This window comes from Aquarana catesbeiana, linkage group LG06, assembly GCF_042186555.1.
Source record: "Aquarana catesbeiana isolate 2022-GZ linkage group LG06, ASM4218655v1, whole genome shotgun sequence".
Taxonomy (NCBI): Eukaryota; Metazoa; Chordata; class Amphibia; order Anura; family Ranidae; genus Aquarana; species Aquarana catesbeiana.
This window is the reverse complement of record NC_133329.1, coordinates 77,654,128-77,726,216: the sequence shown is the minus strand read 5'-3', so window position 1 is coordinate 77,726,216 and position 72,089 is coordinate 77,654,128. Positions and strand designations below refer to the sequence as shown.

At 41.8% G+C, this 72,089-nt stretch overlaps 2 protein-coding genes and 1 pseudogene across 2 annotated transcripts; all 3 read right to left on the bottom strand.

Moving 5' to 3' along the window:
* Window positions 1–439: 439 nt before the first annotated feature.
* Window positions 440–1,378, bottom strand: LOC141148011 (olfactory receptor 1M1-like). The gene has a single exon (XM_073635168.1). It carries the CDS (start codon window positions 1,376–1,378, stop codon window positions 440–442), a length of 939 nt encoding a protein of 312 aa, XP_073491269.1.
* A 40,317-nt stretch (window positions 1,379–41,695) lies between these two features.
* LOC141147639 (olfactory receptor 2L3-like) lies at window positions 41,696–42,615 on the bottom strand (annotated as a pseudogene).
* Window positions 42,616–54,797: 12,182 nt separating this feature from the next.
* LOC141147638 (olfactory receptor 2L2-like) lies at window positions 54,798–55,706 on the bottom strand. Its single transcript, XM_073634867.1, has one exon. It carries the CDS (start codon window positions 55,665–55,667, stop codon window positions 54,798–54,800), a length of 870 nt encoding a protein of 289 aa, XP_073490968.1. The 5' UTR covers window positions 55,668–55,706.
* Between the last annotated feature and the right edge of the window lie 16,383 nt (window positions 55,707–72,089).

Genomic DNA, 72,089 nt, shown 5'->3' with positions numbered 1-72,089 from the left:
CAAAGCCGCCCCCTTGAAAGGCACCTTGCCCCAATGTTAAGGGACAAGGGCCTCTAACTAACATCCAGGGTAACTTATAGAAATCTGGTAGTGCAATTTATAATATAGGGAGCCCCAGATACCCTTCCTTTGCCACAACAATGAATACAGGGGTGCATTTATATCCCTTATTTTTACCAAAAGTGCAATGTTTATAAACTTACAGACACCTTAATAAACTTAATAAAACCATAATTTAGGGAGGTGCATGCGCGAAGCCTTGTATTAAATCAGAAAATATAAAGCTGCCTCTGAATGGCTGTGCAGTGCTCAGCCAGACTCAATTTTGTTCTGAGAATAAGACCGGAAGTCACCGTCCCACTGCCAGAACACATTGCTGTATACTTTGTGTAGCAGATGCTACATACAGTTTATACAGCACTCCCACCAATCACACCCATTAGTGAAGAAAATAATTTAATTGGACCAATTTTCTGAAAGACTGCTTCACATCTTTGTTTCTTAGACTGTAGATTAAAGGGTTTACCACAGGAACTACAGTGGTGTAGAACACTGTTAAATTCTGTTCCAGTACACTGTAGCTTTCTGATGTTGGTATCATATACACAGAAATAGCAGATCCATAATAGATGGCCATGACAGTGAGGTGGGAAGAACAGGTGGAGAAAGCTTTATTTCTACCCTCATTAGATTTAATAGAAAGTATGACCTTGATAATCCTTATGTATGACATCATGTTGCACAAGGCTGGACAGAATCCTAATAGCAAACAGTTTGCATACACAAGAATGTAAAATGTATCCGTTCCACCACAGGAAATGTTTATGAGAGCTTTGGCATCACAAAAGAACTGGTGAACAGTAACAGATGTGCAGAACGTCATCTTTAGGACAGAATTTGTAAGTAAAGATGAATTTACACATGAACAAATCCAAATGATCATCACAAATAATACACAAGTATTTTTACTAAGGATGCAATGATAGTTCAAAGGGTGACAAATTGCAACATATCGGTCATATGCCATTGCAAATATAACCATGATCTCAGCACTGGCTGCTATAAAGAAAAAGTAAATCTGGATAAGACATTGAGTAAAGGGGACTTTGTTATCATCAGAAAGTAAGATATAGAGGAGTTTTGGAACAGTAATAGTTGTATAACAGATATCAACAACAGACAAGTTACAGAGAAAGAGATACATTGGAGTATGCAAATTGATATCCAAATATACTACTGTAGTGATAATGATGTTCATTATGATTCCACTGAAATATATTGCGAAAAAGAAGACAATGCTGAATATAAATAATGTATTGTTAGTCTTCATGAAATATGGCAAAATAGCAAACTCTAAAACTGATGTTGTGTTTTCCATAGGATATTGCCTCAAGTCTTAAATAAAGGTTATTTTCAAAGTTGAACTCTGGGCATATATAAAAGACACAAATAAATACAGTTCTGTTATCATTAATGCATTAATAAATCTATTTTTATAGTGCAAGCAGTGTAAGTACTTGAATGCGACCTGGTATAGGCTAAAAGCAAAATGTGCAGACTGGATGCTGGTTTCTAAGCAGACCCTGACAATTTTAAGTTTTTCTTTAAGTGGTTGACCCTTACGTGCTGTGAATGTATATGATGACAACCTGCTGCAAATCTTCTGTGTTTTGGTTGATGAGAGGAAGTTAGAGAAAGCGTACCTCCCTGGGGGAGATATATTATTCTCATGCGCATGTGACCACTCTTATATGGAGGGCCGCACTATCCGGTAAGGCTTGCATGCGAATGTTGACACCTGGGAGATTTTGGAAGTGGATCATCAATGGCTGTTCGAAGAGTCTATCCTTTCCCCTTCATGGCTTGTGGAACTTTCATTTTCTCAGTGGACTTTTGTTTTTATTAATGTATACCTCTATAAGTGTCCTCCTTCTTTTATTCTATTTTTTGTTTTTAGTCAGATGATTCATGTATTTGGTGCTTTGCTGAGCTACTAAGATTCACAGTTTGTTCAGGTTTACACAAGCACTATACTGTTCAGTCTGTATATTGTTATATACTTCACATATTTGTCCAGGGGTGCATGTTTATAAGGAATATTGTGATTAACCACTCCAGCCCTGGAAGATTTGGCTGCTGAATGACCAGAGCATTTTTTGTGATTCGGTACTGTGTCGCTTTAACTGACAATTGCGACTCTGTACCCAAACAAAATTGATGTTCTTTTTTCCCCACAAGTAGAGCTTTCTTTTGGTGGTATTTGATCGCCTCTGCAGTTTTTATTTTTTGCGCTATAAACAAAAAAAGAGCGTCAATTTTGAAAAAAACACAATATTTTGTACTTTTTGCTATAATAAATACCCCCTTTTTTTTTAAAAAAAAGCTAATTTTTTTCTCAGTTTAGGCCGATGTGTATTCTTCTACATATTTTTGGTAATAAAAATCACATTAAGCGTATATTGATTCATTTGCGCAAAAGTTATAGCATCTACAAAATAGGGGATAGATTATAGCATTTTTATTATTATTTTTTTTTTACTAGTAATGGCGGTGATCTGTGATTTTTATAGTGACCGGACAATTTTGACACATTTTTGGGACCATTGGCATTTATACAGTGATCAGGGCTATAAAAATGCATTGCTTACTGTAAAAATGTCACTGGCAGTGAAGGGGTTAACACTAGGGGGCGATCAAGGGGTTAGCTGTGTTCCCTAGTGTGTGTTCTAACTGAAGGGGGGATGGGACTAGAAAGGGGAAGAGATAGATCTGTGTTCATACTTTGTATGAACAAACGATCAGTCTCTTCTCCCCTCAGAGAACTGGAACTCTGTGTTTACACACAGAGATCCCAGTTCTCGCTGTGTCACGAGCGATCGCAGGAGTGGCACTCGCATCGGCTCCGGGGGCAAGCAGCGGGCGTGCGTGCCTCTAGTGGCCACAAATTGAAGCGTCGTAACATGACGGTGATTCACACAGCCAAGCCATGTTACTGCAGTACAACTGCGGCGGCTGGTCGGCAAGCAGTTAACACCTGGTAATTTTTCACAAGGTTATACATTTTTAAGTATTTTCACTATTTTTTTTATTATAATCTATTTACTTTCCTTTATATCTCTAAGATGCACTGATTGCGTAGCTATACTCCTTTGTGCCATGTATCAAGGCTTAGTAACATGTGTAGTAGTTTGGGAACAGTGACTGTTGTAAAACAAATATCTACAATAGATAAGTTACAGAGAAACAGATACATGGGGGTGTATAAATGGTCATCAATATATATCACTGTGATGATAATTATATTTATTACCAGGGATGTGAAATATATTATAAGTAAAATGCCAAAAATGTATAGTTTATCTTCTGCTTTAAAGAAAAATGTCATAATCTGAAACACTTTAGATGCTGTATAGTTCTCTATCAAAACTGTTTTGCCTTTGTAAAGACTGCAGGTTCAGATGAATAAAATCTCTTTTCATGCTGACATGTTGTGGACACTTTTACCTGTGTGTACAATTAAATTCATACTTTTTTTAGCACTGTAAATAAACACTGTATTGGTAATAAGTAGTTGAAGAATTGTTATGGCACAATCTGAAACACCCTATATGTTGTAGAGTTCTCAATCAGGATTGCTCTTCCTTTTCCAAGAAGCAATACAATATGATTATGATCAATGATTCCGCCATTCCATCACCAAAAAAACCCCACAAATTCCACAGAAAAAATGTTCAGTTTCATGCTGACATGTCGTGGAACATTTTATGAATTTGTGTAAATAAAATCACTATGACAAAGTTTGCTTTTTTGGCACTGTAAATAAACACCTTATTGGTAAAAATTTGTTGTAGAATTATTATTTTTTAAAGTACCAGATTAATTAATTTTCTTAGCTTTATTAATAGAAAAAATACTATTTTGAAATTACTGTTAATGTATACAGTATCTCACAAAAGTGAGTAGGCCCCTCACATTTTTGTAAATATTTTATTATATCTTTTCATGTGACAACACTGAAGAAATGACACTTTGCTACAATGTAAAGTAGTGAGTGTACAGCTTGTATAACAGTGTAAATTTTCTGTCCCCTCAAAATAACTCAACACAGCCATTAATGTCTAAACTGCTGGCAACAAAAGTGAGTACACCCCTAAGTGAAAATTTCCAAATTGGGTCCAAATATTTGTGTGGCCACCATTATTTTCCAGCACTGCCTTAAGCCTCTTGGGCATTGAGTTTACAGGTTGCCACTGTAGTCCTCTTTCACTCCTCCATGACGACATCACGAAGCTGGTGGATGTTAGAGACCTTGCGCTCCTTCACCTTCCATTTGAGGATGCCCCACAGATGCTCAATAAGGTTTTGGTCTGGAGACATGCTTGGCCAGTTCATCACCTTTACTCTCAGCTTCTATAGCAAGGCAGTGGTCGTATTGGTGGTATTTGAGGTCGTTATCATGTTGGAATACTGTCCTGCGGCCCAGTTCCTAAAGGAAGGGGATAATGCTCTGCTTCAGTATGTCACAGTACATGTTGGCATTCAAACTGTATGCTCTCCAGTGCTGGCAGCACTCATGCAGCCCCAGACCATGACACTTACACCACCATGCTTGACTGTAGGCAAGACACATTTGTCTTTGTACTTATCACCTGTTTGCCGCCACACACGCTTTACACCATCTGAACCAAATAAGTTTATCTTGGTCTCATCAGACCACAGGACATGGTTCCAGTAATCCATGTCCTTAGTCTTCTTGTCTTCAGCAAACTCTTTGGGGCTTTCTTGTGCATCATCTTTATATGAGGCTTACTTCTGTGACGACAGCCATGCAGACCAATTTGATGCAGTGTGCGTTATATGGTCTGAGCACTGACAGGCTGACCCCCCCCTTCATCCTCTGCAGCAATGCTGGCAGAATTCATACGTCTATTTCCCAAAGACAACCTCTGGATATGACACTGAGCACGTGCACTCAACTTCTTTGGTCGACTATGTCGAGGCCCGTTCTGAGCGGAACCTGACCTGTTAAACCACTGTATGGTCTTAGCCACCATGCTGCAGCTCAGTTTCAGGGTCTTGCAATCTTCTTATAGCCTAGGCCATCTTTATGTAGAGCAACAATTATTTTTCTCAGATCCTCAGAGAATTCTTTGCCATGAGGTGCCATGTTGAACTTCCAGTGAGACCAGTATGAGAGAGTGAGAGCGATAACACCAAATTTAACACACCTGCTCCCCATTCACACCTGAGACCTTGTAACACTAACTAGCCACATGACACAGTGGAGGGAAAATGGCTAATAGGGCCCAATTTGGACATTTTTCACTTAGGGGTGTACTCACTTTTGTTGCCAGCGGTTTAGACATTAATGGCTGTGTGTTGAGTTATTTTGAGGGGACGGCAAATTTACACTGTTATACAAGCTGTACACTCACTACTTTACATTGTAGCAAAGTGTCCTTTCTTCAGTGTTGTCACATGAAAAGATATAATAAAATATTTACAAAAATGTGAGGGGTGTACTCACTTTTGTGAGATACTGTATCCTCACTTCCTATGGATGTACCTCTACATATTTCCTACTTTGTCAAGATGGACCTTTTTTCCCCATGCTTGGGTTTGGGTACTAGCTTGATCTACTGTGTGTAGAGGGTGCAGCAATGATTTTATTATGATTCTGTCTTTTAGAATTTTGAAATAAAATGTTGTTATATTTTATTTGTCTCCTCATCTTGTGCCTACAATGTCTGCTGTGTGTTTGAGAAAGCAGGTTCTGGTCTCTCTTTCTTCGTTGCACATTTATGGTAATTTACAATAATTTATAGCAGTATGTTATACTAATATATAGTAATTTATACATTTATAGTAATTTATAGTAATACTGTATATAGTAGTAAAGTAATCATTTACATACATTCATAGGCTTTGCCATGACTGTCCCTCTTTAGGCTAGATTCCCACCTCTGCGAGCCATTTTTCCGCAGGCATGGCAGCCTATTCTTTTGCACATAAATAATAAGTGCTGCGCTTGTCCAGTAACGTGTATCTGTGTGAAAGTGTATATTTTCATTTATTGGACGAGCGCAGCACTTATTATTTATGTGTATAACTCTTTTTTGGGCTTGGTCTGATCCCATCCAGTGTTTGCAGCTGTCCATATGCACCAGTTTTCCAAGGTAGCGCAGGAATAACTTATACAAATACTTTAGCCTATTCTTTTGAATAAGCTGCTGTGCCTGCATTTCATGCAGAAAAAAGGTCCCTGCACCTTTTTAAAAGTGTAACTGTAGTGAAATCAAAAGCACCATGCGATTTCTCACAATTGAAAATGCACTTAGATGCTTCGGAGGGGGGCAGATTTCTAAATGAATGGTAGCCTGGCGTGTCTACAAAAGAGCAGTGCAGTTTGGCTGCGGGTGCTTGCAGGTGCAATTTACACACTGTCCCGCACCCGCAGTCGCCCGCACAAGTCGAAACCTAGCCTAAAATTTGTAGCAGAACAAAGAAGGCTTTGTTAGGGGTTATGAGATGTTAGAAAAAAACATGAAGGCATTTTACTTGAAGGAAAAAACTTAAGAACAGAGGTATGCGGGAGGTTTCACAAAAACCTGCAGTATGCTTATGTATTGCTTTATAGGTATAAATCCAGGCCATTTAAAGAGCATTAGTACTTAAAATGTTCTGTGCCTATGTTACTTTTATTTCATAAGAGGGTAGTTTAAAAAAAAAGTTTGTAGTAATTAATAGTCACTTTGATACTATTACTATACTATACTATTTATTAACTACTATTACTTACTATAAATACCGTACTTTTTAATAACTAAAACTGTGACAACATTTGAACTACTGGTTATTTTCAGATCTGCTTTTTAAATGAAGACAATTGGCTGGACAGTGACTGAGACCTTCTATTTTATATTAAGTTAGGTGTATGTACAGTATGTATGTATGCGCATCCTAAACTCATTCATGACTATGTGAACATTCCTGTGGTTGCAGATTACCCTGGCTGCACAACTGATGTGAATTAATACATTTATCCTGTGCAGAATAATTATCCTATTCAATAATGTATAAATTGTATCATATAAAGTCTTTTGTGGTTGCTTTAATCCAAAATATTTAGTATGTCCAGTCAATTGTGCCATAAAGCCTCTTCGTGAAGATGAAATTTTAAATACAACTATTTCAGAATTTATTTACACATCTACCACCAGTTAGTATACTGCAACAGAAAATGCATTTACCTAGATTTTCTATCCACAGTTACTATTTTTTATTGGAATGCTTTAGGTGTGTATATGTATATCAATGCTGTCCCAAAGACTGACCACATCATAGATGCACCCAAAAAATGAAACAACTTTTAGCTCATGTGATATTCAAGACAATACAATTCTAGAATGATCCATCATCATAAAAATCATCAAAATGATCAGATGCAGATCAGGATGGATGCAGACATGGTCCCTCCTGCATGGGATGTTGTTTGAATTCTTGTCCAGTATTTTGCATAACAATGACACTTAAAATAGGTAGAACATGCAATATGGCACCCTGAAAGATTTGTTAAGTGTTAGATTTCTTTGTAATATTTATAATGTATTTATAATGTGCTGATGATGCTTATAAAATTATTACACTAAAAAAACTACACCTTTAGGGACAGTCTTACAGTTAAAACCACATGACTAATTCATTGTGTCCTATGGGTCTGATTACATCATTAAATGTTTGCAATATTGAATGTATATTTTTTAACCTTCACATGTTCTCCATCACTGAGTGCCACCATAAGATCCTGATTAAAAAGGAAAAGAAAGTATCAGGCCATGTCTGCCTTTACATTTACTGACTGTATTGATAGAGTGCATAATTTTCTAATTCTATTGCCTTAGAATATTGACTTACAATTGGTTTAATTTAGTTTTTGACACTGATCCACTAAAATCCATAGCAGAGTAAACAGAGATGAAAAATGATTTACATAAATATGGTGAAAATGTAATTAATTGCACGAGTACCGGTATTTACCTCTTTAGTATTTTTTTTTTTTTTTTGATTTTCAAAAGAATTTTATTGAAAAGCAGTACAATACAATATAATGCCACCAACTCAACCTGGGGCAGAGCATGTAACATTCTTACAAAATAATTGAGAAAATAATTATTATTAGTCATTATCAAGACTCCATCAACAATCTTGCCTTTAATATATTCGTCAGTCCAGACACTCCTTTTGGGCACAAACTGTGTCAGGGACTGACTGGCTCCACAGGTATGAGTAATGTACATTGGCCGCTCCGACTTGTCATGCATCTCCGAAATAACAGCAGTTTTTAGAGCTGAATGCAAGTCTCCATGTGGATAACAAGGACATGTCCTCTGAAGGAACATCTACCCCTTGAGTTTTCTCAAGGGGTAATCCCACTAGCTTTTGAGCGCCTGTTAAAGTGGAATTGATGGGGTTGAGATATGTATTTTGATATTGAGAGAAAATAATTCCTTATTATGTATAACTTTCATCATGAAACCAGGAAAAAGAAGAAGAAGAAATAAAAGATCAGAAAGAGAAGAGAAGTTGGGAAAGGGGTGCCAGTTTTTGGGGCCTAAAAGATCATTTATGACGTCTTGACTCCATGTATAAGCGAAATTCCTACATGTTTAGCCCAGGGTTCCCAAGTTGCTTCAAAAGGTTTGTGGGTGTTCATTATGGAGCTGACCATTTTCTCTTGGGACATGATCCATGAGATCTTTCTCTTAGCAGCCGTTAGAGATACCTTGGTTTGCTTCCAGGCTTTAGCTATCGTGATTTTTGCTCCCAGGAGCATGAACGATATCAGTTTTTGGGTGTATTTTGGAGTTTTAGGTGCATGGACATTCAGCAGAGCTATCTGGGGAGATTTTGTTACCGGGATGCCTGTTACCCTCCGAATGAGATAAAAGATCTTATTCCAGAAACCCCGAATTTTTGAATAATCCCACCATATATGCAACATGGAACCCTGGGCTTGACATCCTCTTAAACATAACGGGGAGGAAGTGGGGAACATCACAGCTAGTCTAGTGGGTACCAGGTACCATTAATAAGTACTTTCACGTTTGCTTCAATCAAGGATAGGTTCACAATACCTTTATGTGCTCTCATTCCCGCTTTATGCCATTCCTCCAGGTCCCAGGTATCCTGCAAGTCTCTTTCCCAGGCCTCCATGTAAGGTAATTTGGACACAGGATCTACTAATGAATTGTAAATTATGGATATTCCCCCCTTCTGATCCATTGTTTGGCCACACCACTGCTCATATGGTGTGAACTCTGGGGGATTGGGTTTGTTTTTCCATAAAGATGTTAAGAAGTGGGAGATTTGGAGGTGTCTGAATTTCTCAGAGTCTGGGAGTTCTAGTTTTCTTTATCATACATCACGGGACACAGAGCACCATAATAATGACTATTTGGGTTATACGCTACCTTTAGGTGATTGGACACTGGCAACCAATAGTAAGACAGTTCCGCCCATATAACCCCTCCTATACCGGAAGTACCTCAGTTTTTTCGCCAGTGTCTTGAAGGTGATGGTCATGGCTGTTGAAGCTCTTCAAAATTCTTCAATGATGTCCCAGTGAGGACATTATAATCGGATCCATTCAGATGGCATAACAAAAGCTAAAGTGGATGGTACCCGAGCCTCGGTTCAAGAGCGAGGTTTTGCTTGTAACCTGTCCTATATAGACGCTGGACCCTTGTTAAGTTGGTATTCCTGGTCAAACTTGCCCAAGGTAAACCAGAAAGGGTGCTTTACAGGTCCAGGGGTGTGGACCCCAAGAAATGGGGGACCCAGTCCTTGAAGGTCCTCAGAGGCACTACCCGCCATGATGGGGGAAGATTGTGCCTGGTAAAACAGGCCCTGCTGCTTGGGACGGTGAGTACTCCCTTTGTGAATTTTTTTATATATATTTCCCTCTGAAAAAAAGTGCTGGTAATCCTTAAATTGTGTCTGGGATTACAGATGGCCGGTATGGCGCGCATTTGAGCGGGCGTGCACCAGTGTGCACATGCGCCGTGTGTGTGCGCCCCTGGTGTGCGCACCATCGGTGTGCGCGTGCGCCGCTGCTGTGCACGTCAGTTGCGCCACGTGCTTCAGGATGGCACATGCGGCGAGCAGCGGGCATACCGCTGATCACGTGGGTGCGGGCGCTCATTCTCAGGCTAAGGCTTTATAAGGATGGAGCTCCTGCAGTGCGCGTGGACAGCACAGAGCGATATTTGGACACGTGAATCTGGAGGTTTTGGACACAGTTGTGACAGGTTGAAGGCTGGTTATAGTTTGTGGGGAGTACTCTTTTTTTCCTCGTATGTAAGCAATGTCTTCCAGAAAACGAGGTATAGGGAACAAGGCAAGCACAGGGGTAAGAGTACCTTCTTTAAAAACAGGAGATCAACCCCATGCTGATGCAGCCTCAGTTTCTCCCGAAAGACCTGTGGCATCTGGCTTGGCTGAGCCATTACATTTGTCAGGCATAGTGGCCACTACCAATATACCTGCCTCGGCTTATGTTACAAAGGATGATTTGGCATCTGCCTTAGCTGGCCTTGAAGGCAAAATAGCTGGCATGATTGCCTCTGTAACACAGGGGGGAGGAAGCATAATAGATCTCCCACCCCTGAGCCTGGGCCAAGTGGGGAGTTACTAGAGCACCAGGACTCTTATAGCCAGATGGGTCCAGGTGATCTGGAACCAGAGTGGGCGGAGGATTTGGAAGAGGTGGTCATAAAAGGCCGGGAGGAAGGAGAGGCTGAAGAATCCTTGGCTGAGGACTCTGGCTCTGAAGAGCCAATTTCAGCCTCCCATTCCCAAAAATTGTTTATCCAGTCTCTGACGGAGATGGTACGAATTGGGTTTAAGTTACCCCCAGTTCAGGAGTCTGGACTCTCCTGTTCTACTTTGGGATCTTTGCGACCTCAGCAAATTTCCCAAGCGTTCCCTTTGCATCCATTACTGGAGCAGGTGGTTTACGTGGACTGGGATCACCCTGACTGGATATACTTACCGCCAAAAAGGTTTTCTGTCTTAAATCCTATGGAGGAGAAGTTCAGGAAAAAATGGGGGACACCTTTGGTGGACGCTGCCATTTCTTCAGTAAATAAGAGTTTAACCTGCCCAGTGGATAATGCCCAGGTATTTAAGGATCCGGCTGAGTCCTTATTAAAAGCCTCCTTTTCGGTGGCTGGTGCAGCAGTTCAGTCAGCAGTTGCAGCTATTGGGATTTGCCAATCCCTAAAGGATTGCTTTAAAAGGTTGGTAAAGAACCTACCTTGCTAGGAGGAATCTGCCGAGGAATTGTCGGAGATTCCTCATGCTTTATGTTTTGCAGTGGACGCATTGAAGGACTCAATCCAGCAGATGTCTCGTTTTGCGTTACTGTCAATCCATATGCGCAGAGTCTTATGGCTAAAAAACTGGTCTGCTGAGACGCCATGCAAAAGGCTACTCGCAGCTTTTCCATTCCATGGAGAACGCTTGTTTGGCGAGGATCTGGATAAATATATCCAAAAGATCTCTGGAGGAAAGAGTGCCCTACTCCCTATTAAAAAGAAAGGGAAGCAACCCTCTTATAAAATTCCCAATGCTCCAGGACCTAGTGCTTCTTCCCCTAAGCGGTATCGACGGCCTCAGCCGTCTGGGTTTAAAAGACCCCAGGGTCAGAAGAAGCCCTGGACCCAAAAGCCACCCAAGCCCAACTCCAAGTCTACCTTGTGAAGGGGCGCCCCCCGCTCTCACGGGTGGGGGGCAGGCTTCGGCTGTTTGTAGATGCCTGGGAAGAACTGGTCCAAGACAGATGGGTCATTTCCACTGTAAAATACGGTTACAGAATACAGTTCCGGGAAATCCCCCCAAATCAGTTTCTGTACTCAAGGGTTCCATCGGATCCAGAGAAAAGAAGATGCCTATTCCTAGCTTTACAGCATCTGCTGAAGCAGGGGGTAATTGTAAAGGTTCCGCATGAGGAAAGATTCAAGGGGTTTTACTCAAACCTTTTCACCGTGCCAAAACCAAATGGGGAAGTAAGGCCCATTTTGGACCTCAAGGCTCTCAACCTCTTTGTAGACATCCGGTCCTTCCGTATGGAGTCGGTTCGTTCAATAATAAAATCTCTGAGAAAAGGGGATTATTTAGTGCCCATAGATCAAGGACGCGTACCTTCATGTGCCGATCTTCGGTCCACATCAAAGGTTCCTACAATTCGCAGTAGAGGGCAGTCATTTCCAATTCGTGGCACTACCATTCGGTCTGGCCACGGCCCCGAGGGTTTTCACAAAGATTCTGGCCCCAGTGTTGGCTTCCCTAAGGTCTCAGAAGGACTCCGTAGTAGGATATCTGGACGATCTTCTCCTAAGGGATTGCTCTTGCCCCATTCTGGTTCAAAACGTGTCAAGAACAGTACAAGTTTTACAACGCCTAGGTTGGATTCTAAATGTGGACAAATCAGCCCTTTGTCCGACCCAAGCCTTGGTGTATCTGGGTCTGGTCTTGGACACCGCCCAAGAAAAGGTGTTTCTGCCCCTATTAGGCATATTCCTTTTGTCCTATTGACCAGAAAATAGTTTTTTTTGGTGGCTATAACATTGGCTAGAAGGGTGTCAGAAGTGGCTGCCCTTTCTTGCAAGGAACCTTTTTTGACTCTTCATCAATACAGAGTGGTCATGCGTCCTCGTTCGGACTTTTTACCGAAGGTGGTTTCCAAATTTCATTTGAATCAGGATATCATTTTACCTTTCCTTTTTTCCAAACCCTAAGACTAGGGAGGAAAGGTCACTTCACTCACTGGATGTGGTGAGGGCGATCAAAGTTTACTTGAAAATGTCAGCTCCCTTTCGGAAGACTGACTGTTTTTTTGTCCTGCCAGAGGGTCCTAAGAAAAGACAGCTGGCAACAAGTTCAACTATATCTAGGTGGATTCGCCAGACTATTATCCAGGCATATGGATTAAAGCGCAAGGTTCCACCTTGGGATTTAAAAGCACACTCCACTAGAGGGGTTAGTGCATCATGGGCAGTACGCCAACAGGTGTCTATGGCTCAGGTTTGTAAAGTTCATATGTTCACCAGGTTTTACCAGGTGGATGTTAGATCTCAAAAGGAGATTGTTTTTGGCCACAGCGTGTTGCAGGCAGCTTTATAGTCTCAGGCCCGTTGGGGCTTAGGGATATTGTGTCCCCCCCCTCAGGTGCATTGCTTTAGGACATCCCAAATAGTCATTATTATGGTGCTCTGTGTCCCGTGATGTACGATAAAGAAAATTGGATTTTTAAAACAGCTTACCTGTAAAATCGAATGATGGGAGGTGTTTCACCTTATCCCATAGTTTAATGGAGTGGGATAGTGTTGGGATAAGACTGAGGGTCTGGATTTTCAGGGACACCAGAGTAGGTAGTCTAGGGTGTTTGAGGGAACCGCCTGCCTTTCTATATCTATCCAATCCGGTTTCTCATATTTCGAGTATATTAGTGAGAGTTGGGCCAGCCTAGCAGCTTAGTAATATCTAAACAGATGGGGTAGACCTAAACCCCCTCTTTTTTTGGGACTATATAGAATGTGTTGGGACAGCCTGTGACCTTTCTTCCCCAGATAAATTTAATTATTTTCCCCTGGAGGGATTTGAGGTGATCCCTTCTTATCGCTATTGGGATAGACCTGAATATGTAGAGAAGTCTGGGGAGTAGAGTCATCCTAATAGAGTTAATTTTACCTAAGAAGGATATATTGTGATGGGTCCATGTCTGAAGGTCAGTCTCAAGTTTGCGATATATGGGGGGGAATTTGCCTGATATAGAAGTTCAATCTTGGGGGTTAGGTTTATCCCCAAATAACGAAGTGAGTTGTTGCTCCATTTGAATTGAAAAGAGGGTTTCAGTTGTTCTACTACTGTACTGTGTAATGAAATGTTCAGTGCTTGGGATTTGGTCATATTAACCTTTAGCCCTGAAATATTCCCGAAAGATTCAAAGAGTTTGCTTCGGTTGGGTAGAGATGTTATTGGTGAGGTAAAGAAAAGGAGGATGTCATCCGCAAACAAAGCACATTTGTGGATCGATTGTCCGCAACGCACCCCTCTGATATTTTGATCCGCTCTAATTGAAATGGCCAATGTTTCTATTGCTAGTGCAAAGATCAAGGGGGATAAGGGACAGCCTTGCCTCGTCCCCCTAGCAATTTCAATGGGTTCGGAATAATAACCCTGCAGTTTGACTCTCGCTTCTGGCGTTGAATAAAGGGATTTCAATAGGCCCAGAAAGTTTTCATCAAACCCCCATCTTTTAAGTATTGCAAAAAGGTAAGGCCAAGAGAGAGAATCAAATGCCTTATGCAGGTCTAAAGAAAGGAGAATTGGTATAATATCAACCGCTCGTCTAACTTGGTCTGGGCCTTGTCTCCCGGGAATGAATCCTACTTGGTCTTTATGTATATAGCGCCCAATAATGGAGCTTACTCTATTTGCCATAATTTTGGTAAGTATCATCAGATCATTGTTAATCAATGAAATGGGTCTGTCATTTTCTACTCTCCCTGGGTCTCTATCAGGTTTGGGAATCACCGAAATGAAAGCTGAATGAAGAATTTTGTAAGATAAGGGGCTAAAGTATTTGTAAATGTCTTGTAGTATAGAGCTGAGAAACCATCCGGTCCAGGGGCTGAACCCCCTTTAAGATTTTTAATCACCTCTATGGTTTCTTCTGTTGTGACTGGGGCTTCCATGATATCTATATGATCTTTGTGAAGGGCAGGGATAGGCAGTCCATCCAGAAAGGAATTTATGATGGACTCCTCTGCTGAATTGTCTTTCTGATATAATGTGGTGTAGAACTATTGAAAGGATTTTAGGATACGTTGGGGATTAAGGGTTGTGGTGCCATCTTTTAGTCGTATTTTTGGGAGTGCAAAGGAACGAAATTTAAGGGAGTTTAGTGGCTAACATTGCGCTCATTTTGTCTTTCTGTAGATAGAATCTCGCTCCTGTCCAGCGTATGGAATTCTCAGCTTTGACGGTGAGCGCCAGGTTTAGTGCCAATAGGGATGTGTCTAATTGTGCAATTTGGACCGTGGACGGATCCTTTTTGTGTTGTTTGCGTAAAGCTGCAAAGTCCCTTTCTAATTTCTCTACATCTGAGGCTCTTGCTTTCTTAAGTTTGGTTGCTATTTGAATGAGCTTTCCCCGGATCGTAGCTTTGTGAGCAGCCCATAGGGTCTCAGCTGAGATTCCATCTGTATCATTAAGGTGGAAGTATTCCTTTATTGCCTTCTTGCCTTCTTGACCGTGGTGGGGTCATTGAGTAAAGTTTCCTTTAGCCTCCACTGTGATGCGGGGGGGTTTGGTGAAGTGGCCCTGTAAAATTAGGGTCACCATAGAGTGGTCTGAAAGTGCCGTGTCTTTTATGTATGCTTTGTTTACTAAGGGTATGTGTGTTGTTTTGATAAAAATGTGGTAAATTCTGGAATAAGATTGATGGGGGTTCGAGTAGTGTGTGAAGTCCCTTTTTGTAGGGTTGCATTCTCGCCAGATGTCAGCTAGACCTTGTTGGTGAATCGATTTCGCTATCTTGGAACTAATTTTGGAGGGGCGGGTAAGCTGTGATGAATGTGGTTTTGATTTATCAAGACTCTGGTCAAATGCGATATTTGAATCACCGCCAAATATCACTGTCCCTTCCAATAGTGGTCCTAGGGTCTGAAACATTGATTGGAAAATTTTGCTTGACCCTTGTTGGGGGTGTAGTAAGAAATAAATGAGAACAGATGGTCATCTAAAATTCCCTTAACTAGGGTAAACCTCCCCTCTGGGTCTCTGTGTACCTGCGTTGTTTTAATTTTACATGTTTTTCTGAATAGTATCGCTACACTCCTTGAGTATTTAATGCCAAAGGAGCACCTGCTTATTTCGAGTCTATGTAGACAGGTCTCCATAAGCTTTGAACATCTGGACACTACAATATGTTACCCATTCCTCTTCTCAGGCTCTGTCAGGTGTTATGGGGGTTGTAAGTTAGATAATTTTTGTCTGGACTTGAAAAAGGTTGTTATTTACTTCAGATCTGGCCTCAAACTTGGTCATTCCAGGACATTGCTAATGTTGTTTTTAACATGTTTTTGTGAAGTTTTGCTTGGGTTCATTGTCTTACTAGAAAAATGATCTTCTTCAAAGACTTAGGTTTCTTGCAGACTGCATCAGGTTTCCAGTGAGATTTCTCAATACAGAAGCCTTCTGGGTCCTCCTGCAGAAAAGCATCCCCACATCATGATGCTGCCACCCACCAATATGCTTTACATTGGGATAGTGTGTACCTGATAATGTGCAGTACTAGACATGCAGTTTGGGGGTCAATGCCTTGCTGAAACACATATCTTCCGCCAATGCTCATATTTCTTGCAGACTGCATGAGGTTTTCCTCCAACGCTTCCCCTTGTTTCTACATTAATTCTACCCTGTACTCTTAAAAGCCTTTGAGGGTCTGAAGCAAAGAAACATTCCCAAAAACATAATACTACCACCACCATGCTTCACAGTGTGGGGGGTGTTGTTTATGATGATCCAGAATCTCCTTGCAGCTGACTTCAGAGTCCCTACTTACCCTTTAACTAACTGTAGGTGAGATGTCATTTAATGTAGTCAGCAGTAGCTACTGTTGGTTTTACCACTCTCCCATACATCTGCACTTGGTGAAGCACCCAGGCAACAGTTGCTGTTAGCATAGTTTCTCTATTCTCAGCCACTGATGCTTGTTACTCCTTCACAGTTGCTGGTGCTTTTTCTCACCAATCTTCTTGTATGGTCCTACCAAACATAGTGGACAACCTAGTTATTGGTGTAGCTACTATAAATTTCCGTGGATATTCAGTGCCTTTGGGATGCCCTTGTATGCATCTCTTGACTGGTGCTTTTTCATTGACTTTTCACAGAGTTTGGAGTATTTTTTTGTCCTCATGGTGTAGTTTATGCCAAAATACTACATGACATCAGAATGTATAGCCAGCAACTAGACATGTGCACTGCCGAAAAATTTGTTCGTTTAATTCGTTTTTTGTTTTTTTTCGGAATTTTGAAAATTCGGAAATTCGGAAATTTGAAAATTTTGAAAATCCAGAAATTCAAAATTTCTAAATTTGGAAACTCGAAATTTTGGTAATTCGAAATTTCGGAAATTTTGAAATTTCGGAATTCAATAATTTGTCAAAATTTATTAAAAACGAATTCAGAACTAAACAAATTGCACATATCTAGCGGCAACACCTCATTCAAAGTAAATGTATTAATTGATGCAGGTGGAGTACAGATATACAGCGGCTGTATATCTGTATTCCACCTACATCAATAAATACATTTGCCTTGGATGACGTATTGCCGGCTATACATTCTAATTTCATGCTGTATTTGGGTGTTAGGAAGATACCATTAGCCAGAGCACCATTCACCTTTTTCAGGAAATTCAGATGGGCGTGGTTTCTTTCTTCTAAATACCAAATTACTGACCAGAATTTGGATCATTATGATGCTCTGACCTTGAGAAAGCTTTTTTAGCTTGAAATGTTGTGGGCTGATGGCTTTCGAATTGTTTTTAAATAAAGAGCTGAATTCACATTTGAAGTGGTTTTAAAGGCTCAAGGTTTTTTACCGTCATGCATTCTATGCATGAAGGTAAAAAACCTTGTCTGTGCAGCAACCCCCCAGCCCCCCCCCAATACTTATTTGAGCCTAATCTTTCTCCAGCACTGTGCATGGGAGCCTTGGCTCTACCGGGTCTCTTACTCCTCATTGGCTGAGACAGCAAGGGGAGCTGTCAATTAGAGCCAGTAAGCCAATGAGGACAGAGAGAGGGGGTGGGCCTGAGCCACAGCTCTATGTGCTAGTGGACACGCAGAGCAGCAGTTTGTGACTGTGCCTGCTCAGGTGCCCCCATTGCAATCTGCTTACTCTGGGGACAGGAGAGGGGGATGAGGTCCTACTGCCTAGGAACAACAATCAGTCTCCTCCCCCAGGCAGTCCCATCCCACAGTTACAATCACTCTCTAGGACACACTTAACACCTTGACCTTGACCTAGTGTTAACCCCTTCTCTGCCAATGACATTTATACAGTAATCAATGGCTATTTATAGCACTGATCGCTGTATAAATCAGATCGCCATTACTAGTAAAAAAAAAATTATAATAATAATGCTATAAATCTATCCCCTTTTTTGTAGACGCTATAACTTTTGTGCAGACCAATCAATATACGCTTACTGCTATTTTTTTTACCAAAAATATTTAGAAAAATACATATCTGCCTGAACTGAGGAAGAATGTCTTATATATATATATATATATATATATATATATATATATATATATATATATATATATATATATATATTTTTTTTTTTTTTTTGGGGGGGGGATATTTATTATAGCAAAAAGTTAAAAAAAATTGTTTTTCTTTCAAAATTGTCAGTCTTTTTTTGTTTATAGCGCAAAAAAATAAAAACCGCAGAGGTGATCAAATACCACCAAAAGAAAGCTCTATTTGTGGGGAAAAAATAGGACATCAATTTTGTTTGGGTACAACGTTGCACGACCGCGCAATTGTCAGTTAAAGCGATGCAGTGCCGTATCGCAAAAAAGGGCCTGGTCAGGAAGGGGGTAAATTCTTTTGGGGTTGAAGTGGTTAATTTCTACATATGGTTTCTTCTCAGGCTTTACAATACATTTTGGATAAGTCGGTTCTTTTACCGATAGAACCTTTGGTGGATGACATGCCATGTTCTGTATCCCAAATAGCTGTAGTCTCTACATTCAAATATCTAGGTGTTTAGGTTACAGCACAAATGACAGAGTATGTGGAGAGAAATCTAGATCCATTGCTTAAGCGCTGTAAAAACAGACAAGAAAAATATGGAGCAAGCTGCCTTTAATGGTAGTTGGTAGAGCCAACCTGTTAAAGATGGTTTGGATGCCACAATTGTTGTATCTTTTACATAACTGTCCTGTATAGTTGCTCCAGAAATGTTTTCGCCAGGTGGACACCCTCTTTAGAGATTTTATCTGGAGATATAAACATCTCCGAATTAAACTAGGAATTTTGCAGCTTCCCAAGGATGGAGGTGATCTAGCTGTCCCTAATGCCAGATTGTACTACTTCGCATCACAACTTCAACATTTACAGTTGCAATAAAAAGTATGTGAACCCTTTTGGAATGATATGGATTTCTGCACAAATTGGCCATAAAATGTGATCTGATCTTAATCTAAGTCACAACAATAGACAATCACAGTCTGCTTAAACTAATAACACACAAATAATTAAATGTTACCATGTTTTTATTGAACACACCATATAAACTTTCACAGTGCAGGTGGAAAAAGTATGTGAACCCCTAGACTAATGAGATCTCCAAGAGCTAATTGGAGTGAGGTGTCAGCCAACTGGAGTCCAATCAATGGGATGAGATTGGAGGTGTTGGTTACAGCTGCCCTGCCCTATAAAAAACACAAGAAGCATTGCCTGATGTGAATGATGCCTCCCACAAAAGAGCTCTCAAAAGACCTACGATTAAGAATTGTTGACTTGCATGAAGCTGGAAAGGGTTATAAAAGTATCTCCAAAAGCCTTGCTGTTAATCAGTCCATGGTAAAACAAATTGCCTATAAATGGAGAAAGTTCAGCACTGCTGCTACTCTCCCTAGGAGTGGGCGTCCTGTAAAGATGACTGCAAGAGCACAGCGCAGACTGCTCAATGAGGTGAAGAAGAATCCTAGAGTGTCAGCTAAAGACTTACAAAAGTCTCTGGCATATGCTAACATCCCTGTTAGCGAATCTACGATACGTAAAACACTGAACAAGAATGGATTTCATGGGAAGATACCACAGAGGAAGCCACTGCTGTCCAAAAAAACATTGCTGCATGTTTACAGTTTGCACAAGAGCACCTGGATGTTCCACAGCAGTACTGGCAAAATATTCTGTGGACAGATGAAACCAAAGTTGAGTTGTTTGGAAGAAACACACAACACTATGTGTGGAGAAAAAGAGGCACAGCACACCAACATCAAAACCTTGTCCCAACTGTGAAGTATGGTGGTGGGGGCATCATGGTTTGGGGCTGCTTTGTTGCATCAGGGCCTGGATGAATTGCTATCATTGAAGGAAAAATTAATTCCCAAGTTTATCAAGACATTTTGCAGGAGAACTTAAGGCCATCTGTCCACCAGCTGAAGCTCAACAGAAGATGGGTGTTGCAACACGACAACGACCCAAAGCATAGAAGTAAATCAACAACAGAATGGCTTAAACAGAAGAAAATACACCTTCTGGAGTGGCCCATTCAGAGTCCTGATCTCAACCCGATTGAGATGCTGTGGCAGGACCTCAAGAAAGAGATTCACACCAGACATCCCAAGAATATTGCTGAACTGAAACAGTTCTGTAAAGTGGAATGGTCAAGAATTACTCCTGACCGTTGTGCACATCTGATCTGCAACTACAGGAAACGTTTGGTTAAAGTTATTGCTGCCAAAGGAGGTTCAACTAGTTATTAAATCCAAGGGTTTACATACTTTTTCCACCTGCACTGTGAATGTTTACATGGTGTGTTCAATAAAAACATGGTAACATTTAATTCCTTGTATGTTATTAGTTTAAGCAGACTGTGAATGTCTATTGTTGTGACTTAGATGAAGATCAGATCACATTTTATGACCAATTTGTGCAGAAATCCATATCATTCCAAAAGGGTTCACATACTTTTTATTGCAACTGTATATGGTTGGATTTTTATAGACTCGGAGGACCCTATACAGCAAATTATATTTTCTCAAATTTGGGTAGAGACACCAGTGCAGTTAATAGCAGTTCACTATTTTTATAGTAAACGTTGCTTTCCTACATTTAATTTAATCCATAAAGTTTGTACTACTGTCCAACAATTTACTTCTCATGAGGTATATACCCAATACATGCCTATATGAAGTAATCTATGATTACCGGAGGTAGCAAAGCTTGAGAACTTTGACTCATGGAAAAGAGCTGACATTGTTTTTCTTCATCAGTTTTTGATAATGAGACATTACAAACATTTAATAAATTGGCAGAGAAATATTATTTATCTAATATTTTTTTTTTTGTTCAGTACTTGCAGCTGCGACATGCCCTGCAGAGTCAGGCAGAAACTTTCCCAATAAAATATAAACCCTCCCCAAGTTTAACCATGGCAGTATCTACAAGATGCTCCAAATAGGGACTTATTGGTGACATATACTAATTCTTACAATCAATATCTAGTGTCAGTACACAGGGTGGTAGTTTTGAGTGGTTGTGTAGGGATCTGGAGACCATTAGTGATGAGGAGTGGGAGCAAGCTCTGGTGAATCTGACCAGAATCTCCCTATCCTTCTCACAGTGTTTGAACCAGTTATTTATTATTCATAGGTTTCACTATACTGTACTCCTCAAAAACGACATACGTAGGGTAAAGCAGCTACACCTAACTATCCAAGATGTCCTTTTGAAATGGGCACACTTATACACATGATGTGGCGTTGTCCTAAACTGCATCGATATTGGGAGTATATATTCGATACCTTAAATACTCTATGCTCCACACATGTTCATTCAGATCCAAAAATAATAGCTTTGCTAGGGATCATATCGGAAGATATCCTTCCATCTGAAATGCATGTGATGTGGTTGCGGTCTATGTATATAGCCCGTAAACTCATATTGCAGAAATGGATATCAAACTCCCCACCAACAATTATTCAATGATCTGATGTGATTATTTTAATTTGGGAAGGGAAGGACTGACATATAAACACAGGAAAAGCCCCGAAAAATCCAAAAAATTTGGTCTCAATGGTGAGACTCTAATCTGTGCAAATCGGTTGAGTCCATAAATAAGTTTGTGGCTTAAGTTAGTAGTATAGTAGATACCTGGTATGAGATAGCTGTAAATACGAGCCTTTAAGGTGTAGTCGTTAAATTGAATATATTGGTTTACCTTATATTGGTGTTAATTTTATATATGGAGAATGTAATTATTAATGCTATGATATAATGTTTTAAGGGTAAAATGAATGTATAATCCATAAGGTGCATGATTTTTTTTTTTTGTGTTATGGTTGTTATAGTAACATTATATGTTTAGTGGGCTTGTTTTGTATGTATTGGTCTTGTTGTAAATTGTAGAAAAAACTTTCAATAAAAAAAAAAAAAGTTCCTGATACCCCATTTGACCTTAAACATCAAACAGGTCTGCTATGATAGGCGAGATAGGGTTGCCATAGTAATCCCGAAGCTAGAACGAGGGTTGGTTAAGAAAGCATTGTGTATGTGCAAGATTACAGCTAATAATAGAAGAAAGGGCAGAAGTATATTACAAACCATACTTAAAATGGAGCTGGTTTATCCTGGGAAGCATGGATTTTAAAACTGCTGGAAAAAAGTAAGAAAAATGCAAATGGGGGTTATTATAATGCAAAATATGTTCTAATACTTTTATATACTGTATTTATTTTTTTTTTAAACCGCATCTGAGGGGAAGAGTTTACTACCGCTTTAAGATCAAATCAGGAGCCCTAGCCCTGCATTGGATGAGTTTATGCTGAGGGACAGTCTGCTACCAGAGTGTGGGGGGGAGAAGAGGATCAAGTAAATGTGTTCCTTCACAGTAGTAGACAGTAAAGCTGCTGCTCAAGGGGAGCTTGCCATGATTGATACTCTACACCACTCACTAGAACGGCTGCACTCTGAAAACAACCACCCATTTTACTTTTGTAATGGCATCTTCAGTAGTAAAAGCAAGACACTTTGTGGGCTGAAGAAGAAGCCAATGCATTTGCATTGAGTAAGTGCTGAGATGGCGTGAAATGCATTGACTTCTCCTTCAGCCCACAAAGCACCTTGCTTTTACTATTGAGGATGTCATTGCAACAGTAAAGCGGATGATTTTTGCAGGCGTCCAAGTCTCCTGCATTTATCTACCTGTTTCTCCTCCACTCTAGACAAAATGAGCAATCTTCATACTAGGTAAGCATTTTAACTATTTTACCAATACAGATATGAAGGAAACATCGTTTACTTACAGCATTTGAGGCTCAGTCTTGAAGGTACTTCTGCAGTGCACAGTTCTAGTCTTCTCGTCCAAAGCACAGTTCAGTTTACCAGTCTCCATCTTACAGTTTTGGGGTTCCAAACTTCTTCAATATGTGGATCAGACTTCTAAGTGACAACCAGACTTTCAAATCACAAAACATCTTCTGGGTCCTCACAGGTCTGCTTTCACAGGTCACAGGTCTTCCCACAGGACAGCTGTTACTGCCAACTGGTAATAGATTCTTTGGTCATTTACATGGTACCAAAATGCTGTAAGAGTATGTATAAAATAATATATGATAATGATATTTGGAGAAGTAAACAGGTGCTGGATGCAAATTCCAGGCAACCTTGGTTCCATTCCGGAGCGTAGCGTTTATTGGATCCCAGCAACAGATGACAAATCCAGCAGAGTATTTTCAAAATAATACACTAATAAGACGGCCTAAGAGTCCAGCTCAGAATACTAAGTTATTTTATGCACAATTTTAGCAAGGATATAGATAGACACACCATAAAGCCAGCATATACTGTATGTCCAGTCTATATGTGCACCTGCAGTATTTGTCCTTCATGTATGGGCATGCATCCATTAAATCTATGCCCTAAGGATAGGCCATTCCTCCTATCAATCCAATAATTTTCTCCCTGAAATACTAATTTCCCCTCATTTACTAATATGTGGAGGAAGCTGATTAGTTGATCAAACATTTTTAATCTTGTTTTCTTTTGAAATTACTAATACCCATCTTGCAGTTTGTGTAAACAGTTAGGCTGGGTTCACACTTGAGAATGCAGCGGCTCACAGCAGGAGCCCAGTGCTTCTACATTCATCGTTTCAGGTCTGATGTCAGCCCAAAGTGTGGGCTGAATTCAGACCTGAAATGGACAAAAAGAAGCACAGGGCTCCTGTGTAATTCGCACCGGAGCCGCTGCGGAGATGTGTGAACCGGCTCCATAGAGAGCTGGTCACAATCTCCTAGGTGAACAAGTATGTTGCGCTTAAATGAAATAAACAGTAAATAAATAATATAAACAAGTGAGTCCAAGAGTCACAAACGTGACACAATAGTGAAAAATTGAATGTTGTGTCACCAACTTCCTCCACCTTGTGCGACCACCACCAAAAAAATAGGATGTGCCCTTACCAAAGAGCGTTGACCACCTATTACGGGGGGTCAACATAGGCTTGTATGTCTGAAAAAACAACACGTCTGTAAAGAGGTCCACTCAAGAGAAACTTCAAGTCACCACCGGGGAAAACATCAGGTTTCTTTTACTCCAACTGTGACATCAGGTCATATACCCCAAATGTGAGACAAACACCACCATAGTGTAAAACCTTTTTTACCAGGATTTAATGAAGGTAATGCACTTACATGAAAAGATGATTAAAACAGCATGTACTGGACACAGTGGTTTCAGATTCAGAGGTAGATCCTCCAAACTCGATGCCAGAAAATGACGCTATTGCTTGACCGGTTTCCACGCTAATCGGACTTCTTCCGGAGCATGAAACCTGCATCCAATTCACAATAGTGTGAACCCAGCCTCAAAGTGGTAGTAAAGCTGAATATTTATGTTTTATCTACAGGCAAGCCTAAAATAATGCTTACCTGTAGGTAATGTAAATATCTCCTAAACGTACACCGTTTAGGAGATATTTTCTTGAGTAGTCACTGGTGATGTCATACCGGTGCCATTCCTTCAGAACCTTGTGCCATAAACAGTGACTCCCGCTCACAAGCGCACGAGTGACATCATCACGGCTCGACCATTCAAGCGGCTGCAGCCCATGTCCCCGGAAGGGAGACTTGGTGAAGATGGAAGCCCCTGCAAAGTGAACAGCCTATTTACCTTTAGCAAATAGTTCTATTCTATTAGTTCTGAGTACTTCTTTTTAATGTGTAAATGTGTATCCAGCTGTTACTAAATTGCTGTCTTTCTGTGCATGTATATCTTCATACATTTTATACAAATATATATAGTATTTCACAAAAGAAACTACATCTGTGCTGTCATGATGCTGTAATCTTAATGGATTTTCATTTTGGATGTTTTTATACCAATAAAGCAATTATCCTTGGAGTGCGGTCAATCGTTTTGTCTCCTGCATCAGTTACCCAGATCATGGACTGGACCTGAACCTGATCATTAACCACTTGACAACTGAGCACTTAAACCCCCTGAATAACCAGACCAATTTTCAGCTTTCGGTGCTCTCACACTTTGAATGACAATTACTCAGTCATGCAACACTGTACCCAAATTAAATTTTTGTCCTTTTTTTCACACAAATAGAGCTTTCTTTTGGTGGTATTTAATCACCGCTGGGTTCTTTATTTGTTGCGCTATAAAAGAAAAAAGACCGAAAATTCTGTAGAAAAATGCATTTTTCTTAGTTTCTGTTATAAAATTTAGCAAATTAGAATTTTTTCTTCATATATTTTGGCCAAAATTTATACCGCTACATATATTTGGTAAAAATAACCCAAATCTGTGTATATTATTTGGTCTTTGTGAAAGTTATAGAGTCCACAAGCTATGCCAATCTCTGGAAATTGATCACACCTGAATTACTGATGCCCTAGCTCATTTCTTGAGACCCTAACATGCCAGAAAAGTACAAATACCCCCCAAATGACCCCTTTTTTGAAAGAAGACATTATAAGGTATTTAGAAAGATGCATGATGAGTTTTTTGAAGTTGTCATTTTTTCCCACAATTCTTTGCAAAATCAAGATTTTTTTTTTCTTTTTTTTTCACAAAATTGTCATATTAGCAGGTTATTTCTCACACACAGCATATGCATACCACAAATTACACCCCAAAACACATTCTGCTATTACTCCCGAGTACGGTAATACCACATATGTGAGTCTTTTACACAGCGTGGCCACATACAGAGGCCCAACATGCAGGGGAGCATCTTCAGGCGTTCTGGAGTGCCCAGGCCAATTCTGACATTACTCTCCTACATGTAAAAATCATAATTTATTTGCTAGAAAATGATATAGAACCCCAAAACATTATATGTGTTTTTTTAGCAAAGACCCTAGAAAATACAATGGTGGTCGTTGCAACTTTTTATCTCGCACGGTATTTGCGCAGCAATTTTTCGAACGCATTTAAAAAAAAAAAAAAACAGTTTTGTGCTTTAAAAAAAAAAAAACAGTAAAGTTAGCCCAATGTTTTTGCATAATGTGAAAGATGAAGTTACGCTGAGTAAATAGATACCTAACATGTCACCCTTCAAAATTGCACACGCTCGTGGAATGGCGCCAAACTTCGCTACTTAAAAATCCCCATAGGAGACGCTTTAACATTTTTTACTGGTTACATGTTGTGAGTTACAGAGGAGGTCTAGGGCCAAAATTATTGCTCTTGCTCCACCGATCACAGTGATACCTCACATGTGTGGTTTGAACACCATTTTCATATGTGGGCGCAACTTACGTATGCGTTCACTTCTGCATTGCTCATCATTTTACTTTATTTTAGTTTGAGGCTTTTTTGATCACTTTTATTTCTATTACAAGGAATGTAAACATCCCCTGTAATAGGAATATGGCATGACAGGTCCTCTTTATAGTGAGATATGGGGTCAATAAGACCCCACATCTCACCTCTAGGCTGGGAAGCCTGAAATAAAAAAAATAAAAAATGATCCTGGCTTCGATCGTAGCGGTGAGTCGGTAGAAGCACCTGAGGGCGGCGAGAGGGGGGGATGTCCCCTCTCGCCTCCCATAAGAATGATCAAGCAGTGGAACAGCCACTATGATCATTCTTATGGTGTAGGGAATCGCCGGCTGAAAAAGCTGATATCTGAATGATGCCTGTAGCTGCACCCATCATTCAGATGTCACCGCACAAACTCAAGGATGTCGTATGATGGCCGACGGGCAGGAAGTGGTTGAAATACATTTTTTTTAACACAAAGTTGTCCATTTATACAATATTTCTAACACATAGCATGTACATTCCAAAAATGACCCCCCAAAATAGATTCTCCTACTCCTCCTGAGTACGGCGATACCACATGTGTGAGACTTCCACAGCGTGGCCACATACAGAGGCTGAGTACAACCGAGTATGGCTGAGGATAACTGGGTATCACTGAGTATTGCAGAGTATGGCTGGGTATGGCGGGGTATTGCAGAGTATTGTGGGGCATTGCAGAATATTGCAGAGTATTGCGGGTCATTGCAGAGTATTGCACAGGGTATTGCAGAGTATTGCGGGTCATTGCAGAGTATTGCGGGTCATTGCAGAGTATTGCGGGTCATTGCAGAGTATTGTGGGTCATTGCAGAGTATTGCGGGTTATTGCAGAGTATTGTACAGGGTATTGCAGAGTATTGCGGGTCATTGCAGAATATTGCACAGGGTATTGCAGAGTATTGCGGGTCATTGCAGAGTATTGCGGGGTATTGCAGAGTATTGCACAGGGTATTACAGAGTATTGCGGGTCATTGCAGAGTATTGCACAGGGTATTACAGAGTATTGCGGGTCATTGCAGAGTATTGCGGGTCATTGCAGAGTATTGCACAGGGTATTACAGAGTATTGCGGGTCATTGCAGAGTATTGTGGGTCATTGCAGAGTATTGCACAGGGTATTGCAGAGTATTGCGGGTCATTGCAGAGTATTGCACAGGGTATTGCAGAGTATTGCGGGTCATTGCAGAGTATTGCGGGTCATTGCAGAGTATTGCACAGGGTATTGCAGAGTAGTGCACAGGGTATTGCAGAGTAGTGCACAGGGTATTGCAGAGTATTGCACAGGGAATTGCAGAGCATGGGGGGGATGGCTGAGCATGGAGGGATGGATGGATGTGACTGTGACTGCTCCCATCCGATCCCTCCCCCTCTGTATCGATCGGTACAGAGAGAGGGAGGGAGGAACCGGCGTCATCAGATGACGCCAGTTTGTTTACATGTGATCGCTCCATCATTTGACGGAGTGATCACATGGTAAACGGCCGCGATCGGCCGTGATCCGTGATGCGCCAGGTCCTCTGGACCCGGCGGTCACGGATGTTCCCGTGTAGAAATGTACACACACACACACATAAAAGTGTTGAAATTGCATACATATATATAATTATTCCTACATAGTAAAATGGTAAATATTTTTAAATGTAGCCCAAACTTGCATATAGATATGATTAATTGTACTCATGATAATATAAAATTGGTTCAAGATTCTTCAAGGTAATCGCATGGTAAACGCATGGTAACTGTGACAATGCATCAGTGTATAGCTCTACGCACGTTTCGTGGATAATTTCCACTCATCGGGAGCAAATGCAATCTAAGGATGTCTGTAATAAAATATAAATAACAAATATTATAGTAAACTAAAATAACAGGAAGAGGGGGAACCACAGCTTAATCCCAGCACTCTTACCTATAAGTAGGCTACAATATTAAAGACCATAGATAGTGTTGGTAGCTGGAGGCACTATAGGAAACATTTCCTATATTTTTAATATAGGAAATATATAAATACATTAATAATATATATATTTTATTACAGACATCCTTAGATTGCATTTGCTCCTGATGAGTGGAAATTATCCACGAAACATGCATAGAGCTATACACTGATGCATTGTCACAGCTACCATGCGTTTACCATGCGATTACCTTGAAGAATCTTGAACCAATTTTATATTATCATGTGTGCAATTAATCATGTCTATATGCAAGTTTGGGCTACATTTAAAAATATTTATCATTTCACTATGTAGGAATAATTATGTATATGTATGCAATTTCAACACGTTTATGTGTGTGTACATTTCTATGTATTTATTATATTACTATATTACTATGTTATTTGCTACATGTTAATTACGGTCCCACATGCATTCATGTGCACCATTCAATATTAAATAGTATCTACCAATTGATTCATTTGGTTTTGGTGTTGATCTTCATATAAAGTCCCACCATTCCCCTTTCCCCTTTTTTCCCCCCTTTTTTTCTAGGATTCAGGGATGGAGACATGTAGGCTTTGTAGCAGTCGTTGTCTCATACAAAGTCCAAACAATTTTATTTCATTAACTACTTCAGCCCCGGAAGGATTTACCCCCTTCCTGACCAGAGCACTTTTTACAATTTGGCACTGCGTCGCTTTAACTGCTAATTGCGCGGTCATGCAATGCTGTAACCAAACGAAATTTGCGTCCTTTTCTTCCCACAAATAGAGCTTTCTTTTGATGGTATTTGATCACCTCTGCCGTTTTTATTTTTTGCGCTATACACGGAAAAAGACCGAAAATTTTGAAAAAAAATGATATTTTCTACTTTTTGTTCTAAAAAAAATCCAATAAACTCAATTTTAGTCATACATTTAGGCCAAAATGTATTTGGCCACATGTCTTTGGTAAAAAAAATGTCAATAAGTGTATATTTATTGGTTTGCGCAAAAGTTATAGCGCCTACAAACTAGGGTACATTTTCTGGAATTTACACAGTCTTTAATTTATGACTGCCTATGTCATTTCTTGAGGTGCTAAAATGACAGGGCAGTACAAAACCCCCACAAATGACCCCATTTTGGAAAGTAGACACCCCAAGGAAATTGCTGAGAGGCATGTTGAGCCCATTGAATATTCATTTTTTTTGTCCCAAGTGATTGAATAATGAAAAAAAAAAAAAAAAAAAATTACAAAAAGTTGTCACTAAATGATATATTGCTCACACAGGCCATGGGCATATGTGGAATTGCACCCCAAAATACATTTAGCTGCTTCTCCTGAGTATGGGGATACCACATGTGTGGGACTTTTTGGGAGCCTAGCCGCATACGGGGCCCCGAAAACCAATCACTGCCTTCAGGATTTCTAAGGGCGTACATTTTTGATTTTACTCCTCACTACCTATCACAGTTTTGAAGGCCATAAAATGCCCAGATGGCACAAACCCCCCCCAAATGACCCCATTTTGGAAAGTAGACACCCCAAGCTATTTGCTGAGAGGCATGTTGAGTCCATGGAATATTTTATATTTTGACACAAGTTGCGGGAAAGTGACAATTTATTTATTTATTTATTTATTTTTTGCACAAAGTTGTCACTAAATGATATATTGCTCACACAGGTCATGGGCATATGTGGAATTGCACCCCAAAATACATTCTGCTGCTTCTCTTGAGTACGGAGATACCACATGTGTGGGACTTTTTAGGAGCCTAGCCGCGTACGGGACCCCGAAAACCAATCACCGCCTTCAGGATTTCTAAGGGTGTACATTTTTGATTTCACTCTTCACTGCCTATCACAGTTTCGGAGGCCATGGAATGCCCAGGTGGCACAAACCCCCCCAAATGACCCCATTTTGGAAAGTAGACACCCCAAGCTATTTGCTGAGAGGCATGGTGAGTATTTTGCAGCTCTCATTTGTTTTTGAAAATGAAGAAAGACAAAAAAAAAAATTTTTTTTTTCTTTTTTTAATTTTCAAAACTTTGTGACAAAAAGTGAGGTCTGCAAAATACTCACTATACCTCTCAGCAAATAGCTTGGGGTGTCTACTTTCCAAAATGGGGTCATTTGGGGGGGGTTTGTGCCACCTGGGCATTCCATGGCCTCCGAGACTGTGATAGGCAGTGAAGAGTGAAATCAAAAATTTACGCCCTTAGAAAGCCTGAAGGCGGTGCTTGGTTTTCGGGGTCCCATACGTGGCTAGGCTCCCAAAAAGTCTCACACATGTGGTATCCCCGTACTCAGGAGAAGCAACAGAATGTATTTTGGGGTGTAATTTCACATATTCCCATGGCATGTTTGAGCAATATATCATTTAGTGACAACTTTGTGCAAAAAAAAAAAAAAAAATAAAATAATTTGTCTCTTTCCCGCAACTTGTGTCACAATATAAAATATTCCATGGACTCGACATGCCTCTCAGCAAATAGCTTGGGGTGTCTACTTTCCAAAATGGGGTCATTTGGGGGGGTTTGAACTGTCCTGGCATTTTATGCACAACATTTAGAAGCTTATGTCACACATCACCCACTCTTCTAACCACTTGAAGACAAAGCCCTTTCTGACACTTTTTGATTACATGAAAAAATTATTTTTTTTTGCAAGAAAATTACTTTGAACCCCCACACATTATATATTTTTTTAAAGCAAATGCCCTACAGATTAAAATGGTGGGTGTTTAATTTTTTTTTTTCACACAGTATTTGCGCAGCGATTTTTCAAACGCATTTTTTGGGGAAAAAACACACTTTTTTACATTTTAATGCACTAAAACACACTATATTGCCCAAATGTTTGATGAAATAAAAAAGATGATCTTAGGCCGAGTACATGGATACCAAACATGACATGCTTTACAATTGCGCACAAATGTGCAGTGACAACAAAATAAATACATTTTTAAAAGCCTTTAAAAGCCTTTACAGGTTACCACTTTAGATTTACAGAGGAGGTCTACTGCTAAAATTACTGCCCTCGATCTGACCGTCGCGGTGATACCTCACATGCATGGTGCAATTGCTGTTTACATTTGACGCCAGACCGACGCTTGCGTTCGCCTTAGCGCGAGAGCAGGGGGGACAGGGGTGCTTTTTTTTTTTTTTTTTTTTTTTCTTTATTATTTTTTTGCTTTTTTATCTTATTTTAAAACTGTTCCTTTCATTTTTTTTTTTTTAATCATTTTTATTGTTATCTCAGGGAATGTAAATATCCCCTATGATAGCAATAGGTAGTGACAGGTACTCTTTTTTGAAAAAATTGGGGTCTATTAGACCCTAGATTTCTCCTCTGCCCTCAAAGCATCTGACCACACCAAGATAGGTATGATAAAATGCTTTCCCAATTTCCCAATGGCGCTATTTACATCCGGCGAAATCTAAGTCATAAAATGCTCGTAGCTTCCGGTTTCTTAGGCCATAGAGATGTTTGGAGCCACTCTGGTCTCTGATCAGCTCTATGGTCAGCTGGCTGAATCACCGGCTGCATTCTCAGGTTCCCTGTTGAGACAGGAGAGCAAGAGAAAAACACGGAAGACGGTGGGGGGGGGGCATTCTCTCCCACTGCTTGTAAAAGCAGTCTAGAGGCTAATTAGCCGCTAGGATTGCTTCTACATGAAAGCCGACCGCTGGCTGAAAAGAATGATACCAAGATGATACCTAAACCTGCAAGCATCATTCTGGTATAACCACTCAAAGTCGTGAATGCTGTACCTGAAGACAAAAATATGGTTAACAATAAAGCACAGTAAACGGTAAAGTATAAAAAGTTGCAGACCTGAAAAGCAAACATGATAAAACATAATAACAATAAAACATTGCAGAATAGAATACAGTAAAAAAGAGCAGAACAATAGAGAGAATAGAGAAAGAGAGAATAGAGAGAGAACAATAAAACGACAACTATTATTTTTTATTTTATATTTTTGTTTGTGTTTTTTTTTTTTTTTTTTTTTTACACTTTTTTTGTAACTGTAACTTTTATAACTGTAACCGGTTCCAGGTTCGGGTCTCTCAAAATGCGATGGCATCTTGGGAGACCCTGTGAAAGTGTGCCTAGTCTGTGGAATGCTGTACCCTACGCTAATACTCAGCTAGTGAATGGTAGCGTTCAAAACATTCACCAATGCAAAGACCAGGATTGTCAGGACAGGAGGGACAATAATAGCGGGTGTCACGCCTATATCCGCGCTTGCTGCAGACACAACATCTTTTTTGGGGGGGTTCGTTGGGTAGGGGTACTCGGGAGGACATAAAAATGCCTCTCATGCAGCCGACTGCATTTGGTTGGGGATGTGAATGGGGGAAGTACGGGCGCTGCAGAAGTGGTGGGTTCCCAATTAGGATTGGCGAATGCAGCAGGAAGGGCACTATGGGCACGACGGGCCTGTGTTTGTCTTTTTGGTGGCAGCGCGACACTATTTGTGCTTGCCACCTCACCAGCTTGAACTGCACTTATGGGACTCGCCACGTCACCAAGTGTTACTGCAGTGCTGGTTTGACTACGACCGGGGTGTACTAGGCCGCTGGCGCTTGCCAGTTCACCAAAACGCTACCAAAAAAACTGTTAACGATCGCAGGGATCAGGCCTGACTCTGCGAACGCTGCAGTTATGCATTTAGTGTTTTGTAAGTGACAGTGATCGATCGATACTGCACTTGGGTGGGCTGGGCTGGGCCGGGCGGAGGGGCAAAACGCAGATGCTAGCAGGTATCTGGGCTGATCCCGCTAACACTGCGTTTTTGGGAACCCTAAACTGCTGGGGACGCCAGTATAGATCTGATCGGATCAGATATTGATCAGTTCAGATACTATACCACTAAGGGAGGTGTACAGTGCGTGCGTGGGTGTTAGCGCTACTGGCACTAACCTGACGCTGCCTGGGGCTGGTGCTTGCCAGTTCACCAAAACGCTACAAAAAAAACTGTTAGCGATCGCAGGGATCAGGCCTGACTCTGCGAACACTGCAGTTATGCGTTTAGTGTTTTGTAAGTGACAGTGATCGATCGATACTGCACTTGGGTGGGCTGGGCTGGGCCGGGCGGAGGGGTAAAACGCAGTTGCTAGCAGGTATCTGGGTTGATCCCGCTAACACTGCGTTTTTGGGAACCCTAAACTGCTGGGGACGCTAGTATAGATCTGATCGGATCAGATATTGATGCGTTCAGATACTATACCACTAAGGGAGGTGTACGGTGCGTGCGTGGGTGTTAGCGGTACTGGCACTAACCTGACGCTGCCTGGGGCTGGTGCTTGCCATTTCACCAAAATGCTACCAAAAAAACTGTTAGCGATCGCAGGGATCAGGCCTGACTCTGCGAACGCTGCAGTTATGCGTTTAGTGTTTTGTAAGTGACAGTGATCGATCGATACTGCACTTGGGTGGGCTGGGCCGAGCTGGGCGGAGGGGCAAAACGCAGGTGCTAGCAGGTATCTGGGCTGATCCCGCTAACACTGTGTTTTTGGGAACCCTAAACTGCTGGGGACGCTAGTATAGATCTGATCGGATCAGATATTGATCTGTACAGATACTATACCACTAAGGGAGGCGTATGCTGCGTGCGTGGGTGTTAGCGGTACTGGCGCTTATCTGACGCTGCCTGAGGCGACGCATATCACCGCCGGGCGATCAGGGGGCTAAATCTTTATTCGGTAATAAACGGCGGGTGCCCTGACACTATAAAAAATAAACAAACTAACCAGCGTCACCCGTAACGGTTATACAGTGATCAGTGGTGAAAGGGTTAACTAGGGGGCAATCAAGGGGTTAAAACATTTATTAGATAGTATATGGGGGTCCCTGTCGCTATAAAACTCTGACGGCGAACCTAAATATTTACGTCCCTAACTAGCGTCACCAGCGACACTAATACAGCGATCAGAAAAATGATCGCTTAGCGACACTGGTGACAGGGGGTGATCAAGGGGTTAAAACTTTATTAGGGGGGGTTAGGGGGGTACCCTAGACCTACAGGGGGCCTAACACTCACTGCCCTAACACTGTAACTGTCACAAACTGACACCAATGCAGTAATCAGAAAAAAAAAAAAAAAAAAAAAAAAAAAAACCTGCTTGGTGTCAGTTTGTGACGGGGGGGGGGGGGTGATTGGGGGGGGATCGGGGGGCGATCGGGGGGGGGGATCGGGGTGTTTAGTGTGCCTGGCATGTTCTACTGTGTGTAGTGTGTTGGTGCACTTACATTGCAGTCTTCTCTCCTCGGCCCGGAACGGAAAATACCGAGCCGAGGAGAGATGACATCATTTCCTCTGCCTCTGTGTACAATACAGAGGCAGGGAAATGATCCCATTGGCTGAGAGCGATCGCGAGGGGGGGGCCACGAATGGATGGCCTCCCCCTCACCTCCGATCGCCGGGGGAGATTTGCCGACCGCCGCAGGCACCGGGGGGGGGTCCGATCGGACCCCCCACCCGCGGGCAGGCAAGGACGTACATACACGTCCTTTTGCCTGCCCGTGCCGCTCTGTCGACGTATATAGTCGTGCGGCGGTCGGCAAGTGGTTAATGAACGTTGAGGAAGGTATTACCATCACCTGGAGCGGTGTTATCCCCTGTTTGTTGTTTTACCCTCCCTTCGGAGACTGGGCCGCAGGTCAATATTGCAACATGATAATGACCCCAAACACACCTCCAAGACGACCACCGCCTCGCTAAAGAAGCTGAGGGTAAAGGCGATGGACTGGCCAAGCATGTCTCCAGACCTAAACCCTATTGAGCATCTGTGGGACATCCACAAATGGAAGGTGGAGGAGCGCAAGGTCTCGAACATTCCCCAGCCCTGTGATGTCGTCATGGAGGAGTGGAAGAGGACTCCAGTGGTAACCTGTGAAGCTCTGGTGAACTCCATGCCCAAGAGGGTTGAGGCAGTGCTGGAAAATAATGGTGGCCCCCCAAAATATTAACACTTTGTGCCCAATTTGGACATTTTCACTTAGGGGTGTACTCACTTTTGCTGCCAGCAGTTTAGACATTCATGGCTGTGTGTTGAGTCATTTTGAGGGTACAGAAAATTTACACTGTTATACAAGCTGTACACTCACTACTTTACATTGTAGCAAAGTGTAATTTCTTCAGTGTTGTCACATGAAAAGATATAATATAATATTTACAACAATTTAAGGGGTGTACTCACATTTGTGAGATACTGTGTATAGTGATAAGGCTCAATGTGCTAGATGCGTTTTAGTGAAACATGTCTGTCTTGACTTAAGTTTAAAGACAGCCCACATTTATTAGGTAAAAGCAAAGTTTTGACACAAAGTTTAGTTTAAACCGGTTACCCACACAGAGGTTTATCAGCAACAGAAAAAGCTAGGTCACCTGGCTACGCTTCAACAACACCACTGCTATTAGAACTGGTCCCTCGGACCGTTGGCTCTTCAATGCACACAGCTACAAGCTCTTCACACAGTTGCTCTGTAATGCACACAGCTGTGCCATTTTTCTGCACCCCAGTCCCTATGTTTTTGTGCGTAGTTGAGTCGCTTAGACTTGTTTCCACATCCAATGTACAAAAATTAAAAATCGAGATCTGAAATATTTGGCTATTTGGCCAAAGCAAAAGGCAGTTGGTTCGGGTTGGAGAGAGGTACAATAATGAGTGTCTGTAGGCAATAGTGAAGCATGGTGGAGGCTCCCTGCAAGTTTGAGGCTGCATTTCTGCAAATGGATTTGGAGAATTGGTCAGGATCAGTGTTGTCGTCAATGCTGAAAAATAAAGGCAGATATTTTTCAATCATGCCATACCATCAGGGAGGCGTGTGATTGGCCCAGAATGTATTTTGCAGCAGGACAACAACCTCAAACATGCAGCCCATTAAGAACTATCTTCAGTGTAAAAAAGAACAAGACATCCTGAAAGTGATGGTTTGTTTCCGACAGAGCGCTGATCTCAAAATCATCCAGTCTGTCATAAGATTACATGAAGGACCAGAAGGATTTGAGGCAGCTGACATCCACAGAAGATCTGAGGTTAGTTCTCCAAGATGTTTGGAACAACCTACCCGCCAAGTTCTTAAAAAACTGGGTGTAAGTGTACCTAGAAGAATTGAAGAATGGACATGTGCATGACGAAAAAATGTGTTTTGTTTTGTTTGTATTTGTTATTCTAGTTATTTAGTTTTGGTAAATTTGATTAATTCTTTCAATTCGTATTCAGGATTCATATTCGGATCTCGTATTTGGAAATTGGCATGGGGAATTTTACGAATTTACAGATTTTTTTAGATTTAAAACATTCAAACCAAGGGATTTCAAATCAGTCGAAAGGAAAATGTTGTATTTTTTTCAATTCGAATGCGGCAAAGAAAGTGAACAAACAAAATAAAAATCTTTATCAGATGATCACAATGACTCTTTAAATCACCTTTGGCTTAACAAAAACAGCATTATTTCGCAATAGTATTTTAATAACACACACAGTCTTTGATTTCAGAAATATGTTTACAGTTCGAATTTGAATGGAATTCAATGTAAAATTCGATTCAAATTTCAATTAGAATTTCAGAAATACGGAGCATTTTATAAACTTTGTTAATACTGTAATTTGGGTATTCGGATGTATCCAAATCTCTGAACAATGAGAAATTTGTCCGCATATTAATTTGGAACAAACAGAACGGCACATGTCTATTGCATAATAGATACTGTTTTAAGGCAAAGGGTGGTCACACCAAATGTTAATTTGATTTGGATTTTTCTTCTGTTCATTTACTTTCCCTTTTAGTAAAAATAAACTCTTAACATTTCTATTTCTGACAGAAAGGTGTGAAAAAATGCTGTAAATGAAGAATGCTAGAATTTTTGCACAGAACTGTACATGTAAATTATAACAACTAAAGTCTCGTAGTTTTTAAATTATAATACTATTAAGAAAGTATTTTTTTTTTTAATCAGTAGCCTTCATTAAAAGTGCAGCTGGTGATACTGATAGAAAATTACTTGTTTGGGCACTTATGGGGTGACAATGTTCTGCCCCTGCCTCCCATAAAGTGGTTGTAAAGGAAATAAAAAAAAACAAACAAACGTGTCTATAGTTACCTGCTCTGTGCAAAAGAATCGCACAGAGTGGCCCCTATCCTCCTCTTCTCGGGTCCCCCCCGCTGGCGCTCCTCCTCTCTTGCTGGTGCCCCCAATAGGAAACCGATTCCCATAGGGGCACTCGTGCAGGGGCGCTCCCATTACTCCCTTGACACTGGAGTTGATTGGCAGAAGGGGGAGCCAATGGCTCCCACTGCTAGCGATCTGCCTAGAGAGGAGGGACAAAGCCAGGAGAGACGCAGCTCTCATGCATAGAGCTTGATCGCGATGGGGTTCAGGTAAATGTAAAGGGGGTGAGTGAGTGAGTTTGTGACACAGAAGGTTTTCACCTTCATGCATAGAATACATTAAGTTAAAAAACCTTGAGGCTTTAGTAAGGTGGAAAGAATTTGGGACTTTATATGAGGCCTCTGAAGTAATTATCAGAGGTGCCTCCATCCCGGGTTTTGCGCAGCAAAAAAAAGGGAGGGAAGAGTTTGGGACTTTGTGTGAAGCATGCAGCTGGAGAGCAAGGAGACACTATAGGTTATCAAAATTAATTAAATTCATGGATACAACATAAGGTACAATACAACAATGGCACAGATACACATTGCAACCTGCAAGCCTTCTGAAGTGACGTTGCTTAATTTATAGTAGCAGTATAAATAGGTAAACATAAAATACAATTGCATATGACACCTAATACATTAATAATAAAATGATTACTGACTGTAAACATGTAGTAGCAGCATTGATGGCTCAAACAACTGGATGTATAACCATGATTGTTGCATCTTTAGCTCGACGCGTTTCATGACTATCTGTCACTCATCAGGAGCAGACGCTGTAGGGATCTCTAAAATATAGAAAGGTGAACAGTAAATACACTGAACAAACCAAAAGAAGAGGGAGGGGGAATGATAGAACATTCACCCATACTTACAGCTTACCACAGAGCATGGGGTGCGGCAGTGGATGCCAGGGCAAAGCTGTGGACAGTTGTCTCCTCCCGGAAGCAGAGGTGGAAAAAAAACAGTGGCAAGGCGATGGGAAATCTTGAAGGATAAGGTGTGCCTGAGGAAGTGAACCCCACCAAAATCCATGTGTGCATGGTTCATAAAATCATCTGTGAATAAATGTAAAAATGTGTATGAATGTATAAACAGTATGTGAAGATGATAAATTGCTAGTGAGGCAGTGATCCAAATCTGGTGTAGGAAAGGTGGGAGGAAAATAAATGTGAGGCTTGAGGCTTTAGAACCACTTTAATCTCCTTTTGGTAAATCATGCTGCCACATTCTCTTCCAAAACAAAACTACAGTAAAACCTTGGTTTGAGAGCATTTTGCAAGACAAGCAAAATGTTTTAATATATTTTGACTTGATATACAAGCGATGTCTTGATATAAGAGTAGCGTCATGTCACAACTGAGTATAAAAGAAAAGAGAGGCGCCTCTAAGTGTAGCAATAGGGTTACATTTAATGAAGGTACAACATTTAGCAAATCACATGGTTGATGATTAAAAGAGGCACATCTAAGTATGCAGGCATCCGGGGAAAAGCTGTCCACATAGACCGTCCTCCACCGCATTGACGTCATCCCTTTCACGCTATGCTCCATGAGCGGTTCAAGCATCGTTTTCAAATCGCTCTACTGCAGTGTAGTCTTCCCGGTCACGATTGCAGACTGACATCGGTGCAGAGAATGGTCTATATGGTTAGCTTTACCCCGGATGCCTGCATACTTAGATGTGTCTCTTTTAATCATCAACCATGTGAGTTGCTAAATGTTGTACCTTCATTAAATGTAACCATATTGCTACACTTAGAGGTGCCTCTCTTCTCTTTTATACTCTGGAGCTCCTGCTGAATTTTTCTTCTAATCCCCTTGTGGAGGCTTCCATTTGTGGATGGATATTTTATAGTTACACAACCTATCACATTGCTAAACTCTTTTATATTTTATATAAACTGAATGACTTATGAATAAATGGTTGTGGAATGAATCATTTGAGTTTCCATTATTTCTTATGGGGAAATTTGCTTTGATATACGAGTGCTTTGGATTACAAGCATGTTTCTGGAACTAATTATGCTCTCAATCCAAGGTTTTACTGTATAAGCTGTTATGCTTATGTGTATTTATTCAGGTATATCCCACTGTTGTTATTGTCTAAAGTAGACCTTCCATGAAAATGGAAGATCCACTCTATTGAATACCCCCCTTTCAAAGTCATATCACTTGCATATCACAACTAAAGCAAATTCTGCATATAGATACACATAGATGCTGTGAATTTACTCTTTTACAGTGAGGGGGACTGGCTTATCCGAAATCCCTCTTATTGGCCCTTCTAAACCAAAGGACCAGGCAATGCAATATGGTTACAAAGAATTTAGTCTGGGGAATTCCCATATAAGTTCTTCAGTTCCTTTAACCGGTTCAGCTCTTTGGACGTACTATGTACGTCCAGTGAAACTTTAATCACAAGCTGATGGCTTATATGGCAATAGCAGTCATCAGCCTGTGTGGGTTTTGTTTAGCCGGCGACTGGCTTCAAAGTAAAAGTGATGCGGCAGCTCCATGGCCGCCGATCACTTTCACACAGCCGGCAGTGCGGTGCATCCCCTTCCCGTTGGCACCCCCCTCTCCTCCCTTGGTTCCCAGGCTGTCCCGCGCTTACCGATGCCGGAGAACATAACTGCCGGTGGGGGGAGAGAGATTGCAGTGAAACTGAGGTAAATCCATGCCTCGATCTTACATGCAAACAATGAAACTGGAAGCGATTTTACTTCCGGTTTCATATGCAACCTTTCCTGGCCAGTACAGCCAGGAGACACATCTAACCAAGTCGATCTGTACATTGTTAGATGGTGTGAAGGGCAGGGGAGACATTAGACCCCTAATGTCTCCATAAAGCATACCTGTGAACTGCCCAATGCTATCACATAGGGGTTTTTTTTAACCCCTTGTGATGGCAATCAAGTAAAAATAAAAAATAAATTAAAAAAAGATAATAAAAGATATTTAAATAAAAAAAATTGCTGAAACCCCCGTTGCCCCTCACACCCAGGGTGTGCACATGTATGTAAACCGCAGGTACACCACATGCGTCACATATCGCTGCGAACGTCAGAGTGAGAACAATAATTCTCGCACAAGAGCTCCTAGGTGATTCTAAATTGATGAGCTGTAAAGGCTTTTAAAGCATCACCTATGGTGATTTTTGGGCACCATAGTTTTTGTCGATATCATGGACGCACGCAATTGTAAGACATGGAATGCTTGGTATCTATTTACTCAATAAATACCTCATATTTTATATGTTAACCAAAAATGGGTATAATATGGTGTGGTTTTGCACTAAAATTTATTTTATTATAGTTTTTTCCCGGAAAATGTGCAACTATCACGTTTTTATTCTACAGGGCCCTCTGCTTTTAGAAAATATATAATGTTCTTTGGGTTTAAGTAATTTTATTGCTAAAAATTAAGATTTTTACATGTATGCAACAAATGAAAAAAAATTGCTCTGGAACCGAACTGGTTAAAGAGGAAGTAAAGCCATTCTGTAGACTTGAACCTACAGGTAAGCCTATAATAAACCTTCATGGTTTAGGAGATATTCACACTTCATGCAGCCGGTGATGTCACCAACGCATGCGCTCTGAAGGGACGTATACCCATGCCATCCCTTCAGACCTCCGTGCCGTGATCCTTGACTCCTGTGTGCATGTGCAGGAGCGACATCATTGCGGCGCGGCCAATCAGACTGCTGGAGGACAAGAACCCGGAAGAAAGACTGGGTGAAGATTAAAGCATCTGTAAGAGCTCACAGGGCGGCGGTGCAGGGCTTCGTTCTAAGGTAAGTATTTCATAATGTGCTAGTATGCGATGTATACAAGCACATTATGCCTTTACTTTGCAGGTTTTTTTTGGTTTTCTTTTAAACGAAAAATTGGCGAGGCTTACTTCCTCTTTAATATTGATAATGCAGAATGTGATGCAAGTCCATGATAGTGATAAACTCAAATCTCATCTCTACTTGTGAATGTTACAACACCAGTTTACGGAAAGAATTCTTCACTTCTTTGTTTCGTAGACTATATATAAGAGGGTTCAACATGGGGACCACTGTGGTGTAGAATATGGTTAAGATCTGTTCCAGGAGGTCATAGCAATCTGATGGTGGGGCCATGTATACAGATAGAGCAGATCCATAGTAGATGGCCATAACAATGAGGTGGGATGAACAGGTGGAGAAGGCTTTACTTCGGCCATCCTTAGATTTTATGCGTTGTATGACCCTGATAATTTTTACATAGGACATCAAGTTGCACATAACTGGGCAGAGCCCAAATACTAAACACTCTGCATACATGACGATGTAAATACTTCAGTGCCACCACAGGAATTGTTGATGAGAGCTTTAGCATCACAGAAAAACTGGTGAATGGTAAGAGAAGAATAGAAAATTATTTTTAAGACTGGACTTGTAATAAAAGAAGAATTTACACACCCACCAATCCAGATGACTATTATTAGTAATATGCAGATTTTCTTATTAAGTATACAATGATAGTGCATAGGGTGACAAATTGCGACATATCGGTCATACGCCATTATAAATAGAATGGTGTTCTCAGCACTGTCCACTAGCAACATAAAATACATTTGGATAAGACATTGTGTAAATGGCACTGTATTATTTCCAGAAAATAAGATGTAGAGGAATTTTGGAATGGAAACAGTAATATAAGAAATATCAACAACAGACAAGTTCCAGAGAAATAAATACATCGGGGTGTGCAAATGGGGGTCCAAACATATCACTGCAATGATAACTATGTTCACCAGCATTCCAATTAAATAGATGAAGACAAAGTAGACAGCACCAAACATGGTCAATGTATTGCGAGCTTTAATGAAAAATGCCAAAATGTGGACATCTAAAGGGGAACTTGTGTTTTCCATAGGACATGGATACATTTCTAGACAAAAACAAAATGTATTTCTTCACAAAGCAGCAGAGTTAAAAAAAAATACACAATTGTTTATACTAGCACTAAATATTTCAAATATTTCCCACCTACCTACATACCTGTGTATGTTAAAAGGGATTTATTGTTTAAGATCACTGTTTTTTTATTGGTAAACACAATGCTGCCTTCTTCCACTGAAAATCCTGGTTGCCTGGCTGTCTCTGACTTGTTTTCTGAGTTATTGTACCAAGAATAATTATTCAGCTTACAAAGTCAGTGGCAATCCAGAACCCCTGAAGGACATATCTGTTAATGACAGGACATTGGAAGAGCATGGCAGCCAGGCAGCTATTATTTTCAAAAGAAGATCAGCGATGGAAGCCTAGGCATTTCTCTCTGTATAGATTTCCTTTACATATCTGTGCTACTGGGAGATTAAACCACGTGTTGCCAGCTGCATCATTTACAGAGCACTACCATCAATGTAATGTTAATGAGATGACTGACAGCAAGCAAAGTCCTTCAGTAGCGAAGAGAGTAACCTCTAACAATAAACTTCCTACCTTTTGGTCTTAAATATACAACTGGAGGGTGTAAATGTTAGATCTGTTTCACACTTGCAAAAAAATGACCCGTGGATCCTGCCAAAAATCCATTGAGCTCCTAACTGCCTGTATTGAGCTGAAAATGCTGCACAGAAATCTGAAACATAATTATCTCTCTGTGGACTACAGAACATTGCTCCTCCATAGATACAGTGCGGTGAGACAGTATTGTCTCCCTTGGACATGAAGTGTGTTACTTGCAGGATCACCAGGTGAAAAGAAAGAAAAAGCTCGCTAAAGCCTGCTAACTGCTTGTTTAAAGGGTAACTCCACTTTCGTGTAGGAAAAAATAGCAAATAAAGAAAAACTAATATAGCGTATACAATTGCGACACGAGTCATATTGTAATTGAATGTTATTAGTGTAGCTAGCTGCTGCCATAACAACGATATTCCTCTTCAAAATAACGACATATAACGACGGTGGGCAGTCCAGAAGTGGTTAAGGGGAACTCCATGCCAAAATTTTAAAAGAAATTGGCGTGGGGGTCCCCCCAAAATCTATACCAGACCCTTATCCAAGCATGTATCCTGGAGGTCAGGATAGGGGGAGACGAGCGAGCACCCCCCTCCTGAACCATACCAGGCCACATGCCCCCAACATGGTTTGAGTCATTGGCGTGATGAAGGAACCAATCAGAAGGAACCAATCAGAAGTTCCGAAACGCATCACATTTTGATGACTATTTGACGTTTTCCGGCTTGCGGTCCATGCTGGTTGTCGTCCCCCTCTGCTGATGTCACTTCTGGGATCTTCTGCTCCTCACTGATTCGGACAGCGTGATTGTTCCATGGTTGTCTCCAGAGCTGTAGGACGTCCATCTGCAGGCTACCCTGGGATTTTCTGCTGCTATACACTGACATCGCTTGGGATTTCTTAAACACACTGGGGACCTCTTATGCCGGACCACCTGCTTTATGAATATATGATATGCCATCATTTACTGCAGATTCTGTAAGTGTTTTTAATCCTTTTTGGGGCTATTAAAAGTTTCTGCAAAAAATTCTGCACTTAGGGGCTCCTTTTTTTGCTTTTGTTTGTTTTCTAGAGATTGCTCCACTCTGCGAGTGCAGCCCTGAGTGCTGAAGATCATATACACACATTGGATCATCCTATAACTTTTTATATAGACATTTTTTAGATATAGACAATTTCTGCCTGGTCCTTTTATTCAGAGCGCCCTTATATTTTTATCTGATGGGGACAAGAGCCTCTTTCTGATAACTCTGACCATTGGTTGTCGGGGTCTGCGGGTGGGGGGCTTATCAAAATTCAGAAGCCCCCTTTAACATGGGGGCCACCAAACCTCCCCTATGCGAATGGGTATCGGGTACATTGTACCCCTACCCATTCACCAAAAATAGTGTCTAAAGTAAAAACCACAACAGACAGTTTTTGACAATTCTTTTATTAAAAAAGAAAAAAAAAGTGTCACGCGATGTCCATCCATCTTCAATCACGCCGCCCGATGGACCCGAAAAATAGAAGAAAAAGAGAAAACTCTGCCTCCATGGGAGGCCTGCTGGTGACTACTGTCTTTTCGCTTTGACAACTGTTATATGACCCCGCCCCCTCTGACCTCACATGATGTCAAAGGGAGGGCAGTGTCACTCAGTTAAGTCACTGGGTGGCCCCCACCCTTGCCTATACAACAGCTGTCACCGGGAGGCAGGGGCGGATCCAGGGGGGGGCAACGGGGCAATTGCCCCCTCCGAGAAATGCGGGTGAGTGACTGTGAGAGAGAGCCGCTGAGCGGCTCCGGGAGTGAAAAAGCTGCTACGCGGCTCCGGGAGTGAGAGAGCCGCTGGGCGGCTCCGGGAGTGACAGAGCCGCTGGGCGGCTCCGGGAGTGAGAAAGCCGCTGGGCGGCTCCGGGAGTGACAGAGCCGCTGGGCGGCTCCGGGAGTGAGAAAGCCGCTGGGCGGCTCCGGGAGTGACAGAGCCGCTGGGCGGCTTCGGGAGTGACAGAGCCGCTGGGCGGCTCCGTGAGTGACAGACCTGCTGGGCGGCTCAGGGAGTGACAGAGCCGCTGGGCGGCTCCGGGAGTGACAGAGCCGCTGGGCGGCTCTGGGAGTGACAGACCTGCTGGGCGGCTCTGGGAGTGACAGACCTGCTGGGCGGCTCCGGGAGTGACAGACCTGCTGGGCGGCTCCGGGAGTGACAGAGCCGCTGGGCGGCTCCGGGAGTGACAGAGCCGCTGGGCGGCTCCGGGAGTGACAGAGCCGCTGGGCGGCTCCGGGAGTGAGAAAGCCGCTGGGCAGCTCCGGGAGTGACAGAGCCGCTGGGCGGCTCCGGGAGTGACAGACCTGCTGGGCGGCTCCGGGAGTGACAGAGCTGCTGGGCGGCTCCGGGAGTGAAAAAGTCGCTACGCGGCTCCGGGAGTGAAAAAGTCGCTACGTGGCTCCGGGAGTGGGAGAGCCGCTGGGCGGCTCCGGGAGTGAGATAGCCGCCGCTGACATGTGCCACTCCTCATAGTGTTGAATCCAAAAGAGGTCGCGTAGCGGTAACTTCCATACAAAGCAGCGCGATTTTCAAACACTCAGGTCTGATTCTCAATGGTTTGTACAGTCCATGTGTTTGTGGGCGGGCTGCTGGGCCAATCAGGGAGCCGGCGGGCAGGGGAGCAGAGAGATGACATCATCTCTCACCGCCCGGCGCCCGCCCTGCATCCCTGCAGTTCCCCCCTCATCATGCAGGCAGCTGCGGCAGCAGAGAGACTACATCATCTCTCTGCTGCCTGTCTCTGGGACACAAGAGACCACCTTAGCAGGTGGAAAGTGACAATCTTCATCTGGTGACAGGCGACGTGGCAAGTGACAATCCGCAACGTGGCAGGCGACGTGGCAAGTGACAATCTGCATCTGGTGACAGGCGACGTGGCAAGTGACAATCCCCAACATGTGGCAGGCGACAATCTGCATCTGGTGACAGGTGACGTGGCAAGTGACAATCCGCAACGTGGCAGGCGACGTGGCAAGTGACAATCTGCATCTGGTGACAGGCGACGTGGCAAGTGACAATCCGCAACATGTGGCAGGCGACGTGGCAAGTGACAATCTGCATCTGGTGACAGGTGACGTGGCAAGTGACACACTCGGGGCTCCCACTGATTCTGCATTATGGTGAGTTAAACTATTTAATTTTTTATAACAATGTAATAATAGTAATAATGCGCTTCAATCATCCTGACACCATAACAACCATGGTGCCGTGATGATTGAAGCGCCAACACCAACCATTTCACCGATAGATGTACCCCAAAAAAATATATTTTCTGGCAGTGCCCCTCCCGAGACTAGACTCTGGATCCGCCCCTGCCGGGAGGCCTCCCATCAAGGCGGAGCTTTTTAAATTTTTTTCTATTTTTCGAGTTCGTCGGGCTAGATTGAAGATGGATGGACGTTGCGGGACTCTTTTTCTTTTTTTAAGGACTTGTCAAAAACTGTCTGTTGTGGTTTTTACTTTTTGACACTTTTTTTAGTGAATGGGTAGTGGTACAATGTACCCGATACACATTCACATGGGGGTGGGATCTGGGGTCCCTTTGTTAAAGGGGGCTTCCAGATTTAACTCATCTCCCCTTTCCTGGCCTGCCAGGCTGCTTGCTCGCATAAGAGTCTGGTTTGGATTTTGGGGGGACCCCACGCCAATTTAAAAAAAAAATTTTAGCGTGAAGTTCCCCTTAAAATCGATGGCAGACCCAAAGGGCCTGGTATGTATTTTGGGGGAACCCCATGCCGTTTTTTTTTTAAATTCTGTCATAGGGTTCCCCTTAACTACTTCAATACACTGTATTATATACTCTGCATTACCCTACTTATATACCCTGCACTATATTATATATACTACACTGACTGCACTATATATTCTCCACTGTATTATATAGACTACACTGATGGCACTATATACTCTCCACTGTAATATATATAAATACTGCTGATGGTTGTGGCCCACCTGTCACCCTGCCCAGCCCAGCATTCAATCTTCAGTCACTGCAAGGCAATGAACAGTCCATTAGATTTGTTTATATTTTTATTTAGGGAATTGAACTTGTATAGGGTATAGGAAGTATGGAATGCCCAGTGAATTTTAGAACAATCAATTGGTGAATTTTGGAACAATCAATTGGGACAACTTATATACTCTCAGGTACATACAGGCCTCTCTTCCTAAAGCACAACTCTTACTGTAGGCTATTACTCCTCAGCTTCTCCAGCACTCTACTATCATGAGTTTGCAGGCACAGCTAGCACCGCGTGGTTAGGCCTAAAACTGGCTTAGCCAGGCCTTAGCAATTACCCTTTGCAAGCAGGGACCGCGGGCCCCTATAGTGTATCAAAATAGAAAGTCTCTGGTGCTAGCTGTCCTACATGCAGCTACTGAGCCCATTAAGCCACCTTCAGGCCCTGCCAGCCATCCTTGCTGCAGCTGCCCTTCGCCACTGCCCATGACACCACAGTCCATTCCTCTGGTTTTGCACCCATCCCAGACTACATCCTCACAGTCCTCCTGTATATTGCTTCCTTTCTAATGTTCACTCCTCTCTCCTCCTGCACATCGCATCCTCTCATCCTCCCTAATGTTCATTCCTCTCTCCTTCTGCACATCGCTTCCTCTCTAATGTTTAGGCACAACTAGCACAAAGTGGATAGGCCTGACACTGGCTCCGCAAGGCCTTAGCAATTGCGTTTTGCAGGCAGGGACCGTGTGCCCCTATCGTGTAGCAAAATAGAAAGTCTCTGGTGCTAGCTATTCTACATGCGGGTACTGAGCCCAGTAAGCCATCGTGGCTGAAGAATATTATTATTATTATTATTCAGGATTTATATAGCGCCAACAGTTTACACAGCGCTTTACAATATAAAAAGGGAGACAATACAGTTATAATACAATACAATACAATAGGATTAAGAGGGCCCTGCTCAGAAGAGCTTACAATCTAATAGGGTGGGGCAGGTGGTACAAAAGGTTGTAACTGTGGGGAATGAGCTGGTGGAAGTGGTAGGAGAGACTCTGGAGAAATCCTGGAGACGAGCATGGGAGGAGGAGATGAGAGAGCTTGAAAGCAGGAGGTCTTGAGAAGAGCGGAGAGGTCGATTTGGGTGATATTTGGAGACAAGATTAGTGATGTAGCTTGGGGCAGAGTTGTGAATGGCTTTGTATGTTGTGGTTAGAATTTTGAATTTAATTCGCTGGGTGATTGGGAGCCAGTGTAGGGATTGAAGTAGAGGGTTGGCAGACACTGAGCGGTTGGTAAGGTGGATAAGTCTGGCAGCAACATTCATGATAGAATGAAGAGGGGATAGCCTATGGAGCGGCATGCCAATGAGAAGGGAGTTGCAATAGTCAAGGCGAGAGATAACAAGGGAGTGAATGAGGAGCTTGGTGGTTTCATTTGTTAAAAAAGGGCGAATTTTAGAGATGTTACGGAGGTGAATTCTGCAAACTTTTGACAGCGATTGGATTTGAGGCTGAAATGACAAGTCAGAGTCTAGGATTACACAGAGTACCCTGGCGTGAGGGGAGGGACTGATGGTTGCATTGTTGATTTTGATGGAAAAGTCATGGAGGGGGGCACGGGCGGGGGGAATATTAATAGCTCAGTTTTAGAGAGATTTAGTTTAAGGAAGTGGTGCGACAACCATGCTGATATGTCAGTTAGTAATGCGAGAGGAGACTGAAGGAGTGAGGTGAGGAGTAGACAGAAAGATTTGGGTGTCATCAGCGTATAAGTGGTATTGGAAGCCGTGGGCAGTTATTAAGTGACCAAGGGAGGAGGTGTAGATAGAGAAGAGAAGGGGTCCAAGAACCGAGCCTTGGAGGACCCCCACAGAAAGGGGCAATGGAGAGGAGGAGACAGAGTTGTAGGTGACACTGAAGGAGCGCTGTGATAAATAGCCAGAGAACCAGGATAAAGCAGAATCTCGGAGGCCAAGGGAATGTAGTTTATTGAGAAGGAGCGGGTGGTCAACAGTATCAAAGACCGCAGAGAGGTCAAGTAGTAGGAGTATGGAGTACTGGCTGTTGGTTTTAGCAGTTAGTAAATCGTTAGTGAGTTTTAGTAAGGTAGTTTCCGTGGAGTGCTGCGAGCGAAAGCCAGACTGTAAGGGGTCAAGAAGGTTATTTTCATTGAGGTAGGAGCTAAGACAGTTGTAGACTAAGCGTTCTAGAAGTTTAGAGGTGAATGGGAGTAATGAGATGGGTCTTAAGTTGTTCAGGTCGGTAGGGTCCAGAGAGGGCTTTTTAAGAATGGGAGTGATCTGCGCATGTTTTAGAGGGGAGGGGAAAATGCCACTAGAAAGGGAGAGATTGAAGATGTGGGTGAGGGAGCATAGGATAGAAGAAGAGGGTGACCGTAGTAGTTGTGAGGGAACAGGATCCAAGGGACAATTGGTTAGGTGGGCATCCGAGAAAATTTTTGTAACCTCTTCCGTAGTAGCCAATTCAAAAGAGGAGAGTGTGGAATGTGCTGCTGGGCAAGGCATGATGGGTGGGGAAGACGTACGCACAGTGGAGATGTCCTCACGAATTGCATCAATCTTGTCTTTGAAGTGATTGGCAATCTCTTGGGCAGTGAGTGAGTTAGTGGGTAGAGGGGGTGGTGGACGAAGCAGAGAGTTAAAGGTTGAGAAGAGCCGACGGGGACTGGATGACAAGGAATTAATAAGAGAGACAAAGTAGGCTTGTTTGGCAGCATGGAGGCATGAATTGTATTTTAGAAGGGCAGATTTATATAGGGTGAAGTCTTGCAGGCATTTGGTTTTACGCCACAGTCGTTCAAGAGCACGGCAATGTCTCTTGAGATTTCTAGTGTTGTCAGTTTGCCAGGGTTGTAATGGTCGGGGCCTAATTCTGCGTGTGGTTGGAGGAGCAAGTGCATCTAGTGATGATGAGAGTGAACTGTTGTAGACAGAAGTGGCCAGGTCAGGACAGGACAGGGGAGAGATTATGTCATATAGGTGGTCAGTAGCAGAATAGAGAAGAGAAGGGTTAAAGTGGCGAAGGTTTCTACAAGTAATTGTTTGCTGCTTGGAGGGATGGGTGGTTGGAGGCAAGGATACAGTGAAAGTAATGAGGTTGTGATCAGATAGAGGAAAGGGGGTGTTGGTGAGGTTGCCAGGGTTGCAGAGGTGGGAGAATACAAGGTCAAGGGTATTACCATTGGAGTGAGTGGAAGTATGTGTCCATTGGGTTAGGTCAAAAGATGACGTTAAGTTGAGAAATTTAGCTGTAGTTGGGCTGTTAACATTGACAGGAATGTTAAAGTCACCAAGAATAATGGTGGGTATTTCAGAGGAGAGAAAGTAGGGTAGCCAGGCAGCAAAGTCATCAAGAAAGCGCGATACAGGTCCTGGAGGCCTATAAATTGCTGCAATCCTCAGAGAAATGGGAGAAAACAGCCGGATACAGTGCATCTCGAAAGAAGAGAGGGATAGAGAGGGAGGGACAGGAAGGACTTGGAAGGTGCTTTGTGGGGACAGAAGGAAGCCAACTCCACCTCCTTTCTGTCTGTTGGGTCTGGAGGAGTGAGTCCAATGGAGACCACCATGGGAGAGGGCAGCAGGAGAAGCTGAGTCAAAAATTTTGAAGCCAGGTTTCTGTTATGGCGAGTATGTTCAAGCCATGAGAGATGAAGAGGTCATGTACAGATGTTAGCTTGTTACAGATGGAGCGGGCGTTCCAAAGGGCACATGAGATTGGTGGGGTGCTTTGAGGAAGCAGGGGGATAGAAATTAAACTGAGTGGATTGCGGTGGTTGCCAGAGGGGGAGGGGTATTGGATATGTGGCTTGCATTTGGAAAATGGCGGACCAGGATTAGGAGAAATGTCACCTGAGACTAGGAGAAGGAGGAGGGTAAGGAAGGCAAGGTGGGAGTGGGATGTGCATGAGCGCACGTGTCTAGTGGCCCTGGTGTTTATGTCAGCATGTGGGTGCAGCAACTGCAGGAGATGATGGGTGCCATAGTAGGGAGTGGGTAGGAGTGAGGGTTATATGTGCATGCTGCAGGGAAGAGAGGAGGGGTAGAGTAAAGATAATTTGAGGATAGAAGACACCAATGTGAGAAGGAAGAGAATAAGGAGCATGTTAGTGGATAGAGAGTGGGAAACTAACCTAATATAAAATAAATTTCAAAGGATGTTTGCTTGTCGTCTTGCAGAGTGGAGCAGAGTTCCTATTGTTCATGCAGCTTTAGTTAAACTGCATCGGTGAAACTGCGCATCACTCGTGACAGAGCCATGATATCTGCGCCACCCCATAAGCTGCCATAAATTTATAGAGAGACTAAGCTGGGATGCATTTCTCAGTTGGTCATTATTGGGTCTGATGTGAGACACCTGAATATGGGGAGGAGATGGCCAGGGCCAGGCCAGCTACAGACACAGGCTAGGGTCGTAAAGCTAATTACCTCTCTTGATCACTCAAGCCACATGGAGTTGAGAATCAATCACTAGTAATATTGCTATTGCAGTGTGTTTGTTATAGAGCTAGCAGTAAATATGGAAGTTTAAAGATATGGCAGCAGAAAACAATTACCAAAAATATTAATAGCAGACTCAGCAAAGTCAGTTCAGTAGGGATGTACAGTTGGAGTATGAAGATGCCCTTCTCCACTGCCCATGACACCACAGTCCATTCCTCTGGTTCTACACCCATTCCAGACTGCATCCTTCCAGTCCCCTCAGGCGTGCCTTTGAACTCTGAACTGTATTATATATACTACACGGACTGCACTATATTCTCTTAACTGCATTATATATACTATAAAGACTGCACTAAATACTATGAACTGTATTATATATATATATATATATATATATATATATATATATATATACACTATACGAATTGCACTATAAACTCTGAACTGCATTATATATACTATACGGACTGCACTATATACTCTGAACTGCATGACAACAGAAACTACCCAAATGACCCTGATCAAACATTTACATACCCCAGTTCTTAATACCGTGTATTGCCCCCTTTAGCATCAATGACAGCTTGAAGTATTTTGTGGTATTTGTGGATGAAGCTCTTTTTCTTCTCAGAGCTGCGCATTCCTCTTGGCAAAAAGCCTCCAGTTCCTGTAAATTCTTGGGCTGTCTTGCATGAACTGCATGTTTGAGATCTCCCCAGAGTGGTTCAATGATATTGAGGTCAGGAGACTGAGATGGCCATTCCAAAACCTTCCATTTATTCTGCTGTAGCCAATGACTGGTCGACTTGGCCTTGTGTTTTGGATCATTGTCATGTTGGAATGTCCAAGTACGTCCCATGTGCAACTTCTTGGCTGATCAATGCAAATGTTCCTCCAGTATTTTTTGCTAACATACTGCATTTATCTTACCAACAATTTTGACCAAATTTACTGTGAACCATGGTCCCACCACACGTGTGACATATCGCTGCAAACATCAGAACAATAGTTCTAGCACAAGAGATCCTAGTCAATTCTAAATTTATGAGCTGTAAAGGCTTTTAAAGCGTCACCTATGGTCATTTTTGGGCACCATAGTTTTTGACGATATCATGGACGCACGCAATTTTAAGACATGGAATGTTTGCTATCTATTTACTCGATGCAACCTCATCTTTTATATTTTAACCAAAAATGGCTATTGTATGGTGTGGTTTTGCACTAAGATTTATTTTATTATATTCTTTCCGGAAAATTTGCGTTTAATGAACAGTTGCACAAATACCATGTGAAGCAAAAATGTGAAACTATCACCTTTTTATTCTACAGGGCCTCTGCTTTCAGAAAATACTGTATATAATGTTCTGGGGGTTTAAGTACATTTTTTGCCAAAAATTAAGATTTTTACATGTATGCGACAAAAAAAAAAAAAAAAAATGCTCTGGAGCAGAACTGGTTAAAGAGGAAGTAAAGCCATTCTGTAGACTTCAACCTACAGGTAAGCCTATAATAAGGCTTACCTGTAGGTACTATGAATATCTCCTAAACCTTCATGGTTTAGGAGATATTTGCACTTCATGCAGCTGGTGATGTAACCAGCGCATGCGTTCTTAAGGGATGGTATGCCCATGCCATCCTTTCAGAACTCTGTGGCACAATCCTTGACTCCTGTGCACATGCGCTTGAGTGACATCATCACGGCATGGCCAATAAGATGGCCCGGAGGACGCGAACCTGGAAGGAAGACCGGATGAAGATGGAAGCGTCTGCAAGAGCTCACAGGGCTTTGTTCTAAGGTAAGTATTTCATAATGTGCTAGTATGTGATGTATACTAGCACATTATGCCTTTACTTTGCAGGGTTTTTAAAAAGAAAATAAAGAAAAATTGGCGAGGTTTACTTCCTCTTTAACCACTTCAATACTAGGTACTTAGACACCTTCCCGCCCAGGCCAATTTTCAGCTTTCAGCGCTGTCGCAATTTAAATAAAAATTGCGCGGTCATGCTACACTGTACTCAAACATTTTTTTTATCATTTTGTTCCCACAGATAGAGCTTTCTTTTGGTGGTATTTGATCACCTCTGCGGTATTTATCTTTTGCGCAACAAATAAAAACTTGTTTTTTTTCAAAATTTTCGGTCTTTTTTTCTTTGTTTCTGTTAAAAATTTTTGTAAATAAGTACATTTTCTTCTTCAATGATGGGCACTGATATGGCTGCACTGACGGACACTGGTACAGCGGCACTGATGGGCACCGATGAGGTGGCACCAATAAGGTGGCACTGATGAGGTGGCACTGATGGGCACTGATGATGGGCACTGATAGGTGGCACTGATGGGCACTTATAGGTGGCACTGGTATGCAGCACTGATGGGCACTCGTAGGTGGCATTGATGGGTACTTATGGGTGGCACTGATGGGTACTTATGGGTGGCACTGATGAGTACTCATGGGTGGCACTGATACGTGGCACGGATGGGCACTGATGGGCACTGATAGGTGGGCACTGATGGGCATGGATGGGCACTGACAGGTGGCACCGATGGACACTGATGGGTGGCCCTGATGACACTGATTTGTGGCACTGATGCCCCTAAGGGTGGCATTGCTGGGCATCACTGCAATATAATGGTGCCAATCAGTGCCCATTTGTGGGCACTGATTGGCACAGATTGGGCACTGACTGGACACATTGGGCACATGTGGATGGCCATAGGTTACATACCTGGCCATCCACATGTTGCCCCCTTCCCTGGTGGTCCTAGTGGCTAACCCTGGTGGTCCAGTGTGGTCATCTGAAGGGGGGCTGCGCTAAACAATCAGCGCAGACCCCCCCTGTCAGGAGAGCACCCGATCGGCTCTCCTCTACTCGCGTCTGTCAGACACGAGTGAGGAAAAGCCGATCAACGGCTCTTCCTATTGACATCGTGATGAGCCGTGATAAAGAGCCTCCGCCGAAGGCTCTTTACCAAGATGCACGACCCCGTGGCATGTTATCCTGCTGGACATCATATGATGCCCAGTCAGGATAACTGAACCACCGCCCGGCCGTCATCTGCTATGGGCCGGGCGGGAAGTGGTTAATGTCGATAATGCAAAATGTGATACAAGTGATGAACTCAAATCTCTTTTTTACTTGTGAATGTTACAATACCAGTTTACAGAAAGAATTCTTCACTTCTTTGTTTCGTAGACTGTATATGAGAGGGTTCAACATGGGGACTATTGTGGTGTAGAATATGGTTAAGATCTGTTCCAGGAGTTCATAGCGATCTGATGGTGGGGTCATGTATGCAGATACACCAGATCCATAGTAGATGGCCATAACAATGAGGTGGGATGAACAGGTGGAAAATATTTTTCTTCTGCCATCCTTAGATTTTATGCGTTGTATGATCCTGATAATTTTTACATAGGACATCAAGTTGCACATAACTGGGCAGAGCCCAAATACTAAATACTCTGCATAAAAGACAATATAAAACATTTCAGTACCACCGCAGGAAATGTTGATGAGAGCTTTAGCATCACAGAAAAACTGATGAATGGTAACAGAACAGAAAATTATTTTTAAGACTGAAATTGTAATAATAGAAGAATTTACACACCCACCAAGCCAGATGACTATTATTAGTAATATGCAAATTTTCCTATTAAGTATATGATGATAGTGCAAAGGGTGACAAATTGCGACATATCGGTCATACGCCATTATAAATAGAATGTTTCCCTCAGCACTGGCAGCTTGCAACATAAAATACATTTGGATAAGGCATTGTGTAAATGACACTGAATTATTACCAGAAAATAAGATGTAGAGGAGTTTTGGAAGGGTAACAGTTGTATAAGAAATATCAATAACAGACAAGTTGCAGAGAAATAAATACATTGGGGTGTGCAAATGGGGGTCCAAACATATAACTGCAATGATAGCTATGTTCACCAGCATTCCAATAAAATAGATGAAGAAAAAGTAGACAGAGCTGAAGATGAACAATGTATTTCCAGTTTTCATGAAAAATGGCAAAATGTGCACATCTAAAGGGGATGTTGTGTTTTCCGTAGGAAATGGATACATTTCTACACAAGAATTAAATGTATTTCTTCATAAAGCAGCTAAAAAAAAAAAAAAAAAAAGGTTATACTAGCACTAAATATTTCAAATATTTCCAACCTACCTATAATTGTGCTCATAAGTTTACATATCCTGGCAGAGTTAATGATTTCTTGGCCATATTTCAGAGAATATGAAAGATAACACAAAAACTTTTCTTTCACTCATGGTTAGTGTTTGGCTGAAGCCATATATTATCAATCAACTGTGTTTACTCTTTTTAAATCATAATCACCACTAGACATGTGCATTCGTTTTCGTCCGAATGCATTTTCGTCCGAATTTCAGGTATTTTCGTTATCGTTTTAACAAACGATAACGAAAGTGCAGAGTCCGAAAAACGAAAGATCCGACATAAACAAATGCTTTATTTTCGTTTTCGTTGTGACAACAGTTCGATATAGATAGGAGATTCGACATGATGATGACAATAACAATCTGTGTCCATCAAACCTGTGGTCGAATGTGCCTAACCTTAGCTCTATTAGTCCAAGATTATTCTACATAGAGAGAAAAGATTCGACGTAGAGAGAAAAGATTCGACGTGGGGGAGAAAAGATTCGACGTAGGGGAGGAAAGATTCGACGTAGGGGAGGAAAGATTCGACGTAGGGTAGGAAAGATGAATAAAAATAATGATGATGATGAATGTTATTGGCTGATTGTAACCAAAGAGGTGGAGCAGTAAAATAGCTAGAACTAAGTACACACGTACTTTGGCTTATGGTGTCTGTCGAATGTTCAAAGAAGATTCGACGGAGCAGGTAAACTATACGGCATTGTACAGTTTAGCTGCTCCGTCGAATCTTCTTTGAACATTCGACAGACACCATAAGCCTTCAATGACAGATTCAACCTTAATTTGGATTTTCGGACGAATGCAATTTTTAACGAAAAACGAAATAAATAAAAACGAATTTCGGGAGTAACTAAATAAATGTATTTTTCAGACGAAAACGAAATTCCGAAACGAAATACTTCAGTGTGCACATGTCTAATCACCACATAAACTACCCAAATGACCCTGATCAAAAGCTTACATACCCCAGTTCTTAATACCGTGTATTGCCCCCTTTAGCGTCAATGACAGCTTGAAGTGTTTTGTGGTATTTGTGGATGAGGCTCTTTATCTTCTCAGATGGTAAAGCTGCCCATTCCTCTTGGCAAAAAACCTATAGTTCCTGTAAATTCTTGGGCTGTCTTGCATGAACTGCACGTTTGAGATCTCTCCAGAGTGGCTCAATGATAGTAAGGTCAGGAGACTGAGATGGCCACTCCAGAACCTTCACTTTATTCTGCTGTAGTGTCAGAAACCATGAAATCAGACCGAGACAGAAGTACAGTTAAATCTCACTTGTTTAATGATAAAAGTAAAAAGAACAAACGTAGTCCAAACATAGCCAAAGTTCAGGAACTGGAACATATAGTCAGCCAAGCCAGAAGTCAGGGATCAAAGTAGTGGAACAGCAAGCAGGATCCGGAGCCAGGAGGGATGTCAGCAAAGCCAATCTTTAAACAGGAACACAGGAGATGTTTCTTGTGATGTTGACCAAGGCGAAGGCAGAGCTCCTCTGGACTGGACGGCTTAAGTAGGCAGGACAGACGAGCAGGATATCAACAACAGCTGAGTAACTGTGTGAGAGAACTGAGAGATGGGAGCTGGCAATTAGCCAACAGCAGAGCAGCCAGCTCAGAGAAAGAAGGGCTGAGCCCAGTCCTGACATGTAGCCAATGACAGTAGATCCCATGCGCAGCTTCCTGGCTGATGAATGCAAATGTTCCTCCAGTATTTTTTGCTAACATACTGCATTCATCTTGCCATCAATTTTGACCAAATTTCCTGTGCCTTTGTAGCCCACACATCCCAAAAACTTTAGCGATCCACCTCCGTGTTTCACAGTAGGAATGGTGTACCTTTCATCATAGGCCTTATTGACTCCTCTCCAAATGTAGCGTTTATGGTTGTGGCCAAAAAGCTCAATTTTGGTCTCATCACTCCAAATGACTTTGTGCCAGAAGGTTTGAGGCTTATCTCTGTGCTGTTTGGCGTATTGTAAGCGGAATATTTTGTGGAATTTGCATAGTAATGGCTTTCTTCTGGCGACTTGACCATGGAGCCCATCTTTCTTCAAGAGCTTCCTTACTGTGCATCTTGAAACAGTCACACCACATGTTTTCAGAGAGTCCTGTATTTCACCTGAAGTTATTTGTGGGTTTTTCTTTGCATCCTGAACAATTTTCCTGGCAGTTGTGGCTGAAATTTTAGTTGGTCTACCTGACCGTGGTTTGGTTTCAACAGAACCCCTCATTTTCCACTTCTTGATTGGAGTTTGAACACTGCTGATTGGCATTCTCAATCATTGGATATCTTTTTTTATCCCTTTCCTGTTTTATACAGTTCAACTACCTTTTCCTGCAGATCCTTTGACAATTCTTTTGCTTTCCCCATGACTCAGAATCCAGAAACATCCGTGCAGCACTGGATGAAAGATGCAAGGGTCTGTCAGGAGTCCAGAAACTCATTGACCTTTTATACACACACGCCAATTACAAGCAAAAAGATCACAGGTGAGCATGGTTACCTTTAATAGCCATTCAACCCCCTTTGTGTCAACTTGTGTGCATGTTATCAGGCCAAAATCACCAGTGTATGCAAACATTTGATCAGGGTCATTTGGGCAGTTTCTGTTGTTATGATTTTAAAAAAGTAAACACAGTTGATAGATAATAAATTGCTTCAGCCAAACACTAACCATGAGTGAAAGAAAAGTTTTTGTGTTATCATTCATATTCTCTGAATAAATTCTGCCAGGGTATGTAAACATATAACTAATAAATACAGAACATGCCCACAACTTTGAAGATGTTTTTTTTTTTTTTAATGTGAAGCAAACAAACAATAGGACAAAATAACAGAAAAAGTCAATGTGCATAACTATGCACCCCCCTAAAGTCAATACTTTGTAGAGCCACCTTTTGCGGCTATCACAGCTCCAAGTCGCTTTGGATAAGTCTCTATGAGCTTGCCACCTCTTACCACTGGGATTTTTGCCCATTCCTCCTTGCAAAACTACTCCAGCTCCTTCAAGTCTGATGGTTTGTGCTTGTTAACAGCAATCCTTAAGTCTGACCACAGTTTTTTTTATTGAATTGATATCTGGGCTTTGACTAGGCCATTCCAACACATTTACATGTTTCCCCTTAAACCACTCAAGTGTTGCTTTAGCAGTGTGTTTGGGGTCATTGTCCTGCTGGAAGGTGAACCTCCGTCCTAGCCTCAAATCACACACAGAGTGGTACAGGCTTTGCTCAAGAATATCCCTGTATTTAGCACCATCCATCTTTCCCTCAACCCTGACCAGTTTCCCAGTCTCGACTGCTGAAAAACATCCCCACAGCATGATGCTGCCACCACCATGTTTCACTGTGGGGATGGTGTTTTTTGGGTGATGTGATGTGTTGGGTTTGAGCCAGACATAGTGTTTTCTTTGCTGGCCAAAAAGTTAAATTTTAGTTTTATTAGACCAGAGCACCTTCCTCCATAAATTTTGGGAGTCTCCCACATGCCTTTTCGCAAACTCAAAACGTACCATTTTGTTTTTTGCTGAAAGCAATGGCTTTCTCCTGGCCACTCTGCCATAAAGTCCAACTCTATGGAGAGTATGGCTTATTGTCGTCCTATGTACAGATACTCCAGTCTCTGCTGTGGAACTCTGCAGCTCCTCCAGGGTTACCTTAGGTTTCTGTGCTCCCTCTTTGATTAATGCCCTCCTTGTCTAGTTCGTGAATTTTGGTGTGTAGCCGTCTCTTGGCAGGTTTGCTGTTGTACCATATTATGAAGTTATGTGTGTCATAAGATGATCTGCAGTTATATCTATCTGGATGACATAATATAATGTGACATAATGAGTTATAGTGATAAAGAGTTAATGACTATGATTGGTTGAATGTATGTTAAAAGGAAATAAAGTGCAAATAGTGAGTAAAAAGCCAAGCACTGAGATGGATATGAACAAATCTGAGTGAACAAGAATAAATAAATAAAGGCAAATTGATCAATAGAATTAAGCTGCTATCAATAAAATGTGATCAGAATCCCACAAAGCATAAAAACATGTAAAAATTGATGCGCTCTAATAGTTGATCAATCAATAGTTAGAGCGCATCAATTTTTACATGTTTTTATGTAAAAGGAAATGTGTCATTTGAATATGTACCCCTTATTGGTGGAAGATGGTCGGTAATGCCTATCTTTCATTCATATTTAACACCCTGTCGGGTATAATAAATCGGAACAGTGTATGAAGTAACTTTGCTGTGTCAGTTATTCATGTAAGCTGTTCCCTATGCATAGAGATATATTTGGGTATGAAAGCAATGGAATCGGCCAATGATAAGGTAATTATAATTAAATAATAAGATAATAGTCAGGACTAGCGATTAAAGGTGAAGTTGCACCTTTCAATGGTGTCAGAATTTTAAATAATCAGATAATTAGATATTTTTTTTAACATAGATTCAATTTAATAGGGACTTAAGAAAAAAACAATTCTCCTCTTTTAATCTGAGTATTTTTGTTGGGGAGGGTGCAGGCCGCTTCGGTGACAGAATTGGTTAACTCCTAAGTTGCACCTGGGTTGCCCACCCTTAAAGGACAAAAGCCTCAGGTCAGGTACTTAGGAAGTACATGAAGTGTGTGCAAATTAGTATTACTTCACTGGTAGCATAACTTGCGATTACTGGTTGATAGATTACTTGCATACTGTTTGTTGTTGGCTTTAAGCACTCTGGGAATGCTGTGGAAAAGTATACGCGCCCATTAGTAGCTGGGTGCTCGTGGGAAAGGTGAGACGTTCGAGCAGGTAGGGATTTCTAGTCAGAAATAGGGACAAAGTGAATTAGAAATCTCCCTTGCTCACACCCAAATATCATGCGTGTGGTAAGTATCTTTGCATGTAAAAATGCAATAAAACAGATATACAGTATATAAAGAGAATGAACTTTAAAGGACCAGTACATTAACAGTAAAGGTAGTATATGAGGAACGTCTCCCCTACTAATATTTGTTTATAGAATTATACAGTATAAGTGCTTAATTTGCTTGCAAGAAGTGTAATTGTTTAAAGTACATGTTTACTGTGTTTTGATGACTCTTTAAAGGTAAAAGCATAAAATGGTAAAAGTTGTAAACCGAAGGTGTTAGGTGTGCTGGGGGGTTGTGTAAAAAGAGGAAAGGTTTTAATGAAAACACCCTACACTGTGGTAAGAATAAAGTAAGTAAGTTAAAAAGTGTTTTTAATAAGAACACCCTACATTGTAAAGGGCAATGTAAGTTAAGATTTGAAGGAAAACTAAGACGTTATTAATGAAAGTTCAATTAAATTAAAAAAAGAGCAGCCAAGAAAACTTAGGGAGTATTAAGGTCTTAGGATTTCAGTGGAAACGTAAATGGAACGTACCACTCCTATGCAAGGTAGAGCTCACATCTAGAAGCTTAGGAACACTGGGGTTGATTTACTAAAGGCCAATAGACTGTGCACCTTGGAAAGTGCAATTGCACTCTGCAAGTGCAGTTGCTCCAGAGCTTAGTAAATGAGGTAAAGTTTCACTTTGCAAAGAATACCCAATCACATGCAAGGAAAATAAAAAAAACAGCATTTTTGCTTGCACATGATTGGTTGATGAAAGTCAGCAGAGCTTCTGCTCATTTACTAAACTCTGGAGCAACTGCTCTTGCCGTGTGCAACTGCACTTTTCAAAGTGCACAGTCTTTTTGCCTTTAGTAAATCAACCCCACTGTAGCTGCAGTTAAACCCATTATCAAAGGTAAATTAGTATGCTACCGATATGTCTGCCATACAGTTCAGAGACAAGACACGCAGACGTAAAATAGTTTTAAAAATGGGAAGTGACATTACGGAGCTTTGAGGTTTAACCACTTAAAGGGGTTGTAAAGGTAATTTTTTTCTTTTTTAAAATAACAAACATATCATACTTACCTTCACTGTGCAGCTCGTTCTGCACAGAGTGGCCCCGAACCTGGTCTTCTGGGGTCCCTCGGCGGCTGTTTCAGCTCCTCCCCGCAAGCATTTACCACCTTAATGCGAGCTCCCTCGCACGGTGGTGAGTGCTTGCGGGCGCGCTCCCGTGATACAGCCGGCGGCTATAGCCGCTCGCTGTATCACTCGGCCCCGCCCCCCGGCACGCCGCGTCATCGGATGTGATTGACAGCAGCGCGAGCCAATGGCTGCGCTGCTTTCAATCCATCCACTGCAGCCAATCAGCGACCAGGCTGAGCTGCAATGAGGACGAGCAGCGAAGATTCGAGGCGTCAGGTAAGTAAAACGGGGGGGCTGGGGGCGGCGGTACTGTCAAAAGTTTTTTCACCTTAATGCATAGAATGCATTAAGGTGAAAAAATTTTTATCTTTACAACCCCTTTAAGCCCCGGACCATTTGGCTGGCCAAAGACCAGAGCAATTTTTGCGATTAGGCACTGCGCCACAATTGCGCGGTCGTGCGACATGGCTCCCAAACAAATTCAACTTCATTTTTTTCCCACAAATAGAGCTTTCTTTTGTTGGTATTTGATCACCTCTGCGGTTTTTATTTTTTACGCTATAAACAAAAAAAAAGCGACAATTTTGAAAAAAAGCATTATTTTTTACCTTTTGCTATAATAAATATCCCCAAAAAATATATAAAACAACATTTTTTTTCCTCCATTTAGGCCGATACGTATTCTTCGACATATTTTTGGTAAAAATCGCAATAAGCATTTATTGATTGGTTTGCGCAAAAGTTATAGCGTCTACAATATAGGGGATAGTTTTATGGCATTTTTATTGATAATTTTTTTTTATTAGTAATGGCGGCAATCAGTGATTTTTATCATGACTGCGACATTATGGCAGACACATTGGACAATTCTGACACATTTTTGGGACTATTGGCATTAATACAGCGATCAATGCTAATGATAATACAGCGATTACTGTAAAAATGTCACTGACAGTGAAGGGGTTAACCACTAGATGGCGCTGTAGGGGTTAAGTGTGTCCTAGGGAGTGATTCTAACTGTGGGGGGGATGGGCTATGTGTAACAGGACACTGATCACAGCTCCCGATTATAGGGAGCTGTGATCAGTGACAGTGCCATTAGGCAGAACGGGGAGATGCTTGTCTACATTAGCATCGCCCTGTTCTTCCTCACCGTGAGACGATCGCGGGTATCCCCGCGGACATCAGGTCCGTGGGACCTGCGATCACGGTCACGGAGCTCCCGGCGGGCGCACGCCCACGAGCTGCCTCTTAAAGGGCAACGTACAGGTACGTTAATCTGCCTGTACGTGCCCTTCTGCTGCAGTATATCTGCGTAAGGCGGTCGGGAAGCGGTTAAAGAGGACATTGAAAACATTAATGGGGGAGCGTACCATTCCTGGCAAGTATCCATGTTTCATGCAGCTCCTCGAATATTCATATGCATGTATTTAGTGATTATGAAGTATACTGGAACCAAGGGATGTTCAGGAATTACATGAGATCATCAAGGACTGTCCAAGGATGATAGCTGGAATTAGGGAAATGTGGAACTTATAGTTGCATGATATGGGTGCATTGAAAAATATATACAGTATCTCACAAAAGCGAGTACACCCCTCACATTTTTGTAAATATTTTATTATATCTTTTTGTGTGACAACACTGAAGAAATGACACTTTGCTACAATGTAAAGTAGTGAGTGTACAGCTTGTATAACAGTGTAAATTTGCTGTCCCCTCAAAATAACTCAACACACAGCCATTAATGTCTAAACCGCTGACAACAAAAGAGAAATCTATTGAGCTCTTAACTGCCTGTAGTGAGCTGACAATGCTGCACTGAAATTTCAAACATTGTTATCAGCCCTGCTTGAGATCTCTCTGTGGACTACAGAACATTGTCCCTCCATAGATACAGTGCGGTGAGACAGTGTTTTCACCAGGGCTTTTTTTCTCAGAAAATGGGTACAGGAACTCAATCACGACCACCCGGTCCCTTACACACACCCTCCAAACCACATCAAAGAGTGGGTGTGGTCAAATTTCACTAACAGTGGGAGGGTCTTAACAGGTTCATTAAATACCAGGAGTGCATTATGTACAGAGTGAAGAGTTCAGCGAGGGGGTTACACACAGACTGCAGAGTTCAGGGTGTGCTATGTAAATAGTGCAGAGTTCAGCTTTCTTCCACAGCTGCTTACCTCTGCATCCCCCATCCACATCTCACGTTAACCCCTCTTTAGCTCTGACCTCTGCATGCAACCCCCTCTACTGCCCCAATCTTCTCCCCATCTCCTTAAAAGCTACACCATCTTCCACGTGTCTTATTTTTGTTGCTGTATTAAGCTGAGGCACCCAGCCAGCTCTAGTACTTCCCTATATACTGTAGTTGGTTCCACCTCTCTCACTTGTGGGGAGATCATTCAGTGGTGATGTTGGCATTTGCACTGCACCCCGCGTAGCTGCATCTCCCTTTTCCCCATCCTTCACTCAGTGGGAGCCACTCAGGAGATCAGATCTGTGGGAGCCATTGAGGAACAAGCTGTCACTTGTAAGCATAGAAGCCGGACTTTTGTGTTTTCAAGTAATAGTAGTCAGCAGGGAGCAGAGGGCCTGAGACAGAGATGGTGGAACTGAGTTCCACCAAGTTCCAGCTGAAAAAACACCCTGGTTGTCACGACTGGACAGGAAGTGTGTTACTTGCAGGATCACCAGGTGAAAATAAAGAAAAAAAAAAGAGATGAAAAATTTAAACAAATGCTAAAACTAAAACTACCACATATAAGGACTGGTGAGCTGCAATATATTACATTTTTGTTGGGGGATTTCAAAAACACTTTAAATTGCCTGTAAATCCTTAAAGTGATACTAAAGTCTATTTTTTTTTATTTAAAAATAATAAACATGTTATACTTACCTGCTCTGTGCAGTGGATTTGCACAGAGCAGCCCAGATCCTCCTTTTCTCGGGTTCCCCCACGGTAGCTCCTGGCCCCTCTCTCCAGTTGAGTGCCTCCACAGCCAGCAGCTTGCTATAGGAGCACCCAAGCCGAGCAGCAGTTCTGTGTGCATTCAGACATGGAGCTGCAGCCTGGCCCCGCCCTGCCACCTTTCTATCCTCGTTGCCTCACTGACCTTGATTGACAGCAGCGGGAGCCAATAGCGCCGCGCTGCTGTCTCGGCCAATGAGGAGGGGAGTCCCGGACAGTCAAGTCTCTCGTGCAATGTCGCTGGATCTAGATGGAGCTCAGGTAAGTATTAGGGGGGCTGAGGGGGGCTGCTGCATGCAGAAGGTTTTTTGTCTTAAAGAATAGAATTCATTAAGATAAAAAAACTTGACTTGTGCACTACCGAAAAATTCATTAGTTTTCGTTTTCATTTCATTCGTTTTCGTTTTTGTTTTTCGGGTCATTCGTTATGATCGCAATTTGTAAATTGGAAAATTTGTAAATTAGAAAAACCGAAAATAGGAAAGAAAATCTGAAAATTCTAAAGAATAACTAACTAACTAATAATAACTAACTATTAAATTCTAGTTATTGGAATTTCCTTTCAAATTTGGCTGTTAGTGAACGTAACAAACACAAATTTATCCGAAGTTACGAATTATCCGAAATAATGAATGTCGCATCTAAACAAATGGAACGGAACAAATTAATAATAAATAATGATAACAATAATAATAATAATAATAATAATAATAAAACGTTTTTATTATTGTTGTTTATTATTATTAATTTGTTACGTTCCATTCATTTAGATACGGCATTCGTTATTTCGGTTAACTTGTATCTTCGGATAAATTTGTATTTGTTACATTCACTAACAGCCAAATTTGAAAGGAAATTCCAATAACTAGAATTTAATAGTTAGTAATAGATAGGTTATTACTAGTTAGTTATTATTTCAGATTTTCAAATTTTCGGATTTTCGAATTTCCAAATTTTTGAATACTTGTAAAAAAAAGTCCTTAAACGGGTTTTCGGTAATTTGGATATTGCAGAATTAACGAGTTTGTCGAAATTCGTTAAAAAACAAATTTGGAATGAAACGAATTGCACATGTCTTAAAAAAAACCTTCTGCCTTTACTACCACTTTAAAGCTGAACATTGAATAATATGTACAATACACAGTTAGAGAAAATTATTCTTCAAAAAAATTTTTACAAAACATTTTTTAACATATTCTTAGTGCAGAGTGTGACTGAACCCACAGTAAAGTCATGTATGCAGTGCTAAGCAGTGAAAAAAAAACAGTATAACAACACATTGCTCCACCTAAGATTAAAACTAATTTATAAAAAATAATAATACAATTTATTTTAAAAATGTATAAAAAAAGTTCCAATCATAATCTATAAATGCAAACTCGCTGCGGCTGCTCGGGAAAATCTAAACAGTGCTATATACTCTTATGCCCCGTACACACGATCGGATTTTTCGACAAAAAATGTTGGATATGAGCTTGTTGGCAGAAAGTCCGACCGTGTATATTCTCAATCGAACATTTGTTGGCGGACTTTCCGCCAACAAATGTTGGCAAGCAGGTTCTCAAATTTTCCGTCAAAAAAACTTTGTTGTCGGAATTTCCGATCGTGTGTACACAAGTCCGTCGCACAAAAGGTCACTCATGCTCGGAATCAAGCAGAACGAGCCGCCCTGGCTATTGAACTTTCTTTTTCTCGGCTCATCGCACGTCTTGTACGTCACCGCGTTCCCACATTCGTAATTGTTAGCAAAAAAAATTCGTAATTGTTGGCCAACATTTGTGTGACCGTGTGTATGCAAGACAAGTTGGAGCCAACAACCTTCGAACAAAAATCCACGGTTTTGTTGTTGGAAAGTCTGATCGTGTGTACGGGGCATTGTTAATAGTATAGTGCAAAAGAAAAACACATATAAGATTTTTTTTTTTTATGTCCAGGAATAAACTCCACAGTCTTTGGATATATTGTGCCAGTTCCAATATAAAAAAAATAAACTCAGTGCTCCACCCAATATTCTAACTAAAATGATATTCCACCCAAAACTGATAAATAGAAATGAAAACTTAAATACAGGGAGGTTGATTTACTAAAGGCAAATATACTGTGCACTAAAAGTGCGCTGCAAGTGCAGTTGCTCTAGATCTGAGGGGAAGCTCTGCTGATTTCTATCATCTAATCATGTGCAAGCAAAAATGTAGTTTTTTAAATTTTCTTTGCATGTTCTTCTCAGAACTGGAGCAACTGCACTTGTAGGTGCACTTGCAGTGCACAGACTATTTACCTTTAGTAAATCAACCCCAATCTCTATACAGTCTTAATAGTAGTATGAGGGACAGCACTGTAAAGCAAAAATGCCATGAAAACACATATGAGAAAAACTTTTACACCATACTAACTGCCAATGTAAAGATCAAAAACTTTTTTTCTGTAGTTTCACAGTTTAAATTTGCATTTATTTGTTGATTTGCTCACAGAATATAATGCATACAATTTTTCTTGTTCTGTTTTTATGGGTTTTTTTCGTTTGTTTTGCAGTGCTGCTCACCACACCATGAATATGAGTGTATCGCACAATGCTAAGCTGTAATTTATGCATTCAAATAAAGATCTCTTTCAACAATCCTAAATCTGGCCATACACTAATACATTTTCAAATAAAGATCTGTACAAAAATTCATGACTTGACAAATGTTAAAATTTTTTTTACTCACATCTTTCAGTAGTAAAGAGATTGTATCCTATGTTTATCCCCGGTATAAGTCAGAGAAGGAAATTCCTGCTGCAAATACAGCCCAACTGACAACCCGGCACAAAGAATATGACCCAATACTCAACTACATAGTGAGTAGATAATATTATAAATGTGACCTCTCCTACCTGTACAGCAGTATGTCTGCTATAGATTTTCTTACAACCCAAACACTAAAAGCCTGTGTTTTATAATCTGCTCAGTGCTGAGAACAAATAGAAACCTTCCGGGACAAAACAATTACATCAGCCTTTACTGTACTTAAAGTTTTAGAATCTGCTCATTGATGAGGACATAAAAACAAGAAGAAACCTTCTGGGACAAAATTATTACACCACATTCATCTCTACTTTAAACTTGACTAAACCTCTAATCTCCTGATATATAACTAACTGAAACGGTCTGAAAAACTAATAATTTATTAAAATTGCAGGCTTGTACACACAGCTTCAGGTTGTATAAAAGTAGTCTGAATGAAAGAATTAGTACATTTTTTAGCAAGTTCAAAGCAGCTTTGCTAGCATTATTCAGCTCCAGTAAGGGGAGGTGAACCACTTACCGCCCGGCCTATAGCAAAATGATGGCCGGGAAGTGGTTCAGTTATCCTGACTGAGCGTCATATGACGTCCAGCAGGATAAGCCGTGATCGCACGCACATGGGGGCGCGCCAATGGGGGCGTGCAGTGCGGCGATTAGGGGTGTGGTGTGTCAGTCAGACACACCGCATCACCAATATCAGTAAAGAGCCTCTGATGGAGCCTCTTTACCACATGATCAGCCGTGTCAAATCACAGCTGATCACAATGTAAACAGGAAGAGCCGTTTATCATCTTTTCCTCACTCGTGTCTGACAGACGCGAGTAGAGGAGAGCCGATCGGCGGCTCTCCTGACAGGGGGGTCTGTGCTGATTGTTTATCAGCACAACCCCCCTACGGATGCCCACCCAAGACCACCAGGGATGCCACCAGGACCACCAGGGATGCCCACAAAGGAACCCCAACAGGTATGCCACCCTAGACCTCCAGGGATATACCAATCAGTGCCCAGACAGCTGCCAATCAGTGCCTATTAATATTGCCTGCCAGTGCTAGTGCCATTAGTGATGCTTATCAGTGCCACCCATTAGTGCCCATCAGTGCTGCCTATCAGTGCCGCCTCTCAGTGCTCATCAGTGCCCAGCAGTGTCACCTATCAGTGCCTATCAGTGCCCATCAGTGCTAACCATAAGTATCCATCAGTGCAGCCTTTCAGTGCCCATCGTCAGTGCCACCTCATCAGTGCCATCTCATCAGTGCCCGTCAGTGCCACTTCATCAGTGCCACCTCATCAGTGCCATCTCATCGGTGCCGCCTTATCAGTGCCCATCAGTGCAGCTTATCAGTGCCCATCAGTGAAGGAGAAAACTTATTTTTTTACAAAATTTTATAACAGAACCAAACAAAAACTTTTTTTTCAAAATTTTTGATCTTTTTTTATTTGTTTAGCAAAAAATAAAAACCACAGAGGTGATCAAATACCACCAAAAGAAAAGTATATTTGTGGGAAGAAAATGATAAAAATTAGTTTGGGTAGTTTGGAGTGTAGCATGACCATGCAATTGTCATTTAAAACAGCACTGAAAGCCAAAAATTGGCTTGGGCAGGAAGGGGGGTAAGTGCCCGATATTGAAGCGGTTAAAGGCTAAGTCCACCTTTTACAGTACAACATGTTATGTTACACCTGTAATTTAGTAATATGGTGCAAAGTGGATCACCCCCACCCCCAAACTGCCCCCTCCATCCCTGTGACAACATGTGAGGGTTTCTTCTCCCCTGCAGCCACTGTCATTTTTGAATTCTGCATGGCTGTGCAGGGCTGCACCCGCAGAGTCACACAAATTAACCCCTTCAGCCCCTGAAGATTTTACCCACTGCCTGACCAGGGCACTTTTTACAATTTGGCACTGAGTCGCTTTAACTGACAATTGCATGATCGTGCAACGCTGCACCCAAAACAAAATTTGCATCCTTTTTTCCCACAAATAGAGCTTTCTTTTGGTGGTATTTGATCACCTCTGCGGTTTTTATTTTTTGCGCAATAAATAAGAAGTTATAAAAAAAACTATTTTTAACTTTTTGCTATAATAAATAGCCCCAATAATCAGTTTAGGCCAATATATATTATTCTATGTATATTGATTGGTTTGCGCAAAAGTTATAGCATCTACAAACTTTGGGAAAGATTTATGGCATTTTTATGGCATTCTTATTATTTATTTACTAGTAATGGCGGTGATCTGCGATTTTTAACAATACTGCAACATTGCTGTGGACAGATCGGACACTTTTGACACATTTTTGAGACCATTGACATTTATACAGCGATCAGTGTTATAAAAATGCACTGATTACTGTATAAATGTCACTGGCAAGGAAAGGGTTAACACTAGGGGGCGATCAAGGGGTTAAATGTGCTAACGTAAAAATATGTGAGCTCAAAAACAATCAAGGCATATAAACTCAAACAATGCATAAATATAGCCCCCTGGGCAATAGCATGCTACACGTGTTCTGATTATATCCTGTTCCTTATATGACCTTAATGAGAAGAAAGAACCTCATGAAATTGAGCTGCATTCATAGAGGTATCCCCTGTATATCCAAATAACAATAGAAAATGCAAAAACTTAAAAACTTCCGTGAAAAATATATAAGACCACAGTATTGTGGACACACTATAATACTGTGAGTCTGTTTATGTGACATGTGCAAATAAAGTCCATATATAAACATGTAAATATTAGTCCATAAATTATGAATATAATCTTCTTCAAATGATGTGACATAAAATCTAAATGGTGACTTGGGTGCTCTCAATATCTTCTGGTGACTCTGTGCTCCCCTCCAGGGTCCCCACTCACCAGATCCACTCGCCCCCATAGATGCAATCAATACGATTGTTCCCCCATAGTTGTTACGATATCCAGGGTAGATTTCCGCCTTCAAATAGAGTGTGGTATATTCTGTGGTTGGTTCCTCATAGAAGGAAAGAGATGTGGACTCCCATGGTGTAGTAAATCATTATAAATTTATTAAAAAACATCAACGCAAAAAAATATAAGTAAAAAACACTGGTTGTAAAAATATGAATATTGTACAGAAAAGTCCCGGTCACGGCTTGTGAAACTAACCAAAAGGTCATCCACTATACTACATGCATAGTGTGGACATCTGCTAATGGAGGTCAAGCCTTAAAATGCAGGGTGAACGCTAAACCACACAGTGGAGACAGCAGCTCTGCACTGTGTTCCATCTGTGTTCCACTTGCTATTAAAAACAGGAAAAGACGTAGCGTGCATGGCGCCGTCGTACACGTTTTGTCATAGACGTCCTCAGCGACCTCATCGTAGCTGAGGTTGTCTGACGAAATGCGTACGACGGTGCCACGCACGCTACGTCATAGCAATAATCATAGAAAAAAGGCAGTGATGCTTAGAAGACCTTCAGCATGGCCCTACGCATTTCGGGACTTGACGAGACGTCCCTTCATCAGGGGAAAAGTCCCTAGTAATCCCTAAGAACCCACCTTTATGTGATAAATCTAGGAATAAGGGTGCTCGGACCATCCAGCAGTGTGCCATCCAGTGCAGTGACACAAATCCTGCATCTAATAGGGGTTTAAATAGGCTGACAGGCGGTGTGATGCGACGCAGCGCCACCAAACGTGCGGCATCACAACACCACAGCGTCACAGTCTAAGAGGGAGGAGTCATCACCCACGGTATCCACAATGGATGTGATGCGGTGTCACAATGCTCGCAGCATCTCCCCGCCGGGACCCAGCGGGGAAGACAGCGAGCGTAACCTAAGACTGGGGAAACTTTGCCCAGACAACATAACAAACCTAGCCACAGAATGATTCAGCCGTGGGTGAGAACGCACAGGGAAGAACAGTGGAAATTAAATATAAAGTGTGGATAACATAAGATAAGATTAAAGACTCTTATATATGACCATCTCAGTAAATATCATATTAAATCCTGGAGGGGAGAAGAAAAAGTATCTATTCCTGGACTACCTAAATGGGGGGCAAAACCAAGACAGCGCAAAGAGAGGGGGGCCCTGAGCCCTCACTGCATGGCACCCACCACAGCGCAAAAAATGTCTGAGGAGGCCATCATGCAGCAAGAGTCCACCGACGCAGGAAAGCGGCCATGCGAGCGGGCATCGGTCGGGTCATTGCCTATGCTCACCAGCACGAGCAACTGCCCATAGCAGGCCGCCAAGTAAAGGGCCCCCCTAGCATCAAAAAGATCCCGAGGGGCCGACCTGCGCCAGGCGGGACACAGGGGGACCAGTGCAGATGTGGCAATAGACGCCAACCACGACAACAACGACAAGGACTCCAAGTCCAGGGGAAAAAAAAAGACAGATGGAATATAGGTTGTTAGTAAAGACATGTTGTACAGAAGTTAACATACGTGAACACTAAGCATAAGACTGATGTATAGTAAAGAACAGACCATTACTCCTTCTCACAACCTCCCGATAAAAAACCCTCCAAAAATT

Bases quoted from the DNA above. Each gene is read 5' to 3' on its own strand.
- LOC141148011 (XM_073635168.1), bottom strand. From the start codon at position 1,378: ATGGAAAACACAACATCAGTTTTAGAGTTTGCTATTTTGCCATATTTC.
- LOC141147638 (XM_073634867.1), bottom strand. From the start codon at position 55,667: ATGAAAACTGGAAATACATTGTTCATCTTCAGCTCTGTCTACTTTTTC.